Source organism: Rutidosis leptorrhynchoides, chromosome 5, assembly GCF_046630445.1.
Source record: "Rutidosis leptorrhynchoides isolate AG116_Rl617_1_P2 chromosome 5, CSIRO_AGI_Rlap_v1, whole genome shotgun sequence".
Taxonomy (NCBI): Eukaryota; Viridiplantae; Streptophyta; class Magnoliopsida; order Asterales; family Asteraceae; genus Rutidosis; species Rutidosis leptorrhynchoides.
In genome coordinates this window covers 443,891,775-443,963,863 of record NC_092337.1, presented here as the reverse complement: position 1 = coordinate 443,963,863, position 72,089 = coordinate 443,891,775, and the positions used below count along the sequence as shown (strand labels likewise).

The 72,089-nt window shown below is 34.5% G+C and overlaps 4 protein-coding genes and 1 non-coding gene across 5 annotated transcripts; 3 read left to right on the top strand and 2 right to left on the bottom strand.

Annotated features, from left to right (window-relative positions):
• Positions 1 to 9,010: 9,010 nt before the first annotated feature.
• On the top strand, positions 9,011 to 12,935 carry LOC139847628 (F-box protein SKIP8-like). The gene is made up of 3 exons (XM_071837335.1): positions 9,011 to 9,536; positions 12,263 to 12,459; positions 12,543 to 12,935. Exons 1-3 carry the CDS (start codon positions 9,075 to 9,077, stop codon positions 12,811 to 12,813), a joined length of 930 nt encoding a protein of 309 aa, XP_071693436.1. The 5' UTR covers positions 9,011 to 9,074; the 3' UTR covers positions 12,814 to 12,935.
• A 431-nt stretch (positions 12,936 to 13,366) lies between these two features.
• Positions 13,367 to 15,200, top strand: LOC139847802 (uncharacterized). Its single transcript, XM_071837524.1, has 3 exons — positions 13,367 to 13,685; positions 13,785 to 14,042; positions 14,897 to 15,200. Exons 1-3 carry the CDS (start codon positions 13,432 to 13,434, stop codon positions 14,931 to 14,933), a joined length of 549 nt encoding a protein of 182 aa, XP_071693625.1. The 5' UTR covers positions 13,367 to 13,431; the 3' UTR covers positions 14,934 to 15,200.
• A 23,090-nt stretch (positions 15,201 to 38,290) lies between these two features.
• On the bottom strand, positions 38,291 to 38,397 carry LOC139850804 (small nucleolar RNA R71). Its single transcript, XR_011760184.1, has one exon. It is a non-coding gene; the product is annotated as a small nucleolar RNA R71 (small nucleolar RNA).
• An 8,173-nt stretch (positions 38,398 to 46,570) lies between these two features.
• LOC139848322 (RNA polymerase II transcriptional coactivator KELP-like) lies at positions 46,571 to 48,236 on the top strand. The gene is made up of 3 exons (XM_071838054.1): positions 46,571 to 47,033; positions 47,248 to 47,353; positions 47,952 to 48,236. The coding sequence occupies exons 1-3, from the start codon at positions 46,707 to 46,709 to the stop codon at positions 48,038 to 48,040; spliced, it is 522 nt and encodes a 173-aa protein (XP_071694155.1). The 5' UTR covers positions 46,571 to 46,706; the 3' UTR covers positions 48,041 to 48,236.
• A 642-nt stretch (positions 48,237 to 48,878) lies between these two features.
• LOC139847717 (uncharacterized) lies at positions 48,879 to 50,274 on the bottom strand. Its single transcript, XM_071837440.1, has one exon. It carries the CDS (start codon positions 50,138 to 50,140, stop codon positions 49,028 to 49,030), a length of 1,113 nt encoding a protein of 370 aa, XP_071693541.1. The 5' UTR covers positions 50,141 to 50,274; the 3' UTR covers positions 48,879 to 49,027.
• Between the last annotated feature and the right edge of the window lie 21,815 nt (positions 50,275 to 72,089).

Sequence of the window (72,089 nt, the reverse complement as noted above, 5' to 3'; positions counted from 1 at the left end):
CTGGTTAGGTGGTGATTTTGATGTGTATTTACTATTAGTAAATACGTATAGAAGCTAGGTATGATACGAGTACAAATACTCTAAATATACGTATAGAAATTTTGTGAAAAATGGAATGAGGATTCAAATATAGCTATCTTTTGTGAATACACTTATATGATTTTATGTATTTAAGTTCTTAAAAGTGATTAAATACATTACTTATACAATATATGTATAAACATTATAGTCTTAAGTATTTAAGTCAAATAACGTTACGTATTGTTATCGTTTTGAAAACTTAAGTTAGTAGTTTCAAAATACACATATAACTTGTTGTTATTAATACAAAATGAGATATTAAAACATTCATTAATCATGTTAAATATGTATATATACATATATATACACAAACGTATAATTATCATATATTGTATAGTTCGTGATATCATCGGTCAAACTAGACGGTCAAACGTTGTGTAAAACTCTTTTCGGAAATATAAGTCTCGACAATTTGGATTGCTTATCATGTTGGCAAGGTTTAATTTATGTAAATATTAATCTTATAAATATAGTATGATCGAAAAAGTGCGGGTCGTTACAACAGAACAGTTTATAAAGTTAAATGCATACAATAGGAGATTTCAAAGTTGGATGCATACAATAGAAATTTAGTGAAAGTTAAATGCATTTTCATATACTTTTCCCTTTGTCGAAAAACTTCCATATTTTACCAAAAAGACTACATATTTTGCCCACAAAAATGTTGGAGTGAATGTGAACACTTTTAAAAAAAAATTGTCCAGCTAAAAAAAATTTCTGGTTCCGCCACTAATGTGTGAAATATTTATATTTAAAAGTCAAAGTTGGTCAATATCCATCTCTACCACATCTCGACTGACTCGACTTTCAAAATCCTGATCGTCTTGTCACCGTCTCGTGTGTTTTTCAACTGTGATTCCTACATGAAGTCATTATAATGTTTTAAGTCATGGTCGTGTGCATAAGAGTAACCTGGTTTTCATGGGAGGCCCGGAGGGGGAGCAAAGTGATCGACCGCTCAGGGCTCATGATTTTCAGGGGCCCAATTATACATAATTGATAGTAGGTGTAAATCTAAACTGATCACGAATTCGTAAGTAAAAGGAACTTTAGAATCCAAGGGCCTTTCAATATGTTATACGTCGCCTCGGTAAATTCCATTGATCAGTATTATTCATAGGGGCCTTTTTTTTATCTCCTCGCTCGAGGCACTGGAAAACTCAGGACCGGCCTTGCTGGTTTTGATGAGTGTCTAATTTGTTAGTTATGCGTCTATACTTGAATTAGATATGGCAAAATTGTAAATAAAGGGATGAAAGTTATCTTTAATACATCTAATATACGAATAATCTTTTAAAATTATATCATAATTGAACATAATGAAGCGTATCTTATTTTAGTCAGTTATTACTATATATATATTATCTAATAGACAAAAATGGTGAATAGTAATTAGGGGTATTTTCGTCATTTCATTTTTTTAAAAAATTTCTAATTATATTTCACTACACCAATAAAGACCCCCACACTTTTTTCAAATATTCAAATCGACCCCCTAACCAGGGGGTTAAAGTGTCAAATAACAATTTTCATAAAAAATCTTAAATAAACTCCACCCAAATAGCTCGCAACGAGTTAAATTTTTTCGACACCATCGTTAAACTCGAAATAATTTTAGGAACACAATGTCACTAACTATACGCAAAACGGACGTTTTTTAAAAAACGCTAAATATTTGGGGTACTTTTCATACACGTTGATTTTGCGTTAAATTTTTAAAAGTCGATAATTACATAGCTAAACGCGGAGATGGACATATAAAGTTAATTTAAAATAACATTTAAATCTTTCACGGGTTATACCTTTTAGTTCGACTCAAGTTGCGCTTCAACGACATCATTCTTTAGCCACGAAATAATTTTACAAACTAAACGCAATAAAATACATTGAAAACCAAACCCCCAGCGCGAAGCGAGGGTTCAACAACTAGTTATGGTCAATTGACAAAATGAAATGTCAAAAAGAGAATTTGGCAAAATGAGAATGTTATTCTAGTCAGCTATGATGCTGACTTAATTATAAAAATTTGACAGATTAAAATTACCATAATTAAGTAAACACGGAAAAGAAAACTTACATCTTCAAGTTCCTTAGAAAGAAATAAAGAATATTTTTTTCAAGTTCCTTAGAAAGAAATAAAGAATATTTTGATATAAAGGTTTGGCTAAGAGCATAAGATAAGTAACATTAAATACACTTCAAATTCCTACTTATTTTAAAATTTATTTATCAAATTCACACATTTACCATATATATAAGAATATTAACTACAAATATGCCTTAATTAATGGCACCCGCATGTCACAACCCAACAAGTTTGTGGCCCAATCCACTAAGATTATGACCCAATTAAGAGTTTTAACCCAAGAACCTCATGGAAGTATCTATCTCCATGTATATACTTGAAGTTTCTAGTACTTAGATCCTAACCATTGATTTAGATTAATCTTAGCCATCCATTTTGTGTTAGGAGTAGTATAAATAGGGGTAGTCTCATTTGGCACACCACACACCTCAAATCTCAAACATTCTCTCTTGTAAAGCATTCTCAAGCAATATAAGTATTTTCTTCAATTCCACTTGTTCTATAATATTTTCTCTTTTGGTTACTTGAATCATTTAAGGTCCGAGTAAGGCTGACTTAGTAGAGACTAAGTGCCGCACGTGAGCTTATCGAGATAAGTCCGTGACATTTGGTATCAGAGCAAGATCGATTCAAGGAGATGGCAACCGAGACCGAGAAGAATGTGAGCGCAACAAGTGGTGTAATGGGTGATGAGACTCGTGGTCGGGTAGAGACTCGCCAAGGAGCCAAGAAGAACCGAGGTACGTCCAAAGACTTTGTCGCAAACTTGGACAAGAGGATCATGGATGTAGAGACATCCATGGACGATGTGAAAGCAAAGGTCGAAGACGTCCACCAACGTTTGGATGGTTTGGACGGGGACTTTGACGAATTGAAAGATGATTGCAAGAGTGCAATCAATGTGCTAGACGTTGACATGAGACTTGAGATCCATGACTTAAGGGGTATGCTCATGGGTGAGATTACGAAGTTGCGAGGCGAAATGGAGGGGGAGGTCTCCACTATTCACCAACGCCTCGTGGATTTGCAAACCAACATGAACTCTTGTTTGAGATTCATGGCTAGTGGGGGTGAAAACACTAGATGCAATGCTCCGAAGGTGGACGTTCCCAAACCGTCACCGTTCGTGGGGAAGCGGGAAGCCCGTGCGGTTGATGATTTTATATGGGAGATGGAACAATACTTGGAGGGAGTCAACATAGTGGATGATGCAATGAAGATCAAGACGGCAACCCGTTACCTGAAGGATACCGCAGCATTATGGTGGCGGCGTCGATATGGAGATATCGAGAAAGGTACGGTTACTATTGATATTTGGGATGATTTCCTTACTGAACTTAAGAATCAATTCTACCCCAAGAATGCTCAAAAGGATGCGATGAGTCGTCTACGTAAATTACATCATTCCGGGACAATTCGGGAGTATATTAAAGAATTCACGAACCTTAGCCTGGAGGTCCCAGATATTCCCGATGATATTCTTCTCTTCTATTTTCTCGATGGTTTGCAACCTTGGGCTAAAACGGAGTTGGAGAGACGAGGAGTCCAAGACCTTGCCACCGCAATTGCTCAAGCGGAGGCACTAGTCGACCATGCTAATAGGAAAGATTTGTTCAAGTCAAAAGATAAGAAGGTGAGCCATGAGAAAGGTGGGGGAGATAAGCCCGCCCAATCAAGGAATGATAATACCCGTAAGCCACCAACCGGGAATAACAAGAGCATAAAAACTTCTTACAAGAATGATGGATGTTTCATATGTGATGGACCGCATAGAGCCCGAGATTGTCCGAAGAAAGCTAGCCTTCATGCTATGGAAGCTCAAAAGGCGGGTTGTCAGGATGAAGATGTGTGCATGGGATCGATGCAAATACTCAACGCTATCAAGGCCAAGGTGGAGGTACCCAAGGTAATGGCTAAAGGACTTCAATTTGTGGAAGTTTATGTTAAAGGAAACCGGGTACGAGCTTTGGTAGATACGGGAGCTACTCATAACTTTATCTCCATCAAGGAAGCTAAGAGATTGGGGATTAAAGTGATAAATGAGGGCGGAATGATGAAGACGGTGAACGCGAATGCTAAACCGATTAGTGGGGTGGCTAAAGATGTGCAAGTGAAGATTGAAGAATGGGAAGGAACGATTGATCTATCGGTCGTGCCTATTGACGACTTCAAGTTAGTACTTGGAATGGAGTTCCTAGATAAGGTACGCGGTTTCCCTATACCGTTCGCTAACTTACTGTGTATCTTGGATGGTGAGAAGACTTGTATGGTGTCAACCGAACGTGGAAGCAAGAGTGCATCCAAGTCACTTTCGGCCATGCAATTCAAGAAGGGGTACAACAAGAATGAGACATGCTATTTAGCTGTAGCAAAGCAAGAGACGGTCGAAGATAACGGAAAACTAGAGGTACCCAAGGAAATTGAGAAGGTCCTTGATGAGTTCAATGATTTCATGCCCAAGGAGTTACCAAATAAGTTACCACCTAGGAGGGAGGTTGACCATGCGATCGAGTTGGAGCCGGGATCAAAACCACCTTCCAAAACCCCATACCGAATGCCACCACCCGAGTTGGAGGAGTTGTGAAGACAACTCAAGGAGTTGCTGGATGCGGGATACATCCGACCGTCAAAATCCCCGTATGGTGCTCCGGTGCTATTTCAAAGAAAGAAGGATGGGTCCTTGCGGATGTGTATAGATTACCGGGCACTCAACAAGGTAACTATCAAGAACAAATACCCAATCCCACTTATTGCTGATTTGTTCGATCAACTTGGGAAGGTGAGATACTTCTCCAAGTTAGACTTGAGATCGGGATATTATCAAGTCCGAATTGCCGAAGGAGATGAGGCTAAGACCACATGCGTGATGAGGTATGGCGCTTATAAATTCCTAGTCATGCCCTTTGGTTTAACCAATGCCCCTGCCACATTTTGTACTTTGATGAACAAATTATTCCACCCGTTCCTCGACAAGTTTGTCGTGGTGTACTTGGATGACATAGTCGTGTATAGCGACACCATGGAAGATCATGTGAGGCACTTGAAGCAAGTATTCCAAGTACTAAGGGACAACGAGTTGTATGTGAAGCTAGAGAAATGTTCATTCGGATTAGAGGAGGTGGATTTTCTTGGACATAGAATTAAAAATGGGAAGTTACTCATGGATGGGGCTAAGGTCAAGGCAATTCAAGAGTGGGAGGCACCAACGAAGGTGACTGATTTACGATCTTTCCTTGGTTTAGTAAACTACTATCGGCGTTTTATCAAGGGATACTCGGCGAAAGCGGCTCCATTGACAGAATTGTTAAAGAAGAATAAAGCTTGGTTGTGGGATGAGAAATGTCAAGCAGCATTCGAGGAGTTGAAAGGAGCTGTCATGGAAGAACCGGTGTTGAGACTTCCGGAAGTGACCATTCCGTTCGAATTACACACAGACGCATCGGACTTTGCTATTGGAGGAGTTCTAATGCAAGAAGGTCACCCAATCGCGTTCGAAAGTCGAAAACTTAACGAGGCGGAAAGGAAGTACACTGTGCAAGAGAAAGAGATGACAGCGATTATTCATTGTTTTAGGACATGGAGGCATTATCTTTTGGGATCAAGGTTCGTGATCAAGACGGATAATGTGGCAACGAGTTATTTTCAAACCCAAAAGAAGTTGAGTCCCAAACAAGCTCGTTGGCAAGACTTCTTAGCCGAATTTGACTATGTGTTAGAGTATAAGCCTGGGAAAGCCAATGTGGTAGCTGATGCCCTAAGTCGTAAGGCGGAGTTTGCAGCGATCACAAAACCACAATTCTTCCTTCAGGATCGTATAAAGGAGGGATTAGAGCATGATCCTATAGCCAAAATCCTTGTTGGATTGGCTCGAGATGGGAAACCGCGAAGGTTTTGGCTCAAAGGTGATCTATTATTCACCAAAGGAGACCGGTTATATGTGCCTAAGTGGGGTGATCTTAGACGGACAATCTTGAAGGAGTGTCATGATTCAAAGTGGGCTGGTCATCCAGGTATCAAGAGGACACTGACATTAGTAGAAGGCACTTATTATTGGCCAAGGATGGAAGACGACGTAGAGACGTACGTGCGGACATGCCTAATATGCCAACAAGACAAGATAGAGCAACGCCAACCAGGAGGACTATTACAGCCGCTACCTACACCGAAAGGACCATGGGAGAGTGTTTCCATGGACTTCATTACTTGCTTACCCAAGTCGGAAGGGTGTGGGAGTATTATAGTCGTGGTAGACCGGTTTTCTAAGTATGGTACCTTCATAGCCGCATCATCCGAAGTTACCGCGGATGAAACCGCAAAACTATTTTTCAAGAATGTGGTGAAGTATTGGGGGATACCTCATGTGATAGTAAGTGATCGAGATCCGAGGTTCACGGGGCGTTTTTGGACGGAGTTGTTCAAGATCATGGGGACAGACTTGAATTTCTCCACGAGTTTTCATCCCCAAACGGATGGACAGACGGAAAGGGTGAATGCACTATTGGAGCTCTATCTTCGACACTATGTAAGTGCAAATCAACATGATTGGGCTAAGCTCCTTGATATTGCTCAGTTCTCTTATAACATGCAAAGGAGTGAGTCCACGGGGAAGAGTCCTTTTGAGTTGGTGACAGGACGCCAACCTTTGACCCCGAATGCTTTGGCTGCTTCATATGATGGAAGTAGCCCAGCCGCTTATAGAACAATGAAGGAGTGGCACGAACAAGCTGACTTGGCGCGAGCATCACTAGATAAGGCGGCCAAGAAAATAAAGAAATGGGCGGATGAGAAAAGACGACATGTTGAGTTCAAAGTCGGGGACCAAGTAATGGTGAAGCTTTTACCTCAACAATTTAAAACATTTAGGAAGGTGCACAAAGGATTGATCCGGAGATATGAAGGCCCATTCCCAGTAATTGGACGTGTTGGGAACGTATCTTATCGAGTTCAACTACCGCCCAAGTTAAAGATTCATCCAGTCTTCCACGTAAGTTTTCTAAAACCTTATCATGGGGACGAGGAAGAACCAGAACGAGGAGTTTCCAAACGAGCACCAATGGCAGTTGCGACTTTGTTTGATCGTGAAGTGGAAGATATCTTGTTGCATCGAACGGTACGGAGACGAGGTGTGCCGAGCTATAGAGAATACCTAGTTAAGTGGCGTAACTTGCCCGATAGTGAAGCAAGCTGGGAAGCCGAAGACTTATTGTGGCAGTTCACAGATAAAATCAAGAAGTATCACGAGGATCACACGACGTGGACGTCGCGAGCTTATGTGGGGGAGAATGTCACAACCCAACAAGTTTGTGGCCCAACCCACTAAGATTATGACCCAATTAAGAGTTTTAACCCAAGAACCTCATGGAAGTATCTATCTCCATGTATATACTTGAAGTTTCTAGTACTTAGATCCTAACCATTGATTTAGATTAATCTTAGCCATTCATTTTGTGTTAGGAGTAGTATAAATAGGGGTGGTCTCATTTGGCACACCACACACCTCAAATCTCAAACATTCTCTCTTGTAAAGCATTCTCAAGCAATATAAGTATTTTCTTCAATTCCACTTGTTCTATAATATTTTCTCTTTTGGTTACTTGAATCATTTAAGGTCCGAGTAAGGCTGACTTAGTAGAGACTAAGTGCCGCACGTGAGCTTATCGAGATAAGTCCGTGACACGCAGGTTCGGGCGTGAATTTTATTTAACGGCCAAAGAACAAATAATATTAAAAAGTGCTTTTAGCAAGTCACAAAGAGAGAAATTATAAGGATTTAGGAACCATAAGTTCTAATTAGAAACTAAGTGACCCTATGTTTTAACCAAGGTTGAAGAAATCGGAATTCGGGGAGTTCTCGGCGGGACTATTTCTAAGAGTTCTCGGAGAACTCGGGGACTTCTCAGTGGTTGACTTTCGTTTACTTTCGTTGACTTTTGGGATAATTTTTATGATACCCGAGATTTGAACGAGATTTGACCAATTTGACCGGTTTGACCGAGATTCGACCGACTTTTGGCCGAGAAACTCAATTTATTGGTCGTTGACCGATTAAACCGGCCGTTGACCAATTTTTTAGCCGATTTCAAAACGAGAATTCGGCAGCAACTCGACCGATTTTTCTGATTTTTGCAACCTTTTTAACCATCTAAAAAGAAAATAATTTAATGACATCGACAAGACAGAGCAAATTACAAAAGAACTCATTAAACACTATGCCGTTCCGATATCACCATAAACTCCAAAGTAATAAATAATAAATTTAGCAATTGTATGCGTATAATCCCAGGAAAGTTATATAAATCGAATGAACTAGCAGATCAGATTTATTTCGACAAATATTGTATACCTATCACTTCTCAATCATAATCATGAGTAAAATTTTATAGTTTGCCCGCCAATCACGAGCGGAATATCCACTGGTTACGAATTTTACAGGCCCATTACCATCCCTATTAACCAACTACAATCACGATTTATTACCACAATTAAAGATTTAAGGCAAAATAAACATGGAAAGAGTGTCGTGTTTGACTTCCTAATATAAATAGTACCAGCAGTACTGGTAAATTTTTAATTTCTAAAAGACTAAATTACCCTCGAAGGCTTATGAATATTTCTTAACGGAGTTCTTAACGGCGTGAAATAACATTGATACACGGTACCGGTTATATTAAACTCCGTATATATCAACCAAGCGTTACTAGTCGTCACTTACAGGTCGTCCTCACCGGCACTTTCTCTCTAAAAACCCTCATTCTTCTTGCCGGTCTTTAATGCCACCGTAACGTTAGTATTTTATTTAAGGTATCATATAAGGAGTTATTATTATATTATTATTATTATTCCATAAAGTATACATCAGTCTAGGGTTTATGTTTTCGAAAGTTTTCATGTCGTATGAACATCGTCAATGGAGATTACTTCTAATTTCTCCGGTTACGGCGATTTCCCCTTCGTTTCTGTTCTATTAGCCCTCATCGTGACTCTAATTTGTTGCTTCTTCTCACTATTACCTTTCCGTCTGTTTAAATTCTCGAAATCGGATAAACCTAGGGTTTGTAATTGTGCGTGTTCTAATTGTAAAGGATTAGTTGGAGGTTGTGAATCCATGGCAGTTACGGCGGCTGCGAGGATGATGAATGGTGGTGGTGGTGGCGGAGGACAGGCGGTTGTGGTGGAGAGGGAGAGGGAGATGGATTGGGAACGGCAGCAGGTGATTGGTGCGTCGATGATGGAACAATTGGTTCCGGAGATAACGACGCATGCTTTGAGTTATTTGGATTTTGCTAGTCTTTGTAGGTTGTCAATGACTAATTCTTCGATGAGGAGGGCGGCTAATGATGATAATGCTTGGAAGGCTCTTTATCATAAGGTTCTTGTTCTCTTAAACCTTCCATTAATATAGTTTATATATACAGTATAGTTAGCACTTAGCCGTAGATTATGTGAATTGTTGTTATTCTTGGTTTGAGTCACAGACACCCTAGCCAGACTTTATTACAAGAGGAAGTCACTAATGATTATTCCTTTGTAGTGCGATACATGTGATTTGAAAGCGTAGGTTTAGGCTGTATAAAGATCATGTCTTGTCATCATGTGTAATGTGTTATTTACCGTTTCGATTTTTGTATAATATATGAATGAATATGTGATTGAGCGACGTTTCTTGCATTGGCTTTCGCCTAAAGTTCGTATTTTGTTCTGAGGCTAGTTATGCCAAAGCCGTAGGACATTTATTAAGTCTAAAGATTGGTACTGCAATTGAGATTTGGAATTTTGAGACACCGAGAGTACGGTGGATGTGCAAACACTAAATTAGGGTTATAGATCTTTGGTGCTGAAAATTAGCTGAAATCGTCATTTTGATTCTTTTCTACGCTAGCTGTCAATTGGGTTTGATGATGTTTGTGTAGCTAGTCTTGTATAAGTGTATGGAAGTTTAGCTAAGATGTTTGTTAATTTTTCATTTATGTGCATTAAGGGCGTCTACTTTACCATTTGGGATCTCTTAGGTTTCATCCATTTGATTTGCTAGTTTTTCTAGTCTTTTGAAATACATGTATAGAACTATTTGAAGCAGAAGAAATTAGATACTGAGACATACTATCCAGTTAGACCATTTGAATGTCATGAAAAAAGTAAATGTAATTTATAATTGATACGAAGGAACTTTGAATGTACGTAGGTGTGTTACCTTGTGTGTATTAGTGTGTTTTTGAATTGAACTTTGAATTGATTTCAAACCAGAATTCGATGAGGATTTATCTCTTATTAACATTTGAAAAGAATAGGTGCATGCGTTAAAGGGTACAGATGAAATATCAAATACTCCTTTTGTACCATATTAGAAGCAACTGTCAATTGATTAAAGTTTGTAACGCGCCTAAGTAAGTACTAACGAAAACGGTAACTGCGCCTGAAATTATTAATTTCAACTAATGGTTACCAAAAAGGGCAAAGAAGTAAATACATTTGAAAAATTCCCCATAAGAAAATGTTGCATTTTCTGAGACAACGAAAAAGGAATCTGTTGCATTTTATTTGTTAAACGGAATAGCAATTTTAGTCAATTGATGTCTAGCGAAGATTGAGATTGGTATATACCTTTGAGCGGCGACATTTAAAACTACTACATTCTACCTTCCCCATACCCTGCTATTAGCGGGATTGGGTACTGTTGTTGATGATGATGTTTTTATATATCATTCAGAAGGCTTAGACTCAATACTATCGCTGATGTTTCCCAGACTCCCAGTTTCTCTGAGTAAACAGTCATGTGTGAACGATAGGGAATGAAACTCGTCAGTTTGTCTATTATCAAATCGGCTTTTTTTGCATGTTTATTATCTTTTTCCAAAAGACGAAAAAATTAAAAATAGGATGCCGATGTATCTGCCGATTTGTTTGTTGAAACGTGTAGTACTTTTATAATATGAATATATTTTATATGTTAAACGCTTTCAGTTTGAATATATTAATAAGCAGGTTCTGCTTAAGTTGGTTGCTATTATGCATCTCTATCTGAAAAAATCTTTTCAATCAAGCATTTTCTTGTAATGTTCATACAGGAAATGCAGTATATGGCTTTAAATGAAGTTTCAGAGGCTGGTAACTGTAGAACCTAGCACTTAGCATACACATATTTCTATGAATACGCTCAATCTATTTATTATGGTGGTATATGCTTATATCTGGTATATGCTTATATCTGGCTTTCAAGATTTATTTGTGGGATCTTTGCATTCTGTTTCCGTTTTAGAAATTGTTGAGACATGGACTTATCTTTTATATTCCATTTTTTTAAGCAACAAAAGTGAAATTTCTATTTCACATATGTGCAGTTGGAGAAACTCTTGGTTTTATCCTTGCATTTAAACCAACATTGACTTGCAAAACTTTTGACTTTTACAGTAATGAAGTAGGTAAAGTAGGCAAAGTAGTTATAACTTTCTTCAAAAAATATTGTTTTGGTACAAATAATAATGAAGACCAAGGTTTTAAAGTATAATTATGGGCTGGAGAATTTATATCCTGTGACATGTTTATACTCTAGTGCTAGCAATTAGCTTGACATCTTTGTCTAATTTTTTCATCTCGTGTGGATCTTTTATATTGCTTCAATAAAAACCCTAATGCATAGAGTTGATATCTTGTGGGAGAGTTTTTCCTTTTTCTGTTATTTTCAGCCTACAATGAGATTTCTGCAATTGATTTTGAGTTAAAATATATGTGTTGATTTCTTGGAATAAATGTCTGGCTTTTAACAATTTATGCAATTTAAAGGTTTATTAATTTAATACTTCAAATGGTTTGTATAATTTGTGATGCTTTTTTCTCTTCCTTTTAGTTGTTTTCTAGTAGGTTTGTTACTCGATATTTTCCTAGTACTTCGAAACTAATATTGCTTTCCTGATTTTTCATATCCATATCTCTCTCCTTTTTCCTTTTTGTTGATTCAGTTATGTAGGTGGATGATAGAAGGTTGGATTTAAAAGCTCATGTTCTTTTTAAGTTGAAAATTCTTGTTCGTATATTTGCTTGCCTCATGAAAATATCCTTTGTGGTTTGTGTCTAATTCTGTATCTTGGAAACATTTAGGATTTTACAACAGAACAATACACTATTACCCCTGCTAATGGGTGGAAGGCCTACTATGCAACTACCAGAGCAATTGTGAATATCAATCAACGCTTTTTTGACATCATCAGAGAACGATCTCTTCCAGATATGCGTCGGCTATGGCTTGTTGCAGATTATGTCAAATGTTTTCATGCTTCAGGGGAGGTTTATACTGGGTAACCTTCTTATAACATAACACTTATTTGAATCAGATAGTTGAAATATGTTTATAACATGTTTCAATGCCATTTGGATGCAGGTATACTGGGGTTTTACGGAGTTGGCAGGAGGCGTTAAACTGGGAGCCAGGGGTTAATTTTCAGGTTCGGGACGTAAGGTCACGGGTACTGCCAGGTGTCGCGTGGGTGACGATGAAAGCATTTGTTGCTGTGGAGGACAACCACCACCCTGTTATGAACATGACAAATGTGTATGAACTTCACAATGGTCAGTGGTTCATGGTTCATCATCATAGCTCACCGATGCTTGCTGACGGTGAAGTGGCGGGTCAACCAGTTTTGCTGGGGTGACAAGAAGTCAGAATTTAGAGGCTTCTTTTTTATATTGAGTTTAGGGGATGATACATTTTTAAGAAAGGCAAAAAAATTGGTACAGGTCTTTTTCAGTAGGATTGAAGTAACTTTATTGAATATATGTTGGTTTTACTTTTGGGTATTATTGACCTTTTTATATATGAATCTATCTTTTGATGGAAGTTAATCTTGATATAAGATGATTATTTTGCATCTTCCAAATGTGTATAAATCCCCATATCATTAATGCCCTAACCACAATCTTTGAAGGCATCAATAGTTGATTGTTTTTTACTTTTGTGAACAAGTGAAATACTTCGAAGTTCGAATTCGAATGTCTACTAAACAGAGAATCAAGTCTACAAAACCAAGAAGCAAAGTTCTTATGTGAACATAGTTGGTTCAAGTTTAGACAGGTTATTATGTCTTGGTTTTTTTTGTTCCGGGTCATTGTTTGCAAAAACAACCCAATTTGGAAAATGGAAAATAAATAAATAAACAAATAAATAAACATTTTTTTTCCAAAAAAGATTATATTATATTTCTCAGCCTCACATTAAAGATACGGTTCTCTTCTACTGTTTTCTGCCTCAATTCTAAATTAAAGCAGCAGAAATGGCAGCTACAGCTCTCTTCTCTACACCGATATCTCACCATCAAACATCAATATCCATACAACATGTTTCCACTTTTGGCTATAAAAGTACATGGCAACCGTCATGTTCTGCCATAACTCCGACCAAATACACACTCATCCTCACCAGGGCATCTTCCTCAACTCCTACTGTTGATAAACAAGAAGATGATGAAGAAGAAGAAAGTAGCAGCTTTACTGATGAATCTCAACACATCAATTCAATCCCTTTAGGGTAATTGAATTGAATTCTCATATAAAGTTCATATAATTTTATTAGTTTTATGTATCTAATCTAATGTTTGCCTGAATATGGTTGAATTTGTGGCTGTAGAGGTTGTAAGGCATGTGGTAAAGCAGAAATAGAGAGGGGATGTAATGGTGAAGGAAGGATGCAAGGTGGGATTGCAACTGTACCTGGTTTTGGTTGGTGGCCTATTAAAGCTTACAGACCTTGTCCTGGTTTCGTTGCAACTGGTGGTCGGTATCGCCGCCAAGGCCAGAGCATGGATGAGGTTGCAGGCTTTGGTAGTGTCCCAAGAACTGCCTCCAACACTGCCACCGTGGTAACCACCAGTGAGTCACAACCAAGGTAACCACCAGTGAGTCAAACTCTACTTGTTTCACTTTGGCAGGATAAATGACTCCATTTTATTCTAAAATAGAGAAAAAATAGAGAGAAAAAAATTGTTTACATCTTATCTTCCTATACCTCAATTTTCTGAGATTGGGTTTCCTTGTTGTATATTTTGATGTCAAACATATCTAATTTTTAATCTCAAATAAACTAGATGTGTATATGTATATACTTTGTTGGAAACTAGAAAGGTGGGGTTAGCGCGCTGCTACTTGAAAAGTGCTAGCGATTTAACTAAAAAAAAATTAGAAAATATTATATATTTTAAACCGTGTAATAGCGAGTGTATGTATAAAAAAAAATTAAAATGATGAATAGTGAGGGAAATTTTTTACTGTTGATGAATAGTGGTCGGAGAATATAGTATATATAAAGTGAAAGTAGAAAAAAAAAAGTTGATGAATAGTGACCGGCCACTGTTAATGAATAGTGGACAACCAGTAGGAGGGAACCATTCACTTTCATTATTAGTATGTATAGTAGGAGGGAACCATTCACTTTCATTATTAGTATGTATAGGAATAGGAATAATATATATAGTAATTGTTGGAAATATGACACCAAAAGGTTTAGGTTTGTAATACACTACTACATGTTACAAAGTTCATTAAAGGTGAAACGTTTTGTAAATATGTTATTAAAATGATTATATACAAATGGGAGTTTGAGGTAGTGGAATTGACTTCCATAGTCAAATGTTCATGAAGATAAATTTACTCTTCATTTTAAACAAAAAATTACCCTAATGACACTAGAATTGCGGATGTCAATCCTTGTTACCAAGATTTTGATACTTAAAATTCTTGCAGTCAGAAGAAACAAGGGGCTAGCAAATTTAAGAGATGAAGATAAGACATTAAAAGAAGTTAATTTGAATGTGGACTCATTTCAAGTCGATACAAAGCTCTCAATGAATCCAGATGAGAATTCAGTCTGGGTTCATCGATCTGATATAGTTTTCGGTTTCTGCAGATACTCGGATAAAGTTTATGTCAAACAGCAACGTTTATTAGAAATCACAAAGTATATATGTGAATGAAAGTTCGCATGTTCAAAGACATTAATGTGTACATGTGAATGAAAAAACTATAAAAATATTTAAAGTTAGTACAATGTTTTTTTAGCCGTTAAAAAAAAGCTGTTTTTTCAAACCTTTTGCATTCAACCTTAATCTAAATCAATTTCTACGTGTGATTGAATTTGCAATGTGTTGCTTTTAGCAATTCTCGTGATTATTTTAATTCTAATTAACCTCTGACTATGCATATATGCACATACCTAATACTCCCTCCGTCCCAAAATAACTGTCTCGTTTTGACTTTTTGAGTCTTTCTTTTATTACTTTGACTAAATATATATTTTCTTGTGCTATATAATATTTGTTGAAAGTTATACCAATAAAAAGATATTTGAAAACTGAATCTATTCATATAAATTTTATCAAATATTATATGATATAAATAAAAATATTTAAAGTCAAAATTTAAGAAAAAAGATTTTGAAAAGTCAAATGAGACAGTTATTATGGGACGGAGGGAGTACCTTTTTTTAGAAATTCATGTACTTGGTCATAGTAAGAATTATTAGAAAGAAAATGTGTAAGGCATAACATAAAACGACCCAAACTAGAGATGAAAATATTTCCAGGAAAATCATTTCTTTGCCAGCCACTTGTATGCAAAGGAAATTCATGTTGGCTAGCGCTTTGTATTTCATGGCATGGCTTCCAACGAGCCGACAGCTGATGGATGTTGATCACGACTACTATAAAAAAGCTCCAATGAAGAGTAATATTAGAATACATTTATAGATGGTCGACTAAACCTTTTTAATTTTGAAAAGTTCAAAATTTTGCCTTATTTGTAACGTCCTCCCAATAGGGTCTGGAAGAAACGTTACTAATATCAAATAAACCAACATATTATAATACGAGAACAATACTAAATGAGAAAATTTAACTTTATTGAGTACGCAGCGGAAAATGAAATGTCGTTACAATAATGGAAATAACGATAAAGTAATTGTTCATATGCAGAGGTAATAAATACGATATCTCTTGATCCTAAGTCCAAGTAGCATCACATAAGTAGTAGATAAGAAAGCTTGAATCAAACAGCACCTGAGACAAAACATGCTAAAGTGTCAACCAAAAAGGTTGAGTGAAATTCATAGGTTTAACAAAAGTAGTTATCATTGTTTTAGACCACAAGATTTAGTTTGTAACGTTGATCTCCCGCAGGATCAAAAAGTTATGCCAGTGCGTGATATTTAGACTAAACGTTCAAGTTTGCCCCATGAGAAGTTGTGTCTGTCCTTGTCGGTTTAATTTCATTATCAAGTAATACAAAGACTTCGTCAAATGTATCGGGGACGTTACTCCCGATAGGCCTACCCCCAATAAATAAGCATGCCGCAGCACTTAAAAATATCACTGTAGGGACTTAGTCGGACATAGCCGGGTATAGCATAGTTTTAGCAGTTGGTACTTGTGTCTAAATTGTAAATAGTAAAAGCAGCATGTGTCTCACCCCAAATAAATTAAATAAGTTTGCTAGCAATAAAGAGTGGGGCTATGAATTCACCTTAGTAAGTAGAGAGAGAGTTATTCCTCGGAATAAAGAGTTGAACGAGTGAGCAGGAAAGTCAACCTATTGACATTTAAGAGTAGTTAAGTGTTTTGCCCATGTTTAAGTTTAAGTATGTGTTTAAGTATAGTTTGTTTTACTAAGTTTCTATTCCTAGTAAGTTACTATTTTTATAAAGTTTCTATTTTTAGAAAGTTTCTTATTTTACTAAGTTTCTATGACTAGAGAGTTTCTACTTTTATCAGTGTTTTCCATTTTAGGATACTTGCCGTATTAGATAAGCTTCCAATCACCCCTTTCCCTTCGAATGGCTAATTTAGATCTAGGGGCTTGAGCCATAGGACCCTTTAAATCGGAAATCCAAACTCTCTGCCTAGAATCTCATAGAAACCATTCGTCAAGAAAGTTCGAAGATCTATACATCTCTAATACATATCCCAAAATGTTTTTGTGCTACAATATAAGTAGTAGGTTATAGGTGCTAGTAATAGTAATAGTGTATACATGTTAAGTACTAGTATAAGTAGTATTAGGGTTTCATTAATTAGGGTTAGTTAATTAAAGTAGTAATTAATAACTAGGGTTTAGTAATTAATGTCTTAGGGTTTCATAAATGTTTAGAGTTTAATTAATTAGGGTTTAAGAATTATAGTTTAGGTGTAATTAGGGTTTAAGGTTTTAATATGTATATGTATATATAATTCGTATATATATGTATATATATATATATAAAAAATATATTTTTTTACATGTATATATGTATATATAAATCTAGGTGTGTTTATGTATATACTTATGAATAACAAGTTTATAATATGAATATAAATTAACAAAGATCAAAGTTTATGTAAATAGTTTAGGGTTTATGTTATACCTTTGAAGATTCAAGATAATTAACAAAGAAAAGATGAACACGATGAAGATGGAAGATCAAAGCCTTGAAAATCTTGAAGAACTCCTTGAAGATTCTTGAAGAACACGATGAACAAGCTTGAAGATTCGAATACCACAAGAGAGGGAAAGGGAGAGATTGTTTTTTTAGAGAGGATTTTGGTGTGATTTGTGAATGAGAAACTAGGAGTCTAGGAGGGTTTATATAGTGCAAGTATTAGAGTGTTAGTCAACATAAGGATGTTCTAATTAATGATTTTATTTTGTTTTATAATTTTTAGTCAACAATAGGTGGTACTAGTTTATAATTAGTCAACATAAGGATGTACTAGTTTATACTTTATTTTTAGTCAACATAAGGATGTAATATTTTTTTAGTCTCATTATTATTACTATTATTATTATTATTATTATTATTATTATTTTTACATTTACTACATGATAAGTATTATTTTCTTTTTACTAATTCATGACTTGTATATATTTAGTTCCCAATTGTTTTATTATTTATATAAATGTCACTTTTTATTTATTACTTATAGGTTATTAGTTATAATATTACATAAATGCATAAATTTTAATTAGCAGTGAGTGTCGACTAACAGTTTATTATTTTCATCTTTTATTAACTTGTCAATTTTTGTACAAAGTTAATTAATATGTTTTCTAACTCTTAACACTTAACAATTGTTGATTAAAGTTTAATCATTAAGTTTTAATTATATTGTTTGGGCTTTTAATATTGGAAAAATATAGAATGGAAAAATGAGGATCGTTATATTATTCAATGAAATCTAAAAGCACTTCTAGATGAAACCAAGACGATACATACTATAGGCAAAGGAAAGACCCCCCATTTCACATAAATTTATTTTTTCCTACCTTATCATATTTTCTTAATCATATTTATGAAATGTGAGTAACATATTTAATCTTATATAAATACAAATTATTTGATTTCCCTATATCTTTTCATTTATTTTCTTATGTATCATTGACTCATTCAAATTAGTACATAACTTGTTACAAACTAGGGAAAAAGTCCCCACGGTGGGGCGGAATTGTATATTTATTTTAGCGAAGCGATTAGTGAGACTACACAAATTATTTTTAAGTGATTATTAGATTTCAAACTCCATTGTCATTATTCGAAATTCCATAGTAGTCGGAGTAGTATACTTGTTGGAATAATAATAATAATAATAATAATAATAATAATAATAATAATAATAATAATAATAATAATAATAATAGCAACAATAATAATAATAATAATAATAATAATAATAATAATAATAATAATAATAATAATACTTTCTAATAATATTAATGATAATCTCTCTCTCTCAACAAACAAAAAACCCTAACTTAAATCTAGTCGCCGCCACTCCTATTTCTCCTCCTCCGGCCGTCGGTTTTCGCCGGCGGTCCGGAGGACCTCCCTACCTCACCCTTTATCCTTTGTTTTTTATTCTCTGTTCCAATTTCTTTTGTTTCGCTTATGTATTATTCGTTTTAGGTGTCTTTTTTCTACTCGAGTGTATCGTTGTCGGCCGCTGATTTTCAGGTGGTTAGCTCGTGGTTTAGATCAACAATTAAGGTTGCATTGGTGAGTTATTTCTGGTGGTTCAGCCGGATCTTGTCTCCTCGTTTTTTTCGGCGCAGATCTTCAGGTTTGCGAAGGGTGACTTTTATGAGATTTTTCGGAGGTTCGTGATTGCGGTTGGTTTCGTTTTCCTTACTCTGCCGCCGGCCGGTACGGTTTCTTCCTCCATCGTTTTCCTTCTGCTCTTGACTTCAGGTATTTTCGCGATTTTGGGTTTCGTGGTTGTAGGTTTCGCGGTTGTGGGTTTCGTGGTTGTGGGTTTCGATTCGTGGTGGCTGTCGATTCGTGGGTTCGTGGCTGTCGATTTGTGATTGTCGTTCGTGATTGTCAGCTGGTTGTTGTCGTTTTATGTGTAGACGTGCTTTTAATCGTTAAGTATGTGTAAGAACAGATCTTTAGATGCAATATATCGATTCTTATATTTTGACGAGCTAAGTTTCGAGGAAGGCTTGGAAGAATTCAATTCATCATGTGGGAAACCTTATTATATTATTGTGGAGTAACAACCTATGTTAGGCTGAATATTAAATATAGTATGAAGTTTGAATGCTACAATCATAATGTAATGTAGTGGTGAAAGTTCTCATGTTTCAAGGTGTCGATGGACCCCAATTTTGGAGGTCTTGGGTGGGTGGCTTCATTTAATTCACGTGTTTCAGCCTTTCAGCAGGTGGATCTCCGTATCTTGGTCATTCGTCGTGGGTATTGTTTGGTTCGTGGTTGTGAGTATGTGTTTCGTCATGTGGTGATCAATTTATTGTGGGTTATTTCTTTGTTAATCATATTCCCATACTACATTATCACCACTCGATTTGATAGTGTGATCGAAATTTTGATTTAGATTTTCGTGGTTTTTCGTGGTTTTCTTGGTGCGGAATTCGGGTTTGTAGTCACTGTGCTCCGCTTCCATGCTTTCATTCGGGTGCTGCCCTGAAGTGGTAATGTGATATGTTTTTGGTTAACAAGGTGGTTTCCTTTGATGGTTGGCCCGCTCATTTGTAGTGCCTTTTTAGGATTTGTGTTCGAGTGAGAATTTTAGAATCGTTGATGTTGTACGTTGTTATTTGAGCTCGTCATGTTTAGATTTGTGTATTAGTCGTTTTCGTGTTGAAGTCATTGCATTGTAGATGGTCGGCGGCTGTCGTGTGATATGTAATTTGCGATTGTATTACCTAGCATCTTGCTAGTTTTTATTAATATTAGTATAATTAGTATTGCCTTTCAAAAAAAAAAAAAAATTAATGATAATAGTAATAACATAGTTGCATTTCTGGTCCCTAGCGTGTTTGGCATCTAACATTTTTAGTCCCCTGAGAGACAATAAAAAAAAGGAAAGGGTCAATGGGTCGGGTGGGATTTGGATATTCGGTTTTAACAGTTAAAATTGCATGCGCAACCCAATGAGGGGATGATATGTTTTACGGTAATTAGGATATAGGATTGTTTGGCATTTAACATGTTTAGTCCTTTGAGAAACGGTTAAAAAAAGAAAGGGTTAACGGGACTGGTGGGGTTTGGTTATTCGGTTTTAACAGTTAAAATTGCATACATGGCCAAATGAGGGGATGCCATGTTTTACGATAATTAGGATATAGGATATTGTTTCAAAAATATTTGTATAACACATTATTTAGTTTGGATTCTATTATCCACTTTAAATCAATATTTAATCACAATTACAAGAAATTTTATAATATAGTCGAACTGAATTAAAAACATACAAATACGAAAGATTTTTTTAACGACTCTTAAGCCTTTCGTTAAAGTGCTTAAATATCTTATACATTTAAATAATCACAATTAAAAAGTCAATATTAATAGCTATGTATAATATAGTTATACAAATGTTTACAATCGCTCTCAAATTGTCCTTAGATTAAATCTAATCTAATACTTCATTCGTCCTACAATAATTGTCTATCATGTTTGACTTTTCAATATATTCAAAATTTTGACTTCAAATATTTTTGTTTGTATTATACTCCATATTATATTTGATAAAATTTATATCAATATAAACACATTTTAAAACCAAATCTATTCATATAAGTTTCTGTTGGAGTATGATACAAATTCAAAGCGAGCGGAAGCATTTTTAAAACTTTACAAAATCATACTCTTCCACGGATCATTGTACAAAACTTTACAAAATCATACTCTTCCACGGATCATTGTACAAAACTTTAGTAAACAAAACAAATTAACGAAACTGAACAAGAGAAGATTAGAATACAACCTTTGTAGCCTTTTGAAGATCGAATCTGAAAAACCCAAAGAAGAGTTCCTCTAAACGGTAGACACCCAAAGTTCCAACCTTGCTTCGATCTATACCTTCTACTTAACGGATCTTTTCTTTTTCTTATTTCCACCAAAACCCGAACCCAATTATAAAGTATTTTGGTTACTTGAAAATGAGAAAGAGAAATAGCATTTTGTATGTGTGTTTTTGTATCTCAAGTTACATATATTTTCAATACCAAGACTTGGTATTATATAGAATAAAATTGATACATATAATACAAATATAAAGATTTGGAAAGATTTTAAAAGATTTGCAAAATCAAATCTTTATATAAAATAAGATTTACAAATCAAATCAAATCTTATTTATATCAAATCAAATCTTATATATTATATATTATATAAAATATGATTATAGTACAAATCTTTATATAAAATAAGATTTACAAATCAAATCAAATCTTATTTATATCAAATCAAATCTTATATATTTAGATTTGTAAGTATATGTACACACATAAAAAAACTTACTTAATTTATTAAACCATTAACTAATGATTAATAAATTAATTTCTGATTAGAAGGTATATCAAACAATTTACGATTGGCCTTTGTGTGTGACCGAATAGGATAAATGGACTTTTATTATTTAATGTCATGGGCATATCTTCGAAATATATGTACCACGGTCAAACCACGATCGAACCGTAGCCAACCCGAGAACATATTTCTAACAGACTCCCACTTGCACTGACATTAATAATATTGGCCTGTCTTAAAAGACACACCATGTGTAACAACTAGTCTGCTACGTTACACTCCTATATTTTGATTTATATCAGTCATCCTTTTGTTCAAGATATCTATATGAACGTGTGACATGGTTAAGTGTCAATCATCATCGTTCAAGATTATATTTCCCGATAGAGATTTGTGGTGATCAAATAGACTGCTATTGCATCAATTCAGTCGTAGCATGGCCATGCATTTAATGCAGCACAAATCAACGAGGGGCCCAGAGATATCGCTTCAACTTGCTACGAGAAGAAGGAACAAATTGCTTCAACTGTATAGATGTAACATCCCGCGTTTTTCCGTTAAATTTATTTTTAACACTGTCTTTTTTTTTTTAAATAATATCTTTCGTTATTTGTATTCGTGGATTCCGTTAACAAACGTTCATAATATTCTCGTTATTTAATTATAACATCACTCGTTTACTCGAGCGTTCTTAAAATATTCGTTTGGTTAATTCCCGCACCCGCTTTGAAACTTGAGGGACTAAACTTGCCAAGAGGGCAAAGAGATGACTAGGTCAACTAGTCAACCTTCACCCTCCTCCATTCAATCACCTCCACCTCTCTCTCTTTCTCTCTAGCAAGAACACACACACAAACACCCAATTCAATCATTCATCATCTAAATTCAATCTTGGAAGCTCACAACAAATCCGATTACATTTTCGTGATCCTCTCTTCATCCTCTACATTTTGATACAAACTTCATCTCGTTTGGGTAACATTTCTAAAACTCTAGATTTCTTTAAATTCGTGTTTTTGACTTGAAATTGTGTTAGTTAGTGTCTATGGCTCGTGTCTAGCATGAATATATGATTTACTTGCTCGATTTGTTGTTTTGAGTAACTAGTTTGAACATTTGAAATGGGTTTGCTTAATCCTTGATTTTGGATGAGTTAATGTTGTTAGATTGTTAAAGTGCATGTTTTAATTGTGTTACTAGTATCATTAGCCACATTTTGATGTGTAGGTTGATTAAGAAAACTTCAAAAACCCGATTAATGATTTTGTGATGTTTGACTAGGGTTTGATAGTTCTTGACATGAACTTTTGATGCTTGAATGCCATGGAATGTTAATTGTTAGTGATTAGTTGTAATGTATGCTTAATTACCTTCGAAACGGCATATCGTATGTGTGAATTGGATTTCCGAAACTTAAAATGCAATTGATGAACTTGAAACTTTGAAAATGGACTTTTAAACGATCACTTGACGAGAAATCGGTTATGGAAAATGTTGTTTTTGTTTGATGAAACATGTTTAGTTGTGTTCCTTGTCAAAAGAGCTTTCCAACGGTATAAGATACGCTTCCTAATTGTTTACGGTTTGAGTTTTGCGTTTGTTTGAAATTTTACCAAGCCTTGAACAAGTGAAACAGGCCAGGGACCAGGCCACGGCCATTGTCGTGCCGCGGAGCAATTTGTCGCGCCGTGGCCCAAAGGGTGATTTTAGAACATGTTTTTCAAGCTTTCTGACCTTCAACATAGGCATTTGTCGCGCCGCGGAGCAATTTGTCGCGCCGTGACAATTGCCTGTTTCATCCGAACTTCAGCAAACTTGTTTTGGCCATAACTTTTTGACCGTAACTCCGTTTTCGATGAATCAAATATCGTTGGAAACGTAATAAGATTTCATTTCTAATGGTAAGGTTTTGAAATGTCAACTCAAACTTTATTACAATCGTTCTAACATGCTTTTATACTTGATTCTTGCATGAAACTTGACAACTATTCGAGTCGTAACGAGCCATAGGACTAATTGAACACATTTCACCCAACCATGTGTCGTAACCGGTTAATTGATACAATTTACTTGTTTAGGTCAAGACTAAGCAACTTTCATGCACACGTTTACTTTGTGAAGTACCTTTATACTCGTGCACTCGAGGTGAGATCATAGTCCCACCTTTTCAACAACTTTTTATACTTTTAAATTGTGGGCTGAGAAACATATACTTTGTTACATTTTGTACTACTTACTTTTATACTTTGAACACAAGTACAAGGAAAACAAACATTCTACAGCGAGTTTAGAACGAAAATCCTCAATTCGATTATCATTAGTTACACTTGCCGGGTGTAAGCGAGAACTTATGTTATATGGCCATATGGGTTGACAACCCTCATCTTTGACGGTTCGCTACCGTCTACGGATGAAATATATTTTCGAGAATCAGTGTTTGTTCTAGCACTAAGTGATGGGGTATACAATGGAAGGAATGTTAAGCTTTGATAATTGGGTGCTCGCGAACCAACTTTTGGAATGCAACTTTTGGATGATCAATTTATGGAAATACTAAATCTTGTGGTTCAAAATATAACGTTTACTAATACACCTATGATTTCACCAACGTTTTTCGTTGACAGTTTTCTATATGTTTCTCAGGTTCATACATGGCTATTTGATACATGCTTCCGCGTACATTCATACTTGCTTGGGGTCGTTACAGATGGTATCAGAGCATTGGTTGTAGGGAACTAGGACGTGCATTAGTGTGTCTAACAGAGTCGTTAGGACGCATTAGTGAGTCTAGACTACAACCGGATAGTTAGCATTTGCATTCTGGCATACATTTGCTATAGATAGCACTTACTTGACTACTTGTGCATTATACTTGAATCATTCTTAGGCAAACTTTTTAATGGTACCCAACCTTCATCATACGAACTCGTATTCCGCCACTTTTTGGTAACACACGTAAATTCATGATTCATACACGTATGGATGACGACGAATTCATTAGTCACACTTGTTCGGGAACTCTGTCTCCCGGATTGTTATTTGCCACCGTTTCAACTTACTATCGGTTTCCCACTGGTGTTTCTTACTATCTACTTTTTAGTGTTACTACCATCACTACTCTAGGTGAGTATCGTCATCAACATTTATCACTACGGTTGCGTACTACTCGTTATCATGACTCGTTACTCTTTTCATACCTAAATACATTATTGTTTGAATCGAACCGATTTGACGTTAACAATCGTTTATACATTTCCCGCGGGGAAACGCTTCTTTAGAGTTGTAGAAACTATTTCGATTTAATACGAGTCACGTTTGAGACGTCGTTACATTTTGTTCATTTTAGATTTTCGCGATGACACGAACTTGAATCTATAGAGTGATGTGGGAATGGAGGTATGAGTTAGCGTAATATAACGGCACTCGATCAATGTGGTTATATTACGGTAAGACATACCAAAGTTCTAGTGACGCGTGATGGTGGTTAGACTCGATCAACCTAAACACCACCATGTGCCATGTACATGACTTCATCCTTTCAGGTTTGGACATCCGAAAACTCCGAGAATATTTATAACAACCATACCGGGGACACACCTTCGATTTTTGTCGAACTATACTTATGCTTCCGAATGAATTACCGATTCCATTCGACTTCAACCGTATGTCACACGGGTATACTAGCTCGTCCTCGCGCAGTCTTATTGACTAACTACAATTTACTCGTTATGCTCACATCGGGGCGGAAACTTCTCTTGCATCACCCTCGTACTTCCGGTTCAGGAGGTCCTTATTCTAAATTCTCAATGGAGAGCGACTCTTCACGTCATACAAGTATTCGCCGCGAGGGTGGATAGTCCTAACAATCGTTTTCAAAACCCGATAAGAACTTGCCCCGACGAACGTTTTTGGAAACCGATAAATCTTCTGCGACGCGAATTTTCTTGAGAAACTTGTCCTAGCTAACGTTTTCAATTCCTAGCAAACTTGTTCAATATGCCTTAGGGAAATGTACCCCGTTTCGGATCGAGATCCTCGTTTCACTTCTAGATTTTGGAGTACCTTACAAAAAGCCTCGGGACCGCGTTTAGACATGAGTACCGCGTACCATCCACAACCCGACGGACCGAACAAACATGCGATTTAAACCTTGGAAACCATAATACAAGTTTGTATTACCAACTTCAAATTTATTTGAGAAAAGTATTTTCCTTAAACCGAATCCTCGTACTACAATGATTTTCATTCGAGTTTTAACGTCACTCCTTTTGAAACCACATGTGACCGGAAACGTCATTCTCCTTTTGTCGAACCAAGTAAACGATGATCAATTCACCGGGGCCGAGGTTATTCGTGAGCAACCGAGAAAATTTAGTCATATTCAGGTAAAACCCTACGCGACTCGTAATCACCAAGAGCTACGCCGATGTTAGACGTAAACATTTCAAATAAACCGCGTCACGTTAAGAGTCACACCTTGGAAAAGTGCAATCCGTTTCGGGAAACGTAGGAAGCTAAATCCGCGATATTTTGATCCTTTAAATTCTTGGGGTGTTTTGGACCCGTCGCTAGCCGTTTAGACTTTTCCGACTCATTTTGGGTCTCCGTTTATCCTACATTCGATGTATCAACTCAAAGACGTGTTTTGCGAAACGAGAACTTGTTATCTCCTTTGATGAACTCACTATCGACGATAACCCTCACTTCCTAGGAGGACCGGTTGAAACCATAAATCGTGAAGCCAAACCCTAAAACAACATATGATCCCGACAGTCAAAATTCGTTGAAATACCCTAGGACGTACTTCTCCCTTATTCGTAGAATTTACAACGCAAGATCTCGAGTAAGATTCAACAACTACTACTTCCAACTAAATTTCGGGACGAAATTTCTTTTGAGGTGTGGATAATGTAACATCCCGAGTTTTTCCGTTAAATTTATTTTTAACACTGTCTTTTTTTTTTAAATAATATCTTTCGTTATTTGTATTCGTGGATTCCGTTAACAAACGTTCATAATATTCTCGTTATTTAATTATAACATCACTCGTTTACTCGAGCGTTCTTAAAATATTCGTTTGGTTAATTCCCGCACCCGCTTTGAAACTTGAGGGACTAAACTTGCCAAGAGGGCAAAGAGATGACTAGGTCAACTAGTCAACCTTCACCCTCCTCCATTCAATCACCTCCACCTCTCTCTCTTTCTCTCTAGCAAGAACACACACACAAACACCCAATTCAATCATTCATCATCTAAATTCAATCTTGGAAGCTCACAACAAATCCGATTACATTTTCGTGATCCTCTCTTCATCCTCTACATTTTGATACAAACTTCATCTCGTTTGGGTAACATTTCTAAAACTCTAGATTTCTTTAAATTCGTGTTTTTGACTTGAAATTGTGTTAGTTAGTGTCTATGGCTCGTGTCTAGCATGAATATATGATTTACTTGCTCGATTTGTTGTTTTGAGTAACTAGTTTGAACATTTGAAATGGGTTTGCTTAATCCTTGATTTTGGATGAGTTAATGTTGTTAGATTGTTAAAGTGCATGTTTTAATTGTGTTACTAGTATCATTAGCCACATTTTGATGTGTAGGTTGATTAAGAAAACTTCAAAAACCCGATTAATGATTTTGTGATGTTTGACTAGGGTTTGATAGTTCTTGACATGAACTTTTGATGCTTGAATGCCATGGAATGTTAATTGTTAGTGATTAGTTGTAATGTATGCTTAATTACCTTCGAAACGGCATATCGTATGTGTGAATTGGATTTCCGAAACTTAAAATGCAATTGATGAACTTGAAACTTTGAAAATGGACTTTTAAACGATCACTTGACGAGAAATCGGTTATGGAAAATGTTGTTTTTGTTTGATGAAACATGTTTAGTTGTGTTCCTTGTCAAAAGAGCTTTCCAACGGTATAAGATACGCTTCCTAATTGTTTACGGTTTGAGTTTTGCGTTTGTTTGAAATTTTACCAAGCCTTGAACAAGTGAAACAGGCCAGGGACCAGGCCACGGCCATTGTCGCGCCGCGGAGCAATTTGTCGCGCCGTGGCCCAAAGGGTGATTTTAGAACATGTTTTTCAAGCTTTCTGACCTTCAACATAGGCATTTGTCGCGCCGCGGAGCAATTTGTCGCGCCGTGACAATTGCCTGTTTCATCCGAACTTCAGCAAACTTGTTTTGGCCATAACTTTTTGACCGTAACTCCGTTTTCGATGAATCAAATATTGTTGGAAACGTAATAAGATTTCCTTTCTAATGGTAAGGTTTTGAAATGTCAACTCAAACTTTATTACAATCGTTCTAACATGCTTTTATACTTGATTCTTGCATGAAACTTGACAACGTGATTCACATGCTATACTATTCGAGTCGTAACGAGCCATAGGACTAATTGAACACATTTCACCCAACCATGTGTCGTAACCGGTTAATTGATACAATTTACTTGTTTAGGTCAAGACTAAGCAACTTTCATGCACACGTTTACTTTGTGAAGTACCTTTATACTCGTGCACTCGAGGTGAGATCATAGTCCCACCTTTTCAACAACTTTTTATACTTTTAAATTGTGGGCTGAGAAACATATACTTTGTTACATTTTGTACTACTTACTTTTATACTTTGAACACAAGTACAAGGAAAACAAACATTCTACAGCGAGTTTAGAACGAAAATCCTCAATTCGATTATCATTAGTTACACTTGCCGGGTGTAAGCGAGAACTTATGTTATATGGCCATATGGGTTGACAACCCTCATCTTTGACGGTTCGCTACCGTCTACGGATGAAATATATTTTCGAGAATCAGTGTTTGTTCTAGCACTAAGTGATGGGGTATACAATGGAAGGAATGTTAAGCTTTGATAATTGGGTGCTCGCGAACCAACTTTTGGAATGCAACTTTTGGATGATCAATTTATGGAAATACTAAATCTTGTGGTTCAAAATATAACGTTTACTAATACACCTATGATTTCACCAACGTTTTTCGTTGACAGTTTTCTATATGTTTCTCAGGTTCATACATGGCTATTTGATACATGCTTCCGCGTACATTCATACTTGCTTGGGGTCGTTACAATAGACATCCACCACATCCCATATTGTACTTGATCTACACCCTTATGACTGGCATTTACACACAGCGTTAGATACAGGTCAAAGTAGAATATAGTTTGTGTCAGGATTCCTCATACATATCCACTCTAGGATAAATGATATTGCCATCTTAGGGCTTACTTGTGACTTAAAACCATGAAGTAGCATCTAAGTGTGGTCATTTCAGAACCTTGAATCAACTATCAAGTTCCTCATGAATGTAGTTTCATATAAGCCTATATTACTACACTTCATAGCAGCCTTAATTCAATTCTCTCTTCCTTAGAGAATGACCGACTGTGGAAGTTTATGAAATAGTATTCATTGGAAGTTAAAACATGCAAAATGAAACATGACAATATACAATGAAATGATCGCATCGTGCGTATAATATAATCTCAATATATTAATCATCAGATCAATTGCAACATATATTATTGCCCAATGTTTAAAGTTTCAAACTTAACATAATAAATACAATCAAACTTTATCATCGATGACACGAATGCCAATAGACATGCTATGAGCATCATGCTTAGTCTGTGGCAAAGGCTTGGTGAAAGGATCAGCCAAGTTCTTAGTCGTGTCTACTCTACTTAATAATATGTCATTTTCTGCTACAAGTTGACGGATGTAATGGTACTTTCTGAGTATGTGCCGTGTGCGCTTTTGTGACCTCGGTTCTTGAGCCAAGACAACCGCACTCACATTGTCGCAGAAAATCTCAACAGGATCATGGATTGTAGGAACCACTCCTAGATCCCCGATGAATTTCTTTATCCACATGGCCTCTTTAGCAGCTTCATTTACCGCTATATACTCGGCTTCTGTCGTAGAATCAGCAATAGTACTTTGCTTGCCACTTCTCCATGTGACGGCTCCACCGTTCAACATAAATACAAATCCTGATTGTGAAGAGCAATCATCTCTATCTGATTGGAAACTAGCGTCTGAGTATCCTTTGACGCTCAGCTCGTCATTCCCACCATAGACCAAGAACATCTCTTTAGTCCTCCTAAGATACTTTAGAATGTTCTTGACTGCTATCCAATGAGCTTCACCAGGATTGGCCTGATAACGACTAGTCATGCTTAGTGCATACGACACGTTAGGCCTAGTGCATATCATCGCATACATGATCGATCCTATAGCTGAAGCATATGGAGTCCGACTCATGGTAGCCGATTCCAAGTCAGAATTAGGACATTGAGACTTGCTCAATATCATTCCAGGGTTCATAGGAACGCACCCTTTCTTGGAGTTATGCATACCGAATTTCTTCAGTATCTTATCTATATATGCACTTTGGTTTAGCCCAATTAATCTCCTTGACCTATCTCGATAGATCTTTATACCCAAAATATATGATGCATCTCCTATGTCTTTCATGGAGAAACATTTCCCTAGCCAAGCTTTGACATCTTTCAATGTCGGGATATCATTTTCCATGAGTAATATGTCATCGACATATAGTACAAGGAAGACTACAACACTCCCACTAGACCTAACATAGACACATGGCTCATCTTCGCCTCTAATAAAATCAAATTCTTTGATCTTCTCATTAAAGCAAAGATTCCAGGTACGAGAAGCTTGTTTAAGTCCATAAATGGACTTTTGAAGCTTGCACACACTATTAGGATACTTAGGATGTACATAACCCTCAGGTTGTGTCATAAACACATCCTCTGTTAGTTTACCATTAAGAAAAGCTGTTTTTACATCCATTTGCCATATCTCATAGTCATAAAATGCAGCTATGGCAAGAAGTATTCTAATAGATTTCAACATAGCTACTGGTGAAAAAGTTTCATCATAGTCTACACCATATTGTTGCGTGTAACCCTTAGCCACCAGTCTGGCTTTGAATGTGTGTACATTTCCATCCATATCGGTCTTCTTCTTGAAGACCCACTTACGACCAATAGTTTTAGTACCTGGTATATGATCAATCAAGATCCAGACTTGATTATCATGCATGGATTGGATCTCATTGTCCATAGCCTCCTTCCATTTGGCAGACTCGGGGCCTGTCATCGCTTCCTGATAGGTAATAGGTTCATCAGAATCTATATTTTCATCATCACCCTCAAATATGTGTAAACTATATTTCTTTGGTGTTCGACGCACTCTATCAGATCTACGTATGAGTGGTGGCTGTAGGTCAGTTTCTCTTTCAATTGCAGGCTCATCGACCTCTTGAGGAGAATCGGTTCTAATATCGGTTTCCATGTCGGTTGATTCTTGAATTTCTTCAAGGTCAATGTTGCTCCCACTGGTTCCTTTCGATATGAGATCCTTTTCAAGGAAGACTCCCCTTCGAGACACAAAGACTTTGTTCTCAGTAGGGTTGTAAAACAAATATCCAAAAGAATCAGTCGGGTAACCAACAAATAAACACTTTTCAGATCTGGGTTCAAGTTTATCTTGAGCTTCACGACGAACGTAAGCCTCACAACCCCAGATTCTTAGATATGAGAGAGAGACACAGTTTTACCATGCCATATCTCATAAGGTGTTTTGGAAACTTTCTTGGTTGGGATGAGGTTAAGGATCCTTGCGGCAGTTTGTAGGGCGTAACCCCAAAAACTGATTGGAAGCATTGTGCGGCTCATCATGGATCGAACCATATCAAGTAATGTTCGATTCCTCCTTTCAGCCACACCATTATGTTGTGGTGTTCTAGGAGGAGCTAATTGTGAGATTATCCCACAACCCCGTAGATGATCACGAAATTCATCATTAAGATATTCACCACCTCTATCAGATCGGAGAATCTTAATTCTTTTGTTCAGTTGATTTTCTACTTCGTTTTGGTATGCCTTGAACACTCCAAAAGTTTCAGACTTTTGTTTAATTAAATAAACATAGCCATATCTACTGAAGTCATCAGTAAATGTAACGAAGTATCGTTCCTTGTGTCTAGTAGGCGATCTGAACGGACCGCACACATCAGTGTGTACCAACCCCAACAGATCCTTTGCCCGTTCACAGCTTCCTGTGAAAGGTGCCTTTGTCATTTTTCCTGATAAGCAAGATTCGCATTCATCATACGATATTATATCAAATGATTCTAGAATTCCATCCGACTGGAGTTTGGCTATGCGTTTCTTGTTTATGTGGCCTAAACGACAATGCCATAGATACGTTTTATCCAAAACATCTTTGGATGAATCAACATTGTAGATTGAACTATCATTTAGCTTTACTGTGGTTTCTAAGATGCCTTTACAAGGACTAGCCTTGAAATAAAATATCCCATTTTTGTGACAAGTATTGATCCATTATCAAAACTAAAATTAAAACCATCATTAAATAAAGCATCAAAAGATATAATGTTTCTTGCCATTTCGGCACTGTAGCAAACATTAGATAAAAGAATACATAAACCAGAATCAAAAGAAAGCTTGTATTCTCCAATCATGTCAACAGAGGCAACATTCTTATTCCCCATGATTAGATTAAGCTCCCCGGTCTTCAGCTTCCTACTTCTTGTGAGTCCCTGCACATTTGTACAAATGTGAGTACCACATCCCGTATCCAATACCCAGGAATTAGAAATAGTAGTATTTTTTAGTTCAATCATGAACAAACCTGAAGGTACGGCGACTCCCTTAGCCCGTAGTTCATTAAGTTCCTTCAAGTACTTAGTACAATTGCGCCTCCAATGTCCTTTATTCCCACAATGAAAGCATATTGCTTCTTCAGGAGACTTGGTTTGCGGGATCTTTGAAGCAGAAGAGTTAGCAATGCCCTTAGGTTTAGGTTTGAAGATGGACGTGCCAACCTTACCCTTGCCCTTGTTCTTGCCCTTTGCTTTGTTTTTCTTCTTCTTAATCCCACCTTCACGAATGGCTAGAACGGTAGTTGCGGGTTTAGCTTTGGCCATGTTAGCCTCAGCAGTTTTTAACATGCCATGGAGCTCCATGATTGTTTTCTCCATATTATTCATATTATAGTTCATAATGAATCTTTCATATGCACTAGTCAGCGAGTTCAGGATAAAATTCGTTGCAAGCTCCTGACTTATGGAAAAACCAAGGCGCTCCAACCAGTCTATGTACCCTTTCATTTGTAGTACATGGACACTAACACTACTTCCCGTTGCCATTTTGCAAGATACGAGAGCTTTCACGGTGTCAAACCTTTCTTGCTTTGCTTGTTGTTGGAACATGTCCTTGAGTTGGTTAAGCATGTCATATGACCCTAAGCTCTCCATGCCCTTTTGGAGCTCTGGAGACATGGTCGCCAACATCAAGCATGCTACCTCACTAGACTCGGAACACCGTTTTTCAAACTCGTCCCTAGCTGCTTGAGTAGCTCTCGATCCGGGTTCTGCCGGTAAGGGTTCCTCAATTGCCCTGATCTTTCCTTCCATCCTAAGAGCAATTCTTAGGTTGCGAAGCCAGTCCATGTAGTTCAAGCCCGTAAGCTTTTCCTTTTCGAGGAGCCCTTTAAGGCAGAAATTAGTGATTGATGACGGAGTAGGATTTGGGTTTGTTGCAGACATCTGTCATATTTTATTTTTAAAGTAAGTTGTATTAGTTAGTTTGATATGTTTAAACCTTGTTAAGATAATTACCCAAGTGTGTTTAATATTCAAACAATTATAATTAACAAGGCTAAGATCCATATTTCACTTATGTTAACGACGGGTTCGCCGCGGATCGCCAACCATAAGCTATTTAGGTAGGTAACTATATTACCAATTTCATCCATTATGAAATTCTTAGGTTCTGCGGGATTTAGTGATAATCAATTATTTCACTTGGCATGTTTAATCCCTTCTACGCTAATCCTTCCTCGTGGCGGGTTTGCCGCAAACCACGATTTCAGATTGTAAACCGTCCGTGATAGATACACGTAAAATCCGGCCCAAGACGCTCGGGTATCGCGAAATTCACCTCACCCTTCCCAACACCCAATTAAAGTCCGGCCCAAGACTCTCGGGTATCGCGAATTCTAACATGTAGAAGGTTCGGATGTGTGTACTACTCATGGATAGCGTAAAGTTTACATTTAAAACGGGTTTTTGTTTTCTTTTAGCAAAAGTAGTTTACACCATTTTAAAACATTTGCTAATTATGTATCGCGTGTTGCGTTTGTTAAACTAATTTTAACCAAACCGTTTTATATGATTATTGTCCCTTTTTTTTTTTTTTAAACATTTTCTAGCTAGCATGGCATAGACAAATAATAAAACAATAATAATCATGACACGCAATTATCGGTAGTATGCCTCGAGTCCTATGCGTTTTTCCGGTGAGCCAACACACGGAAAAACATGGTCAACTAGGGACATAACCTTGTGTGAGAATTGGCTCCCACTAAAATCGCCATCTCCATTATATGCTCGGATGGGCCGCCTTGTGAACATCGTCTTCTTGATTTCAATCTTGGTTGCATTATCTTACAAAATAACTATTCTATTTTCTATACTATTACAAATACAATATAAATAGAAAGACGACATGCAAGTCGTTTAATAAATTATTACATTCATCCCGAATAAATAATAAATTAAATCATACAACCAAACATCCGCACAAGGGTCTTATTGAGGCAAATACTACCGATTTCATACAACAATCGCATACATAACAAATGGAGTGCCAATGATAAGGCTAAAAAGGAACATATATTTCATAGCAAAATCCCCCAAGAAAGACAAGATTTTAGTTGCAATTGTTCCATTTTCAAGTGATATTCGTTTATATTAAATAAGTGCGAAGACAAAAGGCGAAAACGACGAATTAAAGACACAAAGGTCCAAAAAGCTCAAATATACAAGATACAAATAAAAAGGTTCAAATTATTGATGAAGAACGTCTAAAAATGACAAGAGTACAAGTTGCGGAACGCAAAGTACACGATATAAAATAGTACGAAAGGACGTCCGAAAATCCGGAACCGGGACCCGAGCCAAGAAGAAACGCCCGACGCAATGGACCAAATATCTAGTCTACTATGCACATAAATATAATATAATATATAAATAATTATTAAAATTATTTATATTTTATATATATTTAATAAATATGTCGACGAACAAGAAGACAAAAGATATGTGAGCTGTCCAGCGTGGCCATGCGAGTCGCATGGCAAATAGGCATAAACCCATGCGAGTCGCATGGCAGTAAAAATCTGGCCAAATGCCTATAAAAAGGCAGTTTATGCACGAACTCAAACACATCTTTCTTTTTCTTCTCTGTAAACATATAACATAAATAAATAATTATAATTTTAATTATAATTTTAATAATTATGATTTAGTTTAGTATTGTAACAAATGATTTACGGGTTTTAAGTCAAGACTCTGCCCGTGTAATACTACGATATTAATACCCACTGTAAGTTATGTCTTTCCTTTTTAATTTAATGTCTCGTAGCTAAGTTATTATTATGCTTATTTAAAACGAAGTAATCATGATGTTGGGCTAATTACTAAAATTGGGTAATTGGGCTTTGTACCATAATTAAGGTTTGGGCAAAAGACCGACACTTGTGGAAATTGGACTATTGACTATTAATAGATGGGGGGTATTGTCTAATTGAGTGACAACTCATTGGAGTCTGTCGAACCTATCTTCAAATTAATTATCCTAATAATTAATAATGATTATGGTTGTCCTATTTAGTGACGTTCATATGGAATCTATTATAATCATTTAATTAATTATTCGGGTTGGGTAATTGATTATTCAAACTGATCAAGTGGGTAAATTAATATTCATATCTAATCAAAACAGGGGTAGATTACATACAGTGATAACTGGTGTAATTGTTGACAGAAGTGATAACTGCGTCACAGTTTAAATCCTTAATTAGTTGGAATATTTGACTTCGGGTATAAGGGTAATTTGACGAGGACACTCGCACTTTATATTTATGACCGATGGACTATTATGGACAAAACCCAGATAGACGTATCAAATAAACCAGGACAAAGGACAATTAACTCATGGTAATAAATTAAAATCAACACGTCAAACATCATGATTACGGAAGTTTAAATAAGCATAATTCTTTTATTATATTTCTCATCGTATCTTTATTTACTGTCATTTTATTCTATCGCAATTTTATTTATTGTTATTTTATTTATCGTCATTTATTTATTTTACGCACTTTAATTATTGTCATTTATCTTTACGCTTAAAAATATAAAATCGACAAACCGGTCATTAAACGGTAAAAACCCCCCTTTTATAATAATATTACTACTTATATAATTATATATATTTTGTATAAATATAGTTGTTAAAAATATAGTAAGTATCACCAGCTCCCTGTGGAACGAACCGGACTTACTAAAAACTACACTACTCTACGATTAGGTACACTGCCTATAGTGTTGTAGCAAGGTTTAGGTATATCCCATCCGTAAATTAATAAAACTTGTGTCATATTTTGTAGTATTTTGTATTAAAAATAATACTATTTCGTACCCTCACGCTACATCATCAAGTTTTTGGCGCCGCTGCCGGGGAGCGCTAAAACGCTATATTTTTAATTATAATAATATTGAAATAAAATATAATAATATAATAATATTAAAATAGAATATAATAATATAATAATATTGAAATAGAATATAATAATATAATAATATTTTAGAATCAAAATTTGATACGTAAATTTTAAAAAAGTCGTATTTATTAAATACTTCAGGGGTATATTATGTAACTTATAATTAATAATTTCTATAATGTCGCTTTCATGTGAATAGTAAATTAATTAATTTCTTTTCATTTACTATTCATGAATAGTAAATGAGTTAAAAAAAAAATTTGTGTAAAAAAAACGTTTTTTTTTAAAGAAAAAAAAAATTCATTTTTTATAAAAAAAAAAAAAAAAAAAATTGTAAAAAAAAAACGTTTTTTTTTAAGAAAAAAAAAATTCGTTTTTAAAAAAAAAAAAAAAATTGTAAAAAAAATCGTTTTTTTTTAAAAAAAAAAAAATTTTAAAAAAAATAATAAATAATAATATTTTTTTTTTAAGTTTTATTACCTTTAGATTTTTAGATTATAGTCGCAACTTTTAGTATTAAGTTTATTTTTGGCGTAGTTATTTTTTTTATTTCTAGATTTTTAGGCTTTGCCGTAAAATCCCTTAAGTGCTTATTCCTTAGACTAAGATTTAGGTGCTTTAGAATTTTGCGACGCCATTTTTCGTGCTACCTTCTTATTTTTATTTATCGACGCTTATTTTTCGACCTTTTTATTTTTCGACACTTTTCGACGCGCAATCTTTTTCTTTCTTATTTCTCGACGCTCTAGTTATAGGATATAGAATTTTCTTTACTTCTTATCTAATTCTTCAAACGGGAAGAAAAATTATTTAAGCGGTTAAGTTAATAGACGTTGACATTTTTCTGGTTCGTAGTAATAGTTGGATTTGTTAGTGGCAAGTTGTGGGCTTCCGATTTAAAGGGTCCTGGCTTCCTGCTGCATCTTTTGGCTATTCGAAACGTGGGCAAAATCAGAAAAGTCTATTAATTGGACAACTTATATAAGTTTTTCTTATTTTTATAACTAATAGGATATTCTGTGAATGCACCGAGCAAAACGTTCACCACCTTTCATACGTTCACCACCTGTAACTCGATCAAGACATCTAGCAAATATTGCCGCCGTTGATTTTTCTTTAGAATCGTCATCTAGTCGAACAAGAACTCCAACTCAAATTTCCGACAATCCATCTTTTGAACCCGACTTCACAATTAAGAACCCGGAGGATATTCAAGGACAATTCAGAGATCCTGAACCACTAATTATTCCTCCTGAGCCACAAACCATTAAATCAGAATCCTCTAGTGATTCGTATTCAACAAATTCAATTATGGAAGTAACGGAACCTCTAAGTATGGAAGATCGAATGAGAGCCACACGCACGGGCCAAGGTCACGCCGTTATTAAGCCAGAAGTTAATGCGCCAGATTATGAAATCAAAGGACAAATTCTACACATGGTAACTAACCAATGCCAATTCAGTGGTGCACCGAATGAAGATCCTAACGAACACCTTCGTACGTTTAAAAGAATTTGTACACTATTCAAAATTCGAGAAGTGGAAGATGAGCAGATCTATCTCATGTTGTTTCCCTGGACTTTAAAGGGAGAAGCCAAAGATTGGTTAGAATCGTTACCTGAAGGGGCGATTGACACATGGGATGTTTTAGTTGAAAAATTTCTTAAACAATTCTTTCCGGCATCCAAAGCCGTGAGACTTCAAGGAGAAATTGTTACGTTCGCGCAAAAGCCAAATGAAACATTATATGAGGCATGGACAAGATTCGGAAGGATGTTGAGAGGATGTCCTCAACACAGTTTAGACACTTATCAAATAGTACAAATATTCTACCAAGGTGTCAACGTTGCTACACGGAAAGACATCGACATAACAGCTGGTGGTTCCATTATGAAGAAAACCGCAACTGAAGCTTACAAAATTATTGATAACACAGCCTCCCACTCGCATGAGTGGCACCAAGAAAAAGATATTTTTCGTTCATCTAAAGTGGCTAGAGCCGATTCTAGCCATGACTTTGATTCCGTTTCCGCAAAAATAGATGCTTTCAAAAGACGAATGGAAAAGATGAATAAAGATATTCACGCAATACGAATCAGTTGTGAGCAATGCGGTGGACCACACTTATTGAAAGATTGTTACATTGAACCAACGATGGAACAACGAGAGAATGTTTCCTATATGAACCAAAGGCCGGGAAATGATTACCAGAATAATTATCAACCGCCAAGGCCAAACTTTAATCGAAATCAATACATTCTTTACAATCCAAAAGGACCCGACAATAACTCGTACAACCAACAAGGTCCGAATAACCAACCGACTCAAAACAACACTTTCAATCAAGAAAGACCTAGCTTGTATAAACCACCACAACAAACCGAAGAGAAAAAGCCAAATCTAGAAGAAATGATGGTAAAGCTAGTGGAATCTCAAACACAATTTATTACATCTCAAACCCAAACGAATGAGAGGGTTGATCAGTCACTTAGAACTCAACAAGCTTCCATTTTGAATCTAGAAAAACAAGTAGGTACTGTTGTTAGATTAATAAGTGAAAGGGAACAAGGAAAGCTACCGAGTAATACTGAAGTAAATCTTAGGAATGAGAATGTTAACATGGTATCAACAAATTCTAAAAAACCAGCTCCAGAAGATGGGGAGGTTTTAGATGAGAATAACAATGAAGAAGTTACACCATCACCACCACCCGAGTATGTAAAGCCAGTGGTGTCACCATACAAATCACCCATCCCATTTCCAAGAAAAGGAGTTGAGTATGAGCAAGTGATAGGAAATAAAGATTGTGATAATCCTGGAAAGAAGAAGAAGAAAAAGAAGAAGAAAGTACAAGAAACAAAAACCGTAGAAATAAACCCGGTGAATACATTTCCACCAAAACCTCCACCTAGGGTAGGTGATCCGGGTGAATTTATTGTTCCTTGTCTACTTAGTGATTGTGTTATGTATGATGCACTAGCAGATTTAGGTGCAAGTGTGAGTGTTATGCCTCTTTCCTTATATAAGAGATTAGGTGTAGGTGAGTTAACTCCAACAGATATGAGTGTTCGACTCTTTGATCAAACCATTAAGCACCCAGTTAGAATCGCTGACAACCTACCCATTCAAGTAGGCAATTTAACCTTTCTAGTCGAATTCATTGTCATTGACATAGAAGAGGACCCAAACATTCCTCTAATTTTAGGTCGACCATTCTTAGCGTCCACCGGGGCGTTATTTGATGTAGGAAATGGAAGAATGACACTTAGTAGTGGTAACAAATTGATCACCTTTATGATTCGAAAGTCTAAATCTCCACCAACCAAAACCATTGAACCAGCAAAAACGATTGGTAACAACCATGTTGTTTTACCAACTCCAACGGTAGTGCTTAATAATAATGAAACGCCTAAGTGTGGGGAAAATGAAGTAACACCTAATGATGACATGATAACAAAGAACCCCGTTGTTGATACGAAATTAAATGATCTCGTTATTAATAGTTCAATGAAGAAACTTATTAAACGGATTCGCGATGCTAGAACCAAGGGGAACTTTAAGTTATGTAACCGGTTAGTATCCAATCTATCACCTAAAGAAAAGGAGAAACTAGTTGAAATTGTGGATATTACACAGGAATCCGACCAATGGCTTAAAGAAAAAGTCACGGATATGCAAGTTGATTATGGACCAAGAGAAATTAACGATGAAGTTAATCACAATTTTGACACCACGGCTACCTAAGTGTGGGGAGATTCAAATGTTCTAAAAAGAAAATGCTATCTAGAGTTAGTTGTTCTGTTCTCGTGTAGTTCCGAGAATGGAACCCGATTGGTCTTTTCCGCTAGCAGACACTAAAGAACTAGTTTTCTCCCTCCATTCTGAATTTTTGTTTTGTAGTTTTTTTTTTTATGAAATTAATATGCATTTTAATTTAAGTTTTTAAAAACAAAATTTACTTTAATTCATTAAGTTGAAAAAATGATTTCTAAAATTCGTCGTGAGTTGAAGACTAGGTCATTAAGCCGAAATTACTTTACCCGAGGGCGGGGCGACAAATTTTGTTATCATTATTTTTAATTTTATTGATTTAAAGTATGCCAAAAATATTATACTTTATAAATTTTTGAAAAGTGGGGTTATAAACCAAACTTCAAAAAATAATATATATATATATGTTTGTATTTTATCTTATGTACAAAACAGGGTAAAACAATGCACTTTCAAAGACTGTCATTAAAGTTCAGCAAAAGGTACTAATTTTGACGACAAGACGCAAAATAACAAATGTTATATAACAAATGGAGGAATGAACGATGAGGCGCCATCAATCATTCGACGAGCTTTGTAATTACAAACTCGGTATTTTTAATCACTTTTCTACACTAATCACCCTCATGAATTTATAATTATAGTCTGATTTCATGCAAATGAGGGCATTGCATGATCTCAAGTGTGGGGAAGGGTTATAAATTCTCTCGGGTTTATACTTAGTTTAATTGCCAAATTTCATGAAAATTTGAAAAATTTTCAACTAAAATACTAGTAACGCAGTAGTTGTATTAGAATCTAGTGCTCTCTGATAACAAGGAACAGCCCTAGTCTTATATACTGACTAACCACTTCTAGTAAAATTTTTCAAAATTTTCAATTAAATGAAGTCAAAATCATGTTTATACATATTTATGAACGATGAAAACTAGGTGTTAATACCGAAATTATCGTTACCTCGAGGACATAAATTGAGAAACAACCCAAAATGCTTGAATTCATTTAAAAAGGAATAAAGAAGAATAAAAAGGCAAAGAAAGAAACTAAGTGTGGGGAGAATGTACCAAGTTATTCAATTAAAAACTATCTATCATATGTTTCTGTAAAGTTATTGCAGGTGCTTTTGTTTTGGACTTAATTAACAGTTTTACCCGGTTTATTGTAATATATTTGAAAGAAAAGATAGATCTACACGATGAATCAATTCCATCATTAAAAGGAAGTAAAGTCTTCCGAAAAAGACACGCGCTTCTTGATTTAGGTCATGAAGTTGTCGTCCAGACCAGCTGTAGGTTGATGAAAAATCTAGAAAAGTCATCTCTAAAATCAGCAGGAAATCCACGGACCTCAGCATCAAACAGGGTCGCCAAGTGGTCAGATTTATCCTAACCATGAGAAGAATTTATCTCGTACAATGGGGGGGCGCCATGCAAATTAGCTTGATAAGACTAATGAATCAGATCCCCAGAAAGGATAATCTCCTTAAAGATTAAAAATCAGCTTTTAAGCCTGATATTACTCAATCCTTGAGATTGACCTTAAAGATTGAGAATTCAAACTCATGGAATTCGATGATATCTAAACTCGAGCTTGAACGAGAAAATATTTTGATCAAAATTAAAACCGATTTGTTTTCTGAAAATCCATTTTCAATGCGTTCATTACCATTGAACGTAAAATCCTGGGAATTCAACAGAATTCATTAGGTCACCTGAACCAAATCGGGTGTCAACCGTAAGAACGGTGGTTGCATAGCATGGTCGGAGACAGGACCTTGTGCCAGACCGAAAAATCATAGGATGATCTTTACTATTGCTCCTACCAAGGATAGTACTAGCATCCGACACGTAATTAGACCATGAACAAATGCATGTCATTAGACATTGCCTTAACAATTTCTTGTTCATCGCTTTCCTTTACAACCGGACGGTAGTTTACCGAAAGGTAATATACGGAACAAGTAAACTGGATGTGTGCTTTCCGATACCGGGATAGCAGTGGATTACACGAACCTAAATGTTTTTAGCCAAAATATTGATCCACAAATATATTTTGCAACACCGATGGTGGGTCAAATCAGAAAACTTGTCTAGGGTAATATCTAGCTTGAATTTTTAAAAGATCAAATGTTTTCATAAAGATCCAATTTCCTAAAGGATCTACATTTTTATAGTCATGTGGGACTGTAAACCGCCTTTTAAATGTGCACTTTGCTTTGGAAACCGAAAGTAAATCGGCTATTTGATTGCAAGTGTCGTTGACCTAAACCCAAGGCAACTGTGGATGACACACCCACCTTTAACCATGGTTCTATTGTTAATATCATTGTTTATACCGCTCTATCAAAATCACTGATGTACAAAGTGTGAAGAATAAAGAAGTGATTCGTGTGATGTATTATATTATTTCAAGACTGTATTGCTTGAGGACAAGCAACGCTCAAGTGTGGGGATATTGATAAGGCTAAAAAGGAACATATATTTCATAGCAAAATCTCCCAAGAAAGACAAGATTTTAGTTGCAATTGTTCCATTTTCAAGTGATATTCGTTTATATTAAATAAGTGCGAAGACAAAAGGCGAAAACGACGAATTAAAGACACAAAGGTCCAAAAAGCTCAAATATACAAGATACAAATAAAAAGGTTCAAATTATTGATGAAGAACGTCTAAAAATGACAAGAGTACAAGTTGCGGAACGCAAAGTACACGATATAAAATAGTACGAAAGGACGTCCGAAAATCCGGAACCGGGACCCGAGCCAAGAAGAAACGCCCGACGCAATGGACCAAATATCTAGTCTACTATGCACATAAATATAATATAATATATAAATAATTATTAAAATTATTTATATTTTATATATATTTAATAAATATGTCGACGAACAAGAAGACAAAAGATATGTGAGCTGTCCAGCGTGGCCATGCGAGTCGCATGGCAAATAGGCATAAACCCATGCGAGTCGCATGGCAGTAAAAATCTGGCCAAATGCCTATAAAAAGGCAGTTTATGCACGAACTCAAACACATCTTTCTTTTTCTTCTCTGTAAACATATAACATAAATAAATAATTATAATTTTAATTATAATTTTAATAATTATGATTTAGTTTAGTATTGTAACAAATGATTTACGGGTTTTAAGTCAAGACTCTGCCCGTGTAATACTACGATATTAATACCCACTGTAAGTTATGTCTTTCCTTTTTAATTTAATGTCTCGTAGCTAAGTTATTATTATGCTTATTTAAAACGAAGTAATCATGATGTTGGGATAATTACTAAAATTGGGTAATTGGGCTTTGTACCATAATTAAGGTTTGGGCAAAAGACCGACACTTGTGGAAATTGGACTATTGACTATTAATAGATGGGGGGTATTGTCTAATTGAGTGACAACTCATTGGAGTCTGTCGAACCTATCTTCAAATTAATTATCCTAATAATTAATAATGATTATGGTTGTCCTATTTAGTGACGTTCATATGGAATCTATTATAATCATTTAATTAATTATTCGGGTTGGGTAATTGATTATTCAAACTGATCAAGTGGGTAAATTAATATTCATATCTAATCAAAACAGGGGTAGATTACATACAGTGATAACTGGTGTAATTGTTGACAGAAGTGATAACTGCGTCACAGTTTAAATCCTTAATTAGTTGGAATATTTGACTTCGGGTATAAGGGTAATTTGACGAGGACACTCGCACTTTATATTTATGACCGATGGACTATTATGGACAAAACCCAGATAGACGTATCAAATAAACCAGGACAAAGGACAATTAACCCATGGTAATAAATTAAAATCAACACGTCAAACATCATGATTACGGAAGTTTAAATAAGCATAATTCTTTTATTATATTTCTCATCGTATCTTTATTTACTGTCATTTTATTCTATCGCAATTTTATTTATTGTTATTTTATTTATCGTCATTTATTTATTTTACGCACTTTAATTATTGTCATTTATCTTTACGCTTAAAAATATAAAATCGACAAACCGGTCATTAAACGGTAAAAACCCCCCTTTTATAATAATATTACTACTTATATAATTATATATATTTTGTATAAATATAGTTGTTAAAAATATAGTAAGTATCACCAGCTCCCTGTGGAACGAACCGGACTTACTAAAAACTACACTACTCTACGATTAGGTACACTGCCTATAGTGTTGTAGCAAGGTTTAGGTATATCCCATCCGTAAATTAATAAAACTTGTGTCATATTTTGTAGTATTTTGTATTAAAAATAATACTATTTCGTACCCTCACGCTACATCATCAGCCAACCGTCCATTTTCATATAACATGTTTCGATAAGGATTGATTTAAACAACACTTAATGGCACTTATAATATTCAATCCTTGTTTACATAACATATGTATGTAAACCCACTTCATATTTTGTAAGTATGGTTTTCATGCCAAAACCATCCAAATAAACATATTAAGTGAATCAAAACATGTTGGAGATTTATTCACTTTACCAAAGCATAAAGTCTAAAATTAATAATTTTAATTTTCTCATTTCATGTAAAACATGAAAAGAATTCATGTACTTTATTTTCCTAAACATTGAATCTTTAATAGTCAACATGCAAGTTACCATTAAAATTTTCGAATTTTGGCAGATTCATACATGTAACTTTAAATGGTCATATCTTACTCATTTCTAATCCGTTTTCGATGAATTTTTTTTTTCAAATTTAAGTTCTTTCAGTTAGCTTTCAAATGCAATTGGTCTCATACAATAATATTGAGTTTAAAGCCCCGAAACAGTCCATCAAATACGGACTGTCCAGGCTGAAAAGAAATTCTTAAATGAAAAAAAAATGAATTTAACCCATTTTACATTTTGCCAAAATCCAAGATTCAAATTAGTATTTAGGAAACATAAAACATAAATCATGATACTTGTTTTGCATGTTTGTTATGCATGATCATCTCCAAGAATCATGCACAACGCATCCATCAAAACTAAATATCATAAGAAAAGTTTGCTAAAACTTGTACAAGATGGCTCGGATACCACTGTTGGAGTATGATACAAATTCAAAGCGAGCGGAAGCATTTTTAAAACTTTACAAAATCATACTCTTCCACGGATCATTGTACAAAACTTTACAAAATCATACTCTTCCACGGATCATTGTACAAAACTTTAGTAAACAAAATAAATTAACGAAACTGAACAAGAGAAGATTAGAATACAACCTTTGTAGCCTTTTGAAGATCGAATCTGAAAAACCCAAAGAAGAGTTCCTCTAAACGGTAGACACCCAAAGTTCCAACCTTGCTTCGATCTATACCTTCTACTTAACGGATCTTTTCTTTTCCTTATTTCCACCAAAACCCGAACCCAATTATAAAGTATTTTGGTTACTTGAAAATGAGAAAGAGAAATAGCATTTTATATGTGTGTTTTTGTATCTCAAGTTACATATATTTTCAATACCAAGACTTGGTATTATATAGAATAAAATTGATACATATAATACAAATATAAAGATTTGGAAAGATTTTAAAAGATTTGCAAAATCAAATCTTTATATAAAATAAGATTTACAAATCAAATCAAATCTTATTTATATCAAATCAAATCTTATATATTATATAAAATATGATTATAGTACAAATCTTTATATAAAATAAGATTTACAAATCAAATCAAATCTTATTTATATCAAATCAAATCTTATATATTTAGATTTGTAAGTATATGTACACACATAAAAAAAACTTACTTAATTTATTAAACCATTAACTAATGATTAATAAATTAATTTCCGATTAGAAGGTATATCAAACAATTTACGATTGGCCTTTGTGTGTGACCGAATAGGATAAATGGACTTTTATTATTTAATGTCATGGACATATTTTCGAAATATATGTACCACGGTCAAACCACGATCGAACCGTAGCCAACCCGAGAACATATTTCTAACAGTTTCATCAAATACTATATAACATAAAAAAATATTTGAAGTAAAACTATTAAAAGTAAGACTTCAAAAAGTTAAACATGACGGTTATTATGGGACGGAACAGTATAAAATAAGGAGTAAACTTGTCTCTTAAATTTATACCTAGTGGGCTTGTAAACATATTTAGGCCCAATGTCGAAAAAGTTACTCGTAAAATACACCAAACAAAATATCAAGTCTCATTTCGATAGCTACTACTTTTAAAACAAACATCTTCTAGTATCTACCTATTCAGTACAAGGAGACGAATAATCTGATTAAATTCCGTTCTGTTTTCTGACAAACAACCAAAATTAGCAAATCTATTTATATAAACATAATCATTTACAATTATGGATCCTGAATTATCAAACAAAATAGAAGAAACAGTATTGGAGGTGCTGAAGAATTCAGACATGGAATCAACTACTGAATTTCAAGTGCGCAAATTAGCATCTGAAAAGCTCGGAATCGATTTATCTGAATCCCAACGGAAGAAACTTGTACGGAATGTCGTTCAGACGTACCTTGAACAACAACAGCAATTAAAAGAAGAAGGTAATGAAAAAGTGGTTGAACAAAAAGAAGAAGATGAAAACAGTGATGATAATGATGACGTTGATGATAAGAAGAAGGGTGGTAAGGAGTATGATGATGAAGGTGATCTTATTATTTGCAGAGTAAGTTTGTTTTGTTTATTAAACCCTAATTTTTCAATTTTGTGTTCATTAGGGTTTTTTATGTAATTAGTTGAATTAACACCGAATTGGTTATGCTAGCTTATGTTTTTACTCGAATTGAGTATCGAAAAGTTAAATCCCTAATTTAATTTTGTTAAACCCTACATTTCATAAAACCCTAAAATGTGAATTTGTTGATATTGTGTTGTTGCAGCTGTCTAATAAGAGAAGGGTGACACTCACTGAATTCAGAGGTAAGAGTTTGGTGTCTATAAGAGAGTACTATAAAAAAGATGGCAAGGAGCTTCCTAGTTCTAAAGGTATTTTAATTTTAATGTTCTGTAAATTATAATGCTTGTATCATTCACCACTTTAATTTATAATAATACTCAATTAATGTCTAGTTGATGTATGGATTTTGCTTATATGAAAGTATCTCTGTTCAAATCAGTTGATTGGGGCCATCTTAAGTGAGCTGGTTTGGATTGTTGTATACATTTTGGAAATTAGTTAGCTAATGCTTGTTATGAATAATACTAATAGTGAATAGTGAATAGCAATAGGTAGTTATGTGAGGATTGATATTGACCTGCATTTTAAGTTGATTTAGGGTACTATGATACTATGGGAGGTCAATATATTTGTATCATTATAGATGCACTGTTTGCTCTTGTATTGAATTAGAACTGGATTAGCTACTTTAGAGCAAACAAGTTCTACCTTAGATGTTCGGGCCCAGTATTCAGATCCTGAGTTGGTTAATGTGTTGATGATAAATCAGATCCATTTTAGCAAGCCTTATGTGGCAATACCCAAGTTGTTGCATTCTGTTTATAGTTGGTTGTTATCTTTACATTTAGGTTTATCTTTGTGATTTGTTCAATAGTATGAGACCTTCAACTTGGGTGCTGTGTTTAGGTATCAGTTTGACTGCTGAGCAATGGTCAACCTTCAGCAAGAATGTACCTGCAATAGAGAAGGCCATCAAGAAATTGGAGGGAAGGTGAACTGAATTTTGATTACTGACTTGCAAGTTTAAGCTTCATGGCATTTTAGTCTTTTATAAAACTACTAGACCTTTTATGTAACTCCTGGTGTTCTTATCCTGCACCTTGTTTTGTTCAACTTGATCTTCTCGAATCTTGTACTTCTAAGTCTATGCAGACTATTTTTGCTATCAATATCTGAATATGGACTATGAATATTTTACTACTAGTCTCAATGCTTGAAATATTCTTCTAGTAGTATAAATTTGCTACAAAATGATGCAGATAGGAATCAAGAATGTATTGTTTTAGGCAAACTTGGATACAAAATTTTAAGTAATTACACTCATTATCCAAACCCGCATATGATTGCACTTGGTTGACACTAAACAAGTGCAAATAGTTGCCTTATGTAACACACGATTTATACCAAATGTGGATAATAAACTAGTTTTGTAAGGTTGACATTCTTACAGGCTTGATTTTTGTTACACTCGTTACACTAACGAGCTCCAGTTAACTGAGCGCCTTTTCTTCCTTAATTTGTGCTCTTTTATATGAAGCAATAGGAAATAGATAGTAGAATTGGTCCCCGGTTAGTAGCTTGCGGTTTGCTGATGGCAACACAAAGGTTGATCTTTTCTAAAAATCCCGTGTCTTGGGTAGTAGTTCACGACCTCTCAGATGAATTTCAGGCCGTTAAACTCTAGTATTTGACCCCCCTAGAGTTTCATGACCCGAACCGGGTCATGACATATATCAAATCCTTTAAAAAAATTTCCCATCTGTATGCTATCTCAGAAAACTTGGAAAAGGTTTTTGATGTATATAGGGGTTTGATTATACATAAATAATCAGTTATTAACAAAAAACTTACCAAATTATCATCATCATCATAATTATTTTAAATATTAACAAATGAAAATTACTAAAAGTTCAAATTATTGTATCATTCACAAAACATACAAATATGATCATAGGTTGACCCAAATAACACCTTTCATCATTTCATGAACACATGGGACAATAAATTAGCCCATTTTCATTACATTCCGGGCATCTTTCTTTTTCTTTCTTGCCATCAACAACAATCTTACAACTCCCTCCACAATCCAAACACGGTACGAATCTCGCTCCACCGCACCCTTCACACGCTTGCCTCCCAACTTGTTTCTCAATCCCGACTCGACTCAGTATCCTCCTAAGTCGACCCGTTTCATTTAGACCCACAATCTCATCAACTCCCCCTATGTACCGACCCTTAACAAACATCCTCGGTACATTCACCGAGTCACCAAGTAACTCTTTTAACTGAGTTCGAAACTCGCCATGTAACGATATGTCCCTTTCTTCGTATAAAAATCCATGGAGCTCCATAATGGACCTGACCCGGTTACAATCCTCATAAGTCCTCCGGATCCCACCCAATGAAGTCAAATAAATAACCACTTTTTCGGACCCGCCCGGTGGGCAAATCTCAGGGTAATCCTCAAGTGGGTCCCTTTTCATAAAAAGTGGTGGTAAACCTTGTTTTTCTCTTTCCTCTTTATCCCTTAACAAAAATGGGTTCTCTTTTAATGATTTGTACCCGTCCAAAACCGGAGGCGGGCCCGACCCGAATTTTGTACCCGGATCCGTTTTCCTCAAGCTGGCTCCGAATTTGGTCAACTCGTTCATTGACTCGGTTTTTTTCATCCCAGGTGGTGTTGGTTTGTTAGCTGCTTTAGCATTGTTTTCGAGTTCTTCGAGTGTATGAAAAGAAAAGCTTTTTCGTTTTACTTTTTTGGCTGGAAAAGGGGATTCCGGCGTAGGGGCGGCGGTTGGTGGGGACGGTTTTGGGGAGTTTAAGGTTGGTTTTAAGTCTTCTAACTCTCTGCTAACTTCATCCCATGATCTTGGAACATCGTCGTTGTTATCGAGTTTTTCAAGGATTGGTTTGGGCAAATTTGTGTGCGGTTTCTCGAGTGATTCGGGCTGAGGTTTTTGTTCTTCGTCTTGTTCTTCGACAGCTAACCATGGTTCTTTAATATTGTTGACGTCAAAAACAGCGAAACTGGTGGCTGCCGGACGATAAACATCCGCCGGTCCGACATCCACTTGTTTAGATGATGCACAACCCATGTTTGGATTGAATTATGGTTTGAAATGAAAATTGTGTCAGGAGGATATGAAGTTATTCTTTTTGTGAGTGTGTGTGGTTTAAATGAAATTAGGGTTTATCTATTTGGAATTTTGGTAGTATAATAGAAAAATGCATGGGAGTTGATTGTTATGTTGTGGCATGTTCGGGTCGAATGAGTCGCGGTCCCATATTCGGGTCACTTTAATTGTGGATTGTAATATGACACCGTGTTCTTTTATATGCCTCTTATACTGTTTTGTTAATTTTGGATATATGTTTGAAAATAAACTTTTTTTTTTTTGTCTTGAAACAAAAAGTTTTTGGTGTTTAATTATTGAGAAAAGAAGCATTCTTTTGAAAATAATTTTCGTGAAAAATATAATTGGTAAAAATTTTGATTTTGGCAATTTCATTCTTTGACCTCTGTTTATTCTTTGGATCATTTTTATTGTTTCTTTTACCGATGGAATTATATAAGAACACTAGGCAGAGCTAGTAAACACTTTTTTATTGTTTTGTTTAGCTATATGGCTATAAGCCTATAATATTGATCGGTATCGGTACTAGTTATAAGTTACATGTCGAAATCAAAAGGCCCCCTCAACATAAAATCATGCCCACATGCCTACTAATAACGCCAACTCATAAGACGTTTCATGGCAACCTAGCCCGAAACACGATACATTAAATTAGTTCGGTTATCGGTACGGTTATAGGTATACCGTCCATATCTTTTTGCTCCAATCATATGTTCAAACACATTTAAGTAAATAACGGAGTAGGACTTTGCATTTTTCGTGACATCGTGATACTATGAAATTAACAAAATATCATTGGCAAATGGCAATGGCATCATGTGTTAATGAGCTGCACAATGGGCCCAATGTGGAAGATGGTATTGGGCCGAAAAGAAACGTTTAAACAAGTGTCAGCTTCGGATGTTTTTAAAGGGAATAAATTTGTTAATGACAATGTTTATAAATGGGTGGAGTTTTGCACGGAGTGGTATGCCCTTAATGGCCGATTCAAGAAATCGCGTGAGAAAATTTTAGCCAAGCCAACTTTTAGAAAGAAGTAAGAGATTGTATCGTGTTCGTTTAAATTTCACGAAAAATTAAATGATATTAACTTTAGTGATGCGGTTTAAAATATGTTTATTGATGATCGTGTCGGGGAGGTGGGTGAGGGCTCCTCGATCGGGGGATTAGAAATGGGGTGTATACCGATTGAGAAAGGTTTCTTCCAAGAGCTAGAAGACTGCGGCATTATTGCTCCTTCTGAAGCTATACTTGGATAGTTCCGCAAATGTGTTGACTTACAAGATAGTTAATGGGAATGTAAAAAGAATCGATGAAAGACTATCAATGGAAAGATGAAGAAAGTGGTCCCTTGATGCGTTTGTTTGGTTGTTTTGTTGTAGAGTCTTCGTTTCGTTCTTAAGTTTTAGTTGTTAGCTTTTGTGTTGCGCGGTTTAATTGTTTCGTGCATAATTTGAGGCTCGGTTGATTGTTAGTAATATATTTGTTTGTTCACGGTTTTTAGGTTCGAGATTCTATGCTATCGGTTTATATCTTTCGGTGAAGAACGTTCTCTTTTAGAAAACGTTTTCATTTTTATACGAGTTTGCGTTATTTTTGTCAAAAAAAAAAAAAATTGTGAAAAAAATTTACAGCTTTGTGGGAAGCGTACATCTAAAATTCTAAGGAGTGTTCAATCGGTAAAAAGAGGGTTCAATTCGTAAATTATATAACTCGTAAGGTTACAATGTAAAGTTATAATTTCACCAGGACCAAAAATAAAAATATAGTCGTCTTCCCCTCTCTGATTCCCAATTAGAACCCTAACCCCATTGATGTATAATCCCCCAATTTTTCAACATTAAACATCGTTTGATCGATCAAATTACCATTAATTTTGTATCTGTCCCCCTTAAAAACAGGTCCTGTGCGACAAATTGACTGTTTTCCTTCTTTTTCTCTCCAAAATTTACAACAGTTATCGATGTTGATTTGGGCTTAAGCTCGATAATATGCGAACTGTATACATCCTGTAATCTAACTCAGCCTAATTTCTTCAATTATGATTCCAATTTGTCATTGTAAGGATTGTTTTGTTGCATGGTGAACAATTTTTGAAAACTGTGTACTTAAGAATCATTCGAAACAGGGGAAACAGAACACTCTGCTTTCTCGATTGAATGGTTGTACTCTAATCTAATTCAACATTCCAAGTATGAATTGTCTCTGCTAATTTGGTTTCTGGTTAGTGTATTTGTAGCTGCAAACTTTGTGTCTCTTAACATATTCTGTACCTCTGTGGGCTGGCATGGGTTCAAAGTTCACCCTGTTCACGGACAAAACGTTGCATGGATTTGATTGTCCTGTGTATCCTCATGTGCTTGAAATGTCTTAGTGTCCTACTTGAATCCATTTTTGCATCAACTCTGGGAAAGAATTTCTACTTACTTTCGAAAGTTACAGGTACTTGAACTTGAAAGCTTGCAGTAGACAAGTAGCCTTATGTTGTTGTTGAGTAGCCAACTTCGTCTTGCATAACCAAGTGTTCACAGCATGCTGGTTTTCATGCGAAAATGTGAGCTTTGTAAATTGAATGTGACTTGTCATGCGACTAAGGTAATAGCTTCTAGTAACACTAGTTGGCGATTCGGCCCAACGTTAATGCCATTAAAAAGAAACATTTGAAATGAATATGAATGGGGACTATGGTAAGCTGGTAATAACATTGCCTCCTTGATTCATACTAGATGTAACGAAAATTCTAATGCACTTTTTATCTTGTTTGTTTGTATATTCGTTCAATGATCGGCCATGGTTATGGAGCTGCTGTCACTGCTGGTTTCGTACATACATCCCACAATTAATCAATATGTGCTGCATAAAAAAGTTTAAACCTTTAGTATTTTTTGAAAAGCCATAAACCTTTAGTGATTATGGTAATTGGTCTTGCTTTTTGGTTCCGTTAATTTACACATTTTTGTTCATCTATGTAAGATTTGGTGCATCAAGTTGACATCGATACTGTCCCAAATGTTATGAAACAGCATGAAGTCAACGTCAATATGCGATCATAAAACTTTAGCTTATTAATAGTATGCTGTACGATCTAATTGACTTATCACTTAGAATTAGCAAACCCTTTGTGTTGTAACCTAAAGCTTGAGTCTTTGGACCATATTCCAAGATGCTGAAGGTTCGAGTTCTTTGGCAAAAAGCATGGGTCTGGTGGATCATTAATGTCTTTATTCGATCATCTAGAGCATCTTTGGTCCGTGGTCAAGGCATGATTGAAATTAAAATTTCAATGGAGATCTTAGGTTAGTGTTAAGGATCATATATCTTATGTTCAAATTTCACTCGCACCATATTATATGTTGGGGGTAGCTAGGAAAGTGTCGAAAATGGTCACGGGATAACCTGATTAGTCTTTGTTGGAAAAATTAGTTTTCAAGTGTATTTTTCCCTAACTTTGGACCTAAATATGTACCTGTATCTAACGCATATACGAGTGATATTTTATGTCGTTACATAGCTCTTGACAAAGGCTTCGCAACGGTATATCATGTGTACAAAGTTATGCTGTGGTGAATGTGATATCGTGCTTCAAAGTGATGTGGTTGATGCTAAAACATAAGGGAAATGGATATGGTTTTGGGTAAGATTTGCACTCGACCCATGGGTCTGTTTTTTGACGCATAACCCGTCAGTTTAGGTGGGTATGGTTGACCCACCAAGGTTGTTTTGATGTAGATTTTATCCCAATCATTTCCTAATTTTAGGCACTTAAGAATGATAACCAAGTCATTGAAATGATTTGTTTTGGTGTATAAATACACACCTCTTCCACACCATTTTGTAGACTCGAAAACACAAGAAAAACACAGCAGAAACACACACATAACTCTGCATTTTCATGCAAGTTTCTTACTCCGGCTACACAGCTTTAGGCCGTTGTACCATGTGAAACAAATGACATGTAGACGACGAATCTGTTTTAAGGAAATCGCGTTAAACACAATCATGTATTATTGAATATCATTTTTTATGGTTAGGTATGAATATGTATTTTATTTGTCATACAAATGATATATATTCGGGTACAATATATTAGTTCTTACGGTCTTCGTATATCTAAATCAAAAGACTAACCCTCGGGTAGTCTGAACGAAAAAAAAAGACTATCTATTCGTGTCTAGTTCATTTCAAGGCACAATTCTATAGTCACATTAAGTTTTGATTTTTCTAATGGAACTTGTATATATATTCTACCATATTTTGTAAGATATATAAAGTAAATTTTTAAGATACGTGAATAATTGATGACTTTTGCATACAGTTAAGTTTAAAACCTATTAAACAAATACTCTCTTTTTAACATGAAAGCATGAAACTGTTCCAATTGTTGTTCTGATAAGTGCAATCCATAAATACAGGTTAGCATACGTCATTAGCTTTTAATCTTTATGCTATCGTTGATAATTCTTGTTTTTTAATAAAAAAGACCATGTCACTAATTGTCATTAGCATCGTCACGCACATTTAATCACATTATTTTATCTAAATAATATTTATAAATGAGAGAGAGAGAGAGAGAGAGAGAGAGAGAGAGAGAGAGAGAGAGAGAGAGAGAGAGAGAGAGAGAGAGAGAGAGAGAGAGAGAGAGACTCCACTTGGAAGTTGATTGAACATTTAATTTCTTTCCTAGCTGGATTAGATTATAAAAGTTGTTGCTTTCATTAGACCACCTGTGTTTAGTGAATGCATCATCAAGATTAAGGTCTTAATCCAAACATTAAAAAACATCATTTAATCTTAACAAAGCAATGGCTGAGAGCACTAGATATTGACATCATAAGGTTAATTTAACTTGTCATTAAATTTACTTTGTAACTCCTTCCTCGTCCTTTCCTTAGAATCCAACAATATATAGTCATCTTTATATATCTATATATGTCTTGTTGTCAATCTATATGTATTTGTATTTGTATTTGGCTCTATTAATCGAGTCAACAACAAACATTGATTTATTGAAGACTTGACTATCGCTTAGAACTTATATTGAACTTCAGTCAGGTTTAAATCTATGGAAATTCGATTCTACTATTTTCATGGAGTCTCACACTTTTTTCAAGTTACTTATTGGCCGGAGGTTCATTCAAAAACAATCTCTCATTCATAGAACATTGAGAGACAGGACTTTCTCTACTCTTGGTGTGTTTCACTCTGAGTGGAGAAATAACTTCTCTTTATTCTAGGATATGTGAAGGATTGTCCACATTTTACATCCATCATACTCCACTTATATAAGTGGAATTGAGTTTTGTTGTTGTTGTTATTATGTTAAACATAAACATATTGCATTCGTGGTGTTGTATAGTTTAAATGAAATTTGATCTTCAATTCCTTGATTGGTTCTAATATTAAGAACTAACTACGGTGATCATAAAGTCACATTACATAAGTTCATAATAAAGTGAATTACCTTTTTATTTTGTTATTTGTTTAAAAAAAAAAAAAAAAAACTTAAACGAGCCTTTCATCAACCGATAAAAATAATCAAACAACACAATAGAAACCCACCACGCCTCTCCATTGGACATATTAAAAGACAAAATTGAACAAACACTAAACCTGCCTAAAAGCGAACCGAGCCGAAACAAAAAGACGAAACCAGACAACGACAGAGCAAACTCATAGAACCAACTAAACGAACAAAGATTTAAACCTAAAGCCTAAAACCAACAGAAGAAAACTAACAAATCCAAAAAAGAGAACAAAGCGGGCTAAAAAAAGATAAACACCAACGAAACAAACACCAATTTTTTATTTTTATTTTTGGACAACGATTGGGATCACCCGAGGGGGACTAAACCACCCGTTGCGATCATCTCCCGTTTCGACTATGCCGATGCAGCGATAATAACCCCGCCCCCATCGCTGCCCGGGAGGAAACCTTGAAACCGATCCAAGGGCACGGCCAAGTAAAACCCCCCACCCCTTTACCCCCTCAAACGATATGGGAAAGGTGTCATGGGTGAATACTTCATGGCATGGATGAAATTGTGTTTTAAATATGTAGCCAACGGGGGTCGAACTCCCGACCTCCTCTAAAGGAGGCAGGCCACCAACCGCTGGACCACATCACAACTTCGAAACAAACACCAAATTAGGGACATCCAAGTTCATTAGTAGCAAGAGAAACCTTTTTAACTCTCGACCCCGACTACGTAACCTACCCATCAACCTTTGGAAAAGAAAAACTGCCTTTCCTGACCGGGATGCAAACGATAACATCTTGGGAGAGCTGTATGAAGAAACTCTTGAAGAGCCCGCGAGTTTCTCTTCGACCGCAGATGGGCCGAAAACCGAGTAAAATAACTTTTTGAAACCACTCTAAGAATTTCCACAAACCGGATCAACCTCTTCATCGCGAAGGAAATAAATTCAAACCACCCGGTCAATTAGTGAATTATGATAAGATGCATTTTAATGTAATTAATTTTTATATAGTCTAAATAATTAGTCAAATATATAATAATCTGGAGTAGTTATTAATTTTCCATCGCCATTTTTAGTTGATCGTGATTGAAATTATTATTGATTATTGATATTAAGAGGCAGAACTTGGTTCAACAACCGGCAGTGCATCATGTTGGTTGATAAGCCATCATTATTGAAGTCTATGACATTTCAAATCAATTCTATTTAGAATTTATCCACCTCTAATCTTTGGCGGTGTCTTCAACATAATTTATTTAATTTAATGTTGATATAGATAGAAAAACAAAATAATCCTTTCATAAAATTAAATTAACTTAGAAATATCAAATAAGTTGCCAAGATCATGTATGTGGGAGTTAGTTATTAACATAATATAATTACTACAAATCTACAATAGAATTTGCTAACGACACTTATAAGGTATGTCATTAACATGCATAAAAAACTTGTATATGATAGTTACATTTGACTTTAAGTTGACGGTTATAAAATTGTATAACCTTTTTATGCACCTTAACGATAACTCTAAAAGCTATCGTTAGCATTTTTCATCTACAATATTTGATAAGATAATGGTTTGGTATATATAATATTCCAACTGCTATAAAACTACTAAAAGTGCTAAAGCTTGTGTAACGAATGAAGCATAATATATGTGTTTGCATGTTTCATTAGAAAACAAAATACGAAAGTCACGATATATAAAGCAACGAACGTGATTCGTATATGGTTTATTTTTATATTTATACCATCAAATATATTTTATTTTATTATATAATATAATATAATACAATATAATATTATATTATATACTACGTAATTAATAGTAAAACTAAGTTAAAACATATTTAGTATAATACAATCCCTACAATATAAAAGTTAGTTGCGGTAAATGTAAATGTTGTGGAAGAATTTATGTACGACGTGGTAATGTTGGAGGATGAAAGACACTTTTAAAATAGCTGTCCGCTCCTAGAACGACACAACGGCTGCACAAGGCATGTTGTGGTCGTTGAAAACAAAGGATCATCTCCGTTATCATTGTGTAGTGTGGCGGAAGCAGGATTTTTCTTCACCGGGGGCGAAATTTTTTTTTTAAAACCGTAGCAACTTTTTTGGGCAAAATACGGAGTTTTGGGGACAAAATTTGGAGGTTTTTAGGCAAAATTTTGAGGTTTTTGAATAAAATTTGAAGGTTTGTGGCCAAAATTTAAAGGTTTTGAAGCAAAATTTAGAGAATTGTGGGCAAAATTTGAAGGTTTTGAAGCAAAATATGTAGGTTTTGGGGTAAATGGCTTTTGAGTTTGGGGCAAATGCCTTTTGAGTTTGGGGCAAAATTAAAAAAAACCAAATTTTTACACTAAAATTTCGAAATCGACTGGGGGCGGGCGCCCCCTCTGCTCCCCCTCTAAATTCGCCCATGGTAGTGTTAGGTCTTATACAATCCTGTATAAAGTAAACAATTGTGTGTGTGTTTCTGTGCAATTATATAATTGTAATATTAACATCATCAATGATTTGTAAAAGCAATGAAATGATCCAAACAGAATATGCGTAATTGCATTGACTACGCTACAAAGATAAATATATTAATTTCATCACTTATGCGTATATCAAGAACCTTGACCTCTTATTTTTATAAAATTCTTTAGATGCTCTTGGAACAAAAAGTTAAAAATGCCAATTTGCACTGAAATAAACTAAACGAGTTGGGTTGGACTCGTTTTGCGGCAGGTAACATTTGTTAAATTCGATTGTCACAATAAGGAAAAATATAAAAGCAAAGGAGATAAATTGAGGTGGGTAAAAAATCCAAGGTTTAAAATAAGAAAACAAAATATTGATGACGTGTGTGCTAGTACTTATTCTTCCCACACGTTACTGCGAAAAATAGTTTAAACATTTTATATACGAAAAAATAGTCAAATCATGTTACTGGTTATCAATTTTATGTTTAGGAGTGTAAATTTTAATTTTATTCACATAAAGTAGTTTATCTGTTTAAAAAAAACGTGCTAAAATAGCAATAACATAAAAACAAATTCTTTTCATCAATAGATGAAAAAGACTAATATTGATACAATCGAGACAAAAATGTTGCAAGGCTCGAAAGCAATAAAAGTACCCTAACACTAACCATAGAGCAAAAGTTAACTAAGCTCAAAACTTAAGGAAACCGCATCGCTAAACCGATATCGGAACAAATTCAAGAACACAAGATCCAACACAATATGCCCAATACTAATAAAAAGATTACAAACAACATAAGAACAAGACAAAAAACTCTACTTGACCACCTCTTTACCCTTCATAGTCTTTATGATCGGCTTAATAACCACCTCACCCAACTTCAATCGATTAAAAAACTTGCCCTTCCGATTTTTAATCTCATAATATGAAACATTCGTCGAAGAACTACCAATCTTAACTCCCGACACGCGAGGAGGGAGCTCACCTTCATTTCACAATAGTTGCCAGTAATTATTCAATATAATTTACTATTCAATATATCAAACACTTAATGACCATTTTACAATATTTGTGTCGGTGTGCTTGTAGACGCAGCTAATAGAAACTTATGAAAGTTTAAGTTTACTTTCTTATAAGCTTCACTTTGTTTGGTATACAAAATATATAAACTTATTTGAAGCTTGTTGAAAACATAAACTTTATAAATATAAGCTACTTGAAATAGTTTATTAAAAAATAGAACAAATAGCTTATTAAAAAATATAACTTATTAGATTAAGATCTATAAAAATGCCCTTTATTAAATTATTTTATAATTTTTATTTTTTGTCATTGCAAGTTAAGTAACAACTATAAGTTTTCAACTACAAGCTACTTTATCTAACCATTACAAAAAATGAAAATAAACTTCAGCTTTTAACGTAAATAAATAAGCTAGCTACAACTAACTATATAAATCTTAATGTTGTAATTTTAAGCATAAATCTTAATTTTTTTTTTTTGAAAGGCAAGTATATTATAGATCAAGAAAACAAAACTAGCAAGAAGCTAGTCAATACACGAGACCACGCACAAAACACACAAACAATCAAAACACGAGCAAACCTAACAACACGAGAAAAACTAAGCCCTCAAGCCCCTAACTAAGCTACGAAAGACCCAAACGAATAACCATACACGAAAATCTCAAACATAAACAATCCCGAAACATCAAACACCACAACTAATTAATGAAAACTATGTTTCCGAGTCAGAGGCTGAGCACGATGAGCAACACGAGCAGCAACCGACTTCATCATTGTCGTCCTCCGAATTTTTCATCACATCATCGATAAAATACCTTTCATGCCATCGATGTTTATCCCGACATCTACTACGCTTCAACTTTGCTCTTCCCCAAACATATTTTAGAAAATGACTTTTAATTAACGGATGGAATTTTCTCACCTTACCACGAAAACGAGATACATCGTTAGATGTTGAACTATTTGATAAGTTATCCACGGTATCATAAGATGTATCAACACCGCTCCTAATGTCCAACTCAGTCCCAAAACCAGGCTCAACGTTAGATACATTTGGGCTAAGCCCATCTTTCATCAAAGACCCATCACCATTTGCATTTGGGTTCATTGATCCATCATCTTTAACTGGATTTTTACAACCCACATCTAGATCATTGAAACTACACTTGTTTTTTAAAATCTCGAGACATTCACCCTCATCATTAGATTTTTCTTGAAACTCAAACACTACCTCTTCTTTTAAATCCTCTTCTGCAACTTTATAATTAATTTGATTTACTGAATCAGACTCTAGAATACAAGCATCTTTTGACTCCTTGAAATACTCAATTGGTTTGTCACGCGTGCCACCTTCTTTGAAAAACAAACCTTCATCTTTGGAATTCGCGAATTCAGTGTCTGAGTTAATGTCACTCATCTTTTGAGCTTCCTCCATCTCCGGAACCACACCGGAAACCATGGTTGGAGCAGAATCCATGGTCGGAAAATTAACTATTGGAACAAAGCAATGATCCTTGCTCTTATACGCTACCCCAGACGCGATACTAACCTCTGGAAGAGTTTGATCTTCGCTGGACCTCGAAAGAACATCTACTGTTGCTCGGACACCATGAGACTTAGCCGGAAGAACCTCACCTTCTTCAATATCCGTTGCCGGAGAAAAAACCGTCGAGCTAGCTGTTGACTTTTTATTGATTCCGTAATCACCGTCTCCATCAACGACATCACACGTCTTGTTGTTCACTTCAACCAACGACCAGGAAAATCGCTCGTTGTTATAACTAAACACTAGGTTGTGATTACTCACAGATTTAGGGAGCTTAAACTCAAAACATTTACCGCCGACCTTTATTTCGATAAGATTATTAACGGGAAACTGAAAATCCTTGATGTTTTTGTTGTTGTCTATAAGTGTGTCAACAAAAGATCCCCCTTCCCATTTTACTGATTTAGATGAAACTTTCTTCCAAGTAGGAGTTGGAAAATCCACTCTTTCACTATTATACTGCACACTTCCATTAACTTTTAATTGATTAGCAGTCATTTTTCTCTCCATAGCTTTGAAAGCTCGAATCCGCCTTCCGTTTATTTGAATGGTGTTAAGTACTTTTGCGAAGCAATCATCATCGCTAATGTCCTCGAATCTTATAAATCCAAAGCGTTGGCCACTCGACAGCTTCTTACGAGCAAGATACACGTCGTTGAGAGCACCGTGGTTCTTGAAAACTCTCCAAAGATCGACTCGAGACCACGTATCCGGGAAATTAAAAATCAAAAACGATGAAACACGATTATCACGCGACTTGTTACCCGAGTATCCATTCAAGTTCAACATGGAGAAAGCCTTCTCGCCCTTCCTCTCGACCATTAGGACCTCACATCGTATCTTATCTACTTATTGGTTGCGTAAAGATTCAACACGAACACTGGAGTACAAGATAAGAAATGTATGAATCTGAGTGTACGTCTAACCTCACATGAAGTTTAAGATAGTATTTTTCCAATTTTAACAAAGTAATACGTAGTATTTTTTATTTCAAATTTTTATTGTATAAATACCGATTCTTATTGTTCTAAACTTTAGTTTTCTTTAACAAATATCAAGGTCCATAGGAATCAAAATATGTAATATCACTTAATTACATGTACGAACAGAGGGAAGCAAAAAATGGATGACTTCGATTATATCTGATTAAAAGATTTTGGTTTCAAAGCAATCATATTAGTAAGCGTATTGTGAATATAGAGAGAAATTGTTTTGTAGTTAACAATTGTTATGTTGAATATCCTAAAATTACTTCATATGTTTAATCGTATGCTCAAAATGCGTTGGTCAGACGATCATTTTAGCATAAATCTTAATGGTATATCATTTTAAGTTGTTTGGTATTATCCATGTATATAAACTTTACAATTGTACTTGAAGTTTTTTATTAATCATGCTTTAATCTTAATGAAAACATATTTAATTAAAAGGTTGTGTTTTTAAGTAGATATTTTGTGTGGTAGCTAAAAGAATGCAAGTGGTTTGGCTTTTAATTGATGCTCTAATTGACCTAATCTGATACACTAATTTCAACACTAATAGGGTTTGGCTAAGCAAATCAACGAGCATTAATGTGACTCTTTGACTTTTTCCAATTAGTGGTCTTCATTTGATTAATTTAATTGACCGATCTTATAGATTTTGATTCTCACTTTGCTCCATTATTTATCTTTAAATTAACTTTTTACCTGTCTTTTGCTATTTCAGTAAGAAACGATCCATATCTAAAAAAAAAACGCAAAAAGATAAAACAGTAAAATGTGATAAGAAGATATTAATTTTTCTTTTTCAAAATAATTGATCATCAAAAAGAATCTTGGACTATTCCGTTTTCACATGTAGAAGCGTTACTTTTTGTACATACTAGGAATCATGGATTCATGGTACAGTAAAACCTCTATAATTTAATACTCGATAAATTAATAACCTCGATAAAATTAATATTTTGTCTGGTCCCAACTTGGGACCAGTACAAATTTGGACCCTAATCGATAAAATAATAAGATAATAATTTTTTTGAAATCTCAATGTAAATATATTGGTCCCAGCGAAACTATAAATTAATAATTACTAATATTTTTTTGAAATCCCAATATACATTGAACTTGACAAGTTCATTAATGTGTGAATGTACATACATGAGAATTTTGAATGTCCTTGTTTATGTTTTATTCAAATAGGTGAAGTGAACAGACATGATAATTTCGAATGACGATGCATTAATTTGAGACTTGCTCACAAATATAAGCCAATTTTTTAAAATGATAATTTAATTTATCGATATAATAATATCTCGCTAAATTAATAAAATATCTCGGTCCCAACATTATTAATTTATAGAGGTTTCACTGTATGTTTATTCAATAAAAATCAATTATAAGCATCTTATCAACCCAGCAGCTTTTGTTTTCCATTTAACTTAAAGAAAAATCATACAATAAGTTTAACTTACTGAACAGAAAAAATCACATTAGTTCATTTCTAAGCGATATAAGAAATAAATTTATATACTTCTATTTATATATATACTTTTTTATTGAAAAGCAGAAGTTGTATTAAAAATAAAACCAAACTTAGAGTGAGAAATATAATATAATGTATTAATGTATACTAATAATTGTTCGGTGAATGAAATAAATTCATGATATACACTCTACTACAGTATATTACTAATTGTTTTATCCAAAACATGTATTGAGTAAGCGTTATATAAGTGGAGAAAAGGAAGATCTTGAGGTTCAAAAATACCTAGAATTTTAATGATTAAAGTGACCAAATTATTCGCATGTCATTTTCTTTCCTTTTATGAAGATAGAAAGAAAAGGGATTAAATGTATTTATACTCCATGGGCTAAGACCATATCCGCTGTGAATGTTCAAAAAATACTTGGGCTTGGTCAAAAGTTGGTCACACTTTCAACTACTTCTTGGGGACCAGAATGCCACTCAACCATTCGTGACCACTCCCATTTTACTTTCTTTTTCTTTTTAATTTTTTTAAAAATTAAACTTACTCACCCATGGCAGAATTTAAACTCGAATACCAATGGGTCAGTTGAAAAAAAAAATATATATATAATCAGCAACGGTAAACACTAAAAAATCTTATTTTTTAGTAAAAATATTTTTATTAGTGTAAAAAATTTCCGTTAAATTCAGGTGGAGCGAATACCTCGTTTGAGTAACAATATATTCCGCCCCTGCACCCAACACAAATTTTATATATAGGATCAAGACTATTTTGGTCCATAGCGGATTTAAATATACTCGAATGCAAAACAATGAATATTCGACGTGTTTTGATATTTGAAGGACCCTACAATCATCACTTGAAGATTATTCAATTTCAAGTGTATAAATCACTACGTCCTTAAACATGAAGATTCATATGATCAAGTAATAACATATTCATAATCCTTAAGAGAATATTACATTTAATATCAAGGCGAGTGATATATTTAACATGAAAATTATTTCATCCACTATTATATATTTGTACAGATAGTGCACAGTTTGTGGAGGATATAGTAATTTTTATGTTAGATATATATCAATGCCCGCAAATATGTACATTTTGCTTATCAAAAATGATAATGGTTAACCTCTAAATGAAGTGGTGACATCCCTATTTATAGTGATCTTGATCCTTAGCAACACTTTTACTATATGTGCATGTCGTAATTAATATGTGTACCTCTATAGCGCATAATAATTATAAATATGTATGTGCATTCACACATACGAACAATAATAATGTGGCCACCACCTGACATAAACCGTGACTTTAAGATTAGAGGGCTTCTCGATACCGTTAAAACAAAGGTCCATTGGTATTTTTACTTTTCTTCATATGTACGAAATCATGGATAAAACTTTGGTCTATAAATTATAACAATAAAATTTGTATATTAAACAAGAAAAACTTTTTAACACTAATAATAGTAGAAAAATGATCCGAAACAGTTATATAGGATAACTCGAATATACTGCTTATATCTGAGTAAAAAATGGCACTATTTTATAGAATAGTTTGAACGAGGAAAATTCATTGTTTATCATATACCGTTTATGTCACACCCCCAAATAGGGCCTAGGGTATTTGTGACTAATTATATCAAATCACAGTTGTATAAACGAGAACGACTCTATATGAGACGTTATATTGAGTTTTGCAGCGAAAGATAAACAGGTTATATTGTATATAAAATGAACAACGCATTAAATGTCTTTAATTGATATGATATGTAATGAAGAGTCCAAGCATAGAAAGCAATCATCATCAATTTAGCAAGTGTAAGTCTTTCAAATTATCCATGAATGACTTGTTGAAATGTTGCTTTCAATTAGCAAATACACAGCGGAAGCATTATGTAGGACCTGAGAATAAACATGCCTAAAAAGTCAACATGAGGTTGAGTGAGTTCATAGGTTTATCATAAATCAATAGTTCAGTATAGCATTAGACCACAAGATTTCAGTTTAAAGTTGATTGATACCAAATATATCAATCGAAAGAGTTGCTGTTTGTAATATCGCTACTAGACAAAAGTTACCCCGTGACACTTGTTATTCATGTCGTTGAATCATTATTATGTAGTCAAAGACCAACGGTCAACTGACTAGAGACGTCACTCTCAGTAGCGCTACTCACAATAACTAAGCTTGCATCTTATACCTCAGCAATTAACGATATTATGGCATGGATTTAGCATGACAAAGCATGTATATAGCATAAAAGTTTGAGTACTTGTGTCTAAACGTAAAACAGTTATAAAAGTTGCACATGTATTCTCAGCCCAAAAATATATATAAAAAGGGAGCTATGAAAACTCACGATACGATACGATAGTTTGTAGTAAATATGCATATGATGGCACTTGAATAAGTGCAGAGTTGTCCTTGGATTCACGAACCTATATCAAGTTTATATATTAAAATCTATAATTGTAATTGAACAAGTTTATATATATTTCAATTGTTATATATATATATATATATATATATATATATATATATATATATATATATATAAGTATATATATATATAAGTATATATATATATATATATATATATATATATATATATATATATATATATATATATATATATATTCTATGTATAAGTATTTGTTTGATAAAATGATTTTAATAATGATAATGAAATAACAGTTGTATTATTTTGTAATAATAATATTACTAGTAAAAATAATAATAATAATTATAATAACAGTAGTTTTAATTGAAAAATGGTAATAACAATAGTTCTTAATAATAATAAAAATACTTATAATAATAATAAAATGATAATGAAAATAATAATTTTTGATAATAATACTTGATACTAGTAATAATAATAATAATAACTATAATAATAATAATAATAATAATAATAATAATCTAAATGATAATTTTTGGAATAATATTAATGATAAAAATAATAATAATAATAATAATGTTAATTCCATTAAAATGATAGTTTTATTAATAATGAATATAATACTAATAATAATTATACTTATGTCAATTTTTATAATAATACTAGTAATGATAATAATATTTAGTAATAACAACAAAAATAATAATATTACTTGTAAATATAATTATGATAAATGATAACTAATACTTTTTCAATAATTATAATACTTTGCAATAATAATAGTAATATTACTACTAATAGTAATACTTTAATAATAACAATAACAATAATAAGAATAACTATAATAATAAGAATATAAGGCTTTTTCCAAAAAATTTTTGCCCAAGACGGGACTCGAACCCGAGACCTCTCGATTAACTCAAATGCATCCAAGCCAGTGAGCTGCTGTTTACTTTTCTGATTTATATCCTACCTAAATTTTATTTATCTCGTTTTTCTGTTTTCATCCTTTTCTTCTCCAACCCAATTCGACAGGAAACCAAATCAACATAACAACCAATTAAATTTTGGTTTTAGGTTCCTAAATTAAAACAAAGACGACTTGGTGTGATCAACTGTAACGACCCGAATTTTTCCGCTAATATATAGAAGATTAATATTTACATAATTAATGTTTCCAACATGTTAAGCAATCAAACTCATTAAGATTTGGTTATTTGAAATGAATTTTATACAAATGTTTGGCCACCCAGTTTGTCTGACGATTCACGAACGTCATAACTCGAAATAATTATATAATGATGTATATATTGATATATATATATATATACTTATGATTTGATAAAATTATATTTAAGTATCTCATTAAATATAATAACAATTGGTTATATACATAAAATGAGATTACTAACTTAAAGACTTCAAGATTATATACATATATATATATAACGATTAACGTTGTAATAACTTCTAAATTAAAATGTATGTATATGTATTGTATTAATATGTATTAATACACTTTTGAAGGACTTAAACATATATACTAACATACTTATACTCAACAAAGATAGCTATACTCATAATCTCATTCAATTCCATCAAGAATTCTATTCGTATTCATTCGGTATTTACACCCGTATCATACCCAGCTTCCATACTTAAATACTATGAGTATATACCAATATGAAATACCAATTATAGCCTCCTTAGCAGCCCTATGAGTCACAAGACAAGGATAAACATGATGGAGACTTGTGGGAACCAACATTTAACTTCTAGTTTGCATTATTATGCTATATTCCAAATTTTGATAAAGTCTCTTAACCATATGCATGAACCACGACTTTTAACACTCTTTTTACTCATTCATATCAGCTATTTAACTTACCTTCACTCTCATAATACTCACACACTAGAACTCTAAGTATTCTCTCCATTTCTTACTCTTTAAACACTCTTTAAACACACATACTTCAAGTACTAGAAAATCTTCATTCACTTTGATCATAAACTAGCTTCAAGAACACTTTGTTAACTCATCTACTCCTCTTTATCAAGGTAAGAATCATATATAAGCTTTGGTTCAATTCATATAGTTATAACTATCTTAATTCAAGATAGAAATCTTATTCGAACTTTTGTTCATTCTATGATTCCACTCCAAGGATTACAAGCCATCAAGGATATCTTTGATCACAAGATTATCATCTTATTTTCTCAGCAACTTTGTTCATTTAATTTGAGGTAGTCACCTTATTCATAATCTTTTTCGATTCATATCCATATAGCTATCTTATTTTGAGTTATAACTAATAACAACAAGAACATAGTTTAGATTATTTCTAAACTTGTTTGCAAATAAACTTAATCCTTCTAACTTGACTTTTAAATTACTTCAACACATGTATTATGATAGTATGTCAAGCTAACATAAGGATATAAAACTTGTAAACACGAAGAACACCTTAAAACTGAACATACGCTTCATAGATCATCGGGGGCTGTTTTGGGTTTAATTTTAAAAACCTATCTTAAACTTTGAATTAAAAGATTTTATTTGGTGAAAAATCTTATTTTATATGGATATGAAATATATTCAAAATCCATGGTTAAACTCTAAGTGAAAGTATGTTTTTCAAAAGGGTCATCAAGATGTCGTTCTTACGACGGATATGACTATCTTCTCTTATTTGACACCTAAGCTGTATTTTTGACTATAAACCTATACTTTTTCTGTTATGATTAATAATGTTGAGTTTGATACGAAACCATGACAACTCGAATCACTCAAAATGGATTTGTAACGAAGAAATTATGGGTAAAACAAAATTGGATATTTTTGCTTGTTTTTAGCTACGGTTTTGATTAATAAAAATGGATACTAACCTTATCCTAGCTAACTTACCTTGTATCCTACATGTATTTATACATGTCTTGTTCCCGAACTTATGGAAATACAATTTATAATAGTCGTGATTAAGTTCTACGACAATATATTATAGTCTTAATAAAGATCGTAAGGCACCATATATATATATATATGACTTGATCACCGTGGATCCGTATACAGCGTTTTGACATATCATTTTAATTTCTTCTATATATATTATTGGAACGAACTATAAGACACCATTGGCAGTAATTTCGAGTTAGCTGTGGGTCGAAGTGGATTCCAAAATATTATATACTTTGAGTTGTGATCAAGCCTGAGACATGTATACAATGGGTTGCGGATTGCTTCAGACAATATACATATTATGTGTCTTATTATATTAAGACAATATATTATAGTGTTAGTGAATCCTAACACAATATACGCATTTATATTTATATATATATTTATACTGTTGGACTATTGGACTATTGGACTACGAACGTTGGACCACTAACAATGGACAATTAAAATTATCACAAGTATCATAAGTATGGAATATTAATTATATATATATATATATATATATATATATATATATATATATATATATATATATATATATATATATATATATCTTGACACAAGAATATTATTATTAGGTTCGTGAATTTGTCAAAAGGCCAAGTCTTATCACCATCCATTCGAAAATCATCACAAGTGAGTTATAGTCCCATTTTTACAATCTAAATTATTTTGGGATGAGAATACATGCAAATTTATAAATGTTTTACAAAATAAGCACAAGTTCATGAAACTACATTCTACGACTGTTTTGTTATACCAGATATCTGTACTTATTATTATTATGCTTGGTAACCTAAGAATTAGTGAAAAACACTAATTGACACGAATCCTAAAGGTAGATCTACGGGCACCAACCACCCCCATTTTCGAATAGTGGAAATGCTTTAGTACTTCGAAGGGTTCTTGTCATACATTTGAATAGTGGAATGTATGATGCCAAATATCTTAAGTGCTCTATGTTAAGGTCGGTTACCAGGCTACTCATCGTATGAATGATTTTTGCAGTTGTAAAGATCCTGCGCATTTAATTAAATGAAATCTTGTGGCTTATTAAATGTTATGATTATTATATAGAAATTAAACCTATGACTCACCAATATTTTTGTTGACATTTTAAGCATGTTTATTCTCAGGTGAATATTAAAAACGTTTCCGCTGTCGTATGCCAACCCAAGGTCAAGATTTGGAGTCGGCATAATTGTTTATATTGTTTAAACTTGCATTCGGAGTGTTTGTTGTAATATATTTGATCATATTGTAATGGGTTGTGTAAAAACTTATTTATTTGAGGAGATTGTCTTTGATAGACAATCTAAATTATGTCATTAAGACCTTTATTCAATAATAAAGGTTATGGTTGTTTTTAAAAACGAATGCAAGATTTGAAAAACGTCTCATATAGAGGTCAAAACCTCGCAAAGAAACCAATTAATATGAAACGTTTATAATTAATATGAACGGGGCATTTCAGTTGGTATCCAATCGTTGGTCTTAGAGAATCAGAAAATTTTTCATTAGTGTGTCTAACTGATTTTTTTATGCATTAGTGAGTCTGGACTTCGACCGTAATTATTATAAAAATGATTGCTTAATATAATTGTTGGAAACATAAGATTATTAACATATAAATATTATAAGATATATCATTCTCTTAACGTGCCTGCTATTATGTGATAGATGACTTCATCCGATCATATAAGCATCTCTAGTGATTCAGATTTCATTTACTTATCAAGTGATTCGGAGGTTGATTCAAAGCATACGACTTATGAACCAACGGAAAAGTTAACTTTTGGTGCTACCATTAAAGTGAAAAATTGTTGGGAAAATTGGGAAGATTCACAATTGCTAGAAGAGGTTCCGGAAGAGGATCCGAAAGAAGATCCAGAGGAGGAACTCGAAGAAGAGGATCCTGAAGAAGTTGTGGAAATTACCGAATCACAACGTGATTTGGGAAAATCTTTGGCTATTATACCCGATCCCAAACCCAATGAACCTATTATGACCCAAAATGTTTGTGATCATCCACCTCAATCACCTAAGAGACCAGTTTATAAAATGACCGCTCGTATAATGACTGTTGGTTTTTCTCCCAAATAATTAGCCGAAAGAACCAATTGGGAGGAATTGGAAAAAGAACTATCCAAACGAAAATCCAAACGTTTGGCCGAGAAAGAAACAACGTCAACATCTAAGAAATCTCGCCATTCTTGAACCATCGGCAGCTATCCTGTATTCCATGCATTGTATAATATGTATTATATTGTGTGTTTAAGTTTGTAAGAAAATCCGCAATGTAATTTTCCTTATAATTATATAATAATAAGAATAAGCATGGAAGGTTTATTATTATTATTACAACTTATTATTACGTAGTAACGTAATAACTTACCATAGTTTTTCATATTAGAATTTTAGTAGTTAATTTGTGTGTTAGCTGCTAAGTATGAACATTATTATAGTTATAAAACGCTAATATGAAGAAAAGACTTTTATAATAATAAGTTCATATTAAGCTACAAAATACTTTTTGGCTACTTCTAAAAATTCTATATGATTAACTCATTCGGCTATTTTTGAAGGAAATGGCTCCTCCAGCTACTAGACAACAACAATTGAACACAGAAGAACTTCAAGCTTTCGCTGCAAATATGGCTGCAGTGGTGAATGCAATGAACAACAATAACCAATCGGGTTCCAGCAGTGGAGGAAACAATGGCAACCGGGTAGGATGTTCCTACAAAGCTTTTATGGCCTGCAAACCCAATGAGTTTGAAGGAACTGAAGGACCCGTTGGACTAAAGTGGTGGACAGAGAAGGTTGAAGCCGTGTTCGCAATCAGCAACTGCGCAGAAGAGGATAAAGTTAAGTATGCCACACATACTTTCAGGGGTACTGCTTTGACATGGTGAAATACCTACATGGATTACGTAGGACAGAATACCGCCTACGCACTTCCATGGTCCGCTTTCAAGCATATGATGACGGAAGAGTACCGTCCCAGAACCGAAATCAACAAGCTCAAGGCAGAGCTTAAAGCACTGACAACCCAAGGGTTAGATGTCACTACCTACAAGCGATGTTTCAATGAACTGGCTTTAATGTGTCCTGGAACATTTGAGGACAAAGAAGCAAAAATTGAAGCATTCATAAAAGGGTTGCCGGAATGAATCCAAGAGCATGTAGGTGCTAACGACTCTACAACAATGCAGAAAGCGAGCCGTATAGCCCACAAATTGATAGGCCAAATTACAGGAAGGATAAAGAAAGAAGCGGCCGAGGAGGCCATAATGAAACAAGGGAAAAGAAAGTGGGAGAAAAGCGGTGATCAGGGTCACCAGTACAACAACAACAATCAAAACAACAATTACAACAACAATCGTAACCACCCCAACAACAACAATAATCGCAACAACAACCGCAACAATAACCGCAACAACCATCCCAATAATAATAACAACAACAATCCCAATCACAACAATAACAACAACAAACGTCTCAACAACAATAACCCTAACAACAACAACAACAACAACAACAACAACAACAACAAC

Coding starts and splice junctions, on each gene's coding strand:
- LOC139847628 (XM_071837335.1), top strand. CDS start 9,075: ATGGAGATTACTTCTAATTTCTCCGGTTACGGCGATTTCCCCTTCGTT. Junction 9,537..12,262: donor GGAAGGCTCTTTATCATAAG/GTTCTTGTTCTC, acceptor GGAAACATTTAG/GATTTTACAACAGAACAATA. Junction 12,460..12,542: donor TCAGGGGAGGTTTATACTGG/GTAACCTTCTTA, acceptor ATTTGGATGCAG/GTATACTGGGGTTTTACGGA.
- LOC139847802 (XM_071837524.1), top strand. CDS start 13,432: ATGGCAGCTACAGCTCTCTTCTCTACACCGATATCTCACCATCAAACA. Junction 13,686..13,784: donor ATCAATTCAATCCCTTTAGG/GTAATTGAATTG, acceptor TTGTGGCTGTAG/AGGTTGTAAGGCATGTGGTA. Junction 14,043..14,896: donor ACCAGTGAGTCACAACCAAG/GTAACCACCAGT, acceptor AAATTCTTGCAG/TCAGAAGAAACAAGGGGCTA.
- LOC139848322 (XM_071838054.1), top strand. CDS start 46,707: ATGGATCCTGAATTATCAAACAAAATAGAAGAAACAGTATTGGAGGTG. Junction 47,034..47,247: donor GTGATCTTATTATTTGCAGA/GTAAGTTTGTTT, acceptor GTGTTGTTGCAG/CTGTCTAATAAGAGAAGGGT. Junction 47,354..47,951: donor GGAGCTTCCTAGTTCTAAAG/GTATTTTAATTT, acceptor TGCTGTGTTTAG/GTATCAGTTTGACTGCTGAG.
- LOC139847717 (XM_071837440.1), bottom strand. CDS start 50,140: ATGGGTTGTGCATCATCTAAACAAGTGGATGTCGGACCGGCGGATGTT.